This window comes from Coffea arabica, chromosome 1c (assembly GCF_036785885.1).
Source record: "Coffea arabica cultivar ET-39 chromosome 1c, Coffea Arabica ET-39 HiFi, whole genome shotgun sequence".
Taxonomy (NCBI): Eukaryota; Viridiplantae; Streptophyta; class Magnoliopsida; order Gentianales; family Rubiaceae; genus Coffea; species Coffea arabica.
Genome location: NC_092310.1, coordinates 24,964,959 through 25,037,047, shown reverse-complemented (window position 1 = coordinate 25,037,047; position 72,089 = coordinate 24,964,959). Strand labels below are relative to the sequence as shown.

The 72,089-nt window shown below is 40.9% G+C and overlaps 1 protein-coding gene across 1 annotated transcript; it reads right to left on the bottom strand.

Annotated features, from left to right (window-relative positions):
* Positions 1–28,948: 28,948 nt before the first annotated feature.
* On the bottom strand, positions 28,949–70,261 carry LOC140005058 (uncharacterized). Its single transcript, XM_072045170.1, has 8 exons — positions 70,108–70,261; positions 34,122–34,583; positions 33,261–33,655; positions 31,965–33,167; positions 30,820–31,321; positions 30,049–30,540; positions 29,799–29,937; positions 28,949–29,177 (listed from the first exon to the last, which is right to left on the bottom strand). The coding sequence occupies exons 1-8, from the start codon at positions 70,259–70,261 to the stop codon at positions 28,949–28,951; spliced, it is 3,576 nt and encodes a 1,191-aa protein (XP_071901271.1).
* Between the last annotated feature and the right edge of the window lie 1,828 nt (positions 70,262–72,089).

The following is a 72,089-nucleotide window of genomic DNA, read 5'->3' as shown; positions in this document are numbered from 1 at the left end:
TCGAGACATGTAGCACGTTTGTCCAAGGATCTAGCGAGGTTGTCCAATGCTTGGATTGCGGAAACCTAGAATCAAACGGACGACACGATTTGATTGTAGGCGATAAAACGACGACTCCACAGAGGTGATTACTCTAATGGATAGGTCGGTAGAACAATCTAGGACAGGACGCAAGATTGCTCACCACCCTTGCCGAAGCAAGTAAAAAGCTTGAATTCTCTCTCAAGAAGAAGAATCGAAAAATAACAAAGTTTTATTGATAAAACGTCTACCTCTGAACCTTACAGAGCTAGCCTTTTATAGGCTAAAGGTTACTAAAAACCCTGAAAATCCTAAGGAGGGCAGTCGGCCATCTTGGTGTCAAGATGGGTCGGCCTATGCTTATACTAAAGCAGCTAATCTAACCCTAAGCAAACTTTAAGGCCTAAAGCCCTATTCGGCCCACTCACTTGGAGGCCAACTTGACTCTTCATGGGCTTGGATCATGGTGTAGATGACTTGCTTGTCTCCTTCTAGGCCTTTAATATCTCTATGGACCTTATGTTGGTCTTGGACAATACGGACACGTGTGACTGGGCCTAATGGAACTCGGATCGGGTCATTGCGTGGGCCCTGATCCATGCACATATCAATATTTGTGCAACTCTCACCATCGATGATGAGGCTACACACCTTGTCACCTACTTTACAACGGGTGTAGAACAGGTTCTCTCTTTGTAGTTGCTCGTCCTCCTTCACTCGGGCGATTAGCACCCATCGTGCCACCAAGCAACCAACTTCTCCTTGTGTAGGCGAGCAATCTTCCTCAGCTGAATCTTCTTCCAGACAGTTGCCTTTGACCAACTCGAGTATCTCCTTACAATCGTCATCATCAGACACGATCTCGCCATTGTGAGTGATTAACATGACTCGTTGGTTTGGACATTGAGACTGAATATGTCCAAACCCTTGGCATTTGAAACACTTGATGTCCCTACTCCTAGTCTTAGGAGTCTCATGTGGTGCCTTAATGGTTGACCTGGATACATCAAGAGCTTTGTTAGGGGTGAAATTGGTATTACGGTTAGGAACATTACCTTGAATTCGGCTGGAAGAAGTTGGTGTGGCCGAATGCCCAGTTTCGTGGGTCGCTCTCCGTGGTTGGTTGCCCTTCCATGAGGTCGAGTTGGAAGATTGGGAGATACGGCTCCTTGCCTCAATTTCCTTCCCCTCTTGGCCTTGATAGCGAGTTCAAGAAGGTCATGCATGTCCACATAGTGTTGGACCTCCAAGGCTCTTGAAGGTCAGGATTGAGTCCTTGAAGAAACCTAGCCATGGTTGCTTCACTATCCTCTTGAAGGTTCGCCCTCATCATGGCCATCTCGATCTCCTTGTAGTATGTTACCTTGAGTGAGGGTTTGAAGTTTGGCGTGGGGATCTCCATTGTAGTAGCTGGGAACGATTCTCTTACACATCAATGCCTTGAGTTCTAGCCAAATTCGGACTCGCAGTTCTCTCATTATCCTCCTATGGGTCCTCACTAGCCCCTACTAGTAAGTTGCCCTTCACCACCGCACGTTGCCCAAGTTCTTTAAGTTTAGCAAGGTAAGTTCCTTTTAGGATGATAGAGAGGCCACCATGGCGAGGTTCCTTACTAGCTTGAGGCCTGAGATCGCCGAGTTGGTGGAATTGTAAAACTACGTGGATATGCTTGATTTGATTGATAAAGCATCCAAGATCGAGAGAAGGCTTAAGAGGAGGGGTAACCCTCGTAACCCTAGCTTCTCGGCCACGTCGTGTGGAGGGGCAATCTGACCTTCAAGCGGCCTTCCTACTCCAAGTAAGCTTCAGGGTCACTTTTGCCCTTGAACGCGGGCACTTGGATTCTAAGGCCCTTGAGTTCGTTATTAGACGTGTCCCTTTTAGGCTTCTCCGGTCGGTCCTCATCCTCACTAGCGGAGTAGTCCTCGCTATTCGCCTCTTTGGTACCTTAGATGCTCAGGTTGTGGGATCTTAAACGAGAGCCCCGTGTGAGACTCTTGGATAGCTCGTCAAACCGAGTATGCAACTCCTCCATTTGTTGCTCACTAATTCGTCTGAGTTCATTCTTCATGACGATGAACATCAAGGAGTAGTCTGTAGTTGGTTGATGTTGCTCCATGTCTCTCCCTTTATGCCCTGCAAAAGGTTAGTAGCAAGAAAATAATGGAAATATCTCCTTACTTCACTCCCTTAGTGTATCACTCACTCTCGTGTTTATCACTCAAGTACTTTTTAAGGACCTTACCCAATGCCTTTACCTGTCGGTTTAGGTAGGTGAGAAATGCTGCTCGAGTCCAGTAATCATCACCGACTTTTTTCACAAGAGTAATCAAGAGTGTAAGACACAAATGTGGGTGAAAATGAGGTGGAATGGATGAATTTGGGAGGGAGATAGTGGTGGACAGCAATGGTGTGAGAGCCCGTAAAACCCTAATATTTTTTTCCTAGGGTTTATTCCTCCTTAATTGCTTGTTTTTGCATTTTCTGGCTTAGAAATATTTTCTGAGAGGATTTTATGAGCAGTTATAGTTTTAAGATGATTTTTCTAGCATTGGAGAAATTTTAGAAAATTAAGAGTAAATGGTGGACGTGGGACCCACTAGTGCGATAAGTTCGGAAAAATTCGGCCAATAAGGTTAAGTTTCGGATACTGTTAAAAATTTATCGGGTGTTAAGAGATAAGTGGTGTGTGTGAAGTGATTGATGTGAGAGAGAAAAGAAAGATAGGAATGCATTTATGGAGGTGACACATGTCACTTTCTTATTGGTTACCTTTTAAGAAATACTATTCACAAATTTGACTTTCTTGACCAAAGGTTAAATATCTCAAAAAATTACAAAAAAACTCACTCTTCTCTCTTCCCTCTTGGCCGGCCCTCCCAAGCTCCACAAGGAAGAAAGCTCTTCAAATTTTAAGCTTCCACTTGGTGCAAATCAACCAAAATCAATTGTTTCCATCCATTTCACTCCATAGGAACTTTGCTTCTAGTGTTAATAAGTGTATTGGTGAGGTTTGTTTGAAGATCAAAGGTGTCCAATATCCCTCTCTCTCTTGTTTCTTGGTAAGTGAAGCTTGAAACACCCTACTACCTCTAATGATGCTTAATTAGTGCTTAATGGAGGCATGAGAGTTGAAATATATGATTTGTTTCTTGATTTGGTTTGTTTTGGTGAAGTTTTTATTTTATTGGGAATTTTTCTGGTTTAATATGATCTTGATGTTGGGGGCTTGTATGATGAATTGTAATGGTTGGAAATGGCTCTAGTGGATGTGAAATGTGGTTAAATGCAATCAATTTTGGATTTGGTGTGAAATTGGAAAAGTTAGGGTTCTTGAACCCCAAATCTGTCCGGTTTTAGATCACTGGGTTAGAGGCCGAATTAGACTTTTCTCAAAACATGAAAGTTGTTGGTATTGATGTGATGTAGATGCCTGTAAAATTTCAGGTCATTTGGATTAATGTGGAATGAGATATGACGAAATTACTGTAGCTGTTCTGATTTGGACAGAATGCGAAAACTGCGATAGTAATTGGCCATTTTGACTGGAATTGGTATGGATTTTGGATTTGGTGTCTTCTGATGAATTGTAGCTGAGGGTCTTAGCTAACATATGCCTTTGGAATTTCGGCATTTTGACTTGTATGGACTGAGATATACCGATTACAGTTTTCTGTGTTTTGCAAACCTGTTTTGGTAATTCTGGTATAGTATTTGGCATTTTCGACCTAGTTAAGCTAGGAACTGGATTGAGTGGTCTTCTACATTATTGTAGCCCTGTTCCATAGCTTCGAAACGGTGGGTCTTACACCCCTAACCGATATTTGTAGTGAGAGTTGTACCATTACCGCATAATGAGTGTAAAACAGTTTTCTATTTGGGGCCAAGACTAAGGCCATTTTCTAAATTCTGGTTTGCTATTATGCTCATTTATGTATATGAAACCCTACTGGGGTTGTGTTTAGCGTTGCTATATGACTCGTTATCGAGTCTCATTGTATGTGTTATATGTTCTAGGGCTTGAAGGTAGTGCACGACGGCTTGGTGATCGTGGTACATGAAATACCATTTACTTGCTTGGTGAGTATACCACTCACTAAATTGTTACTATGTGGCTTTGTTAAATGTTTATGTGATGCCTTGAAGGCTTACTTGCATATTGGAATTGATTAAGGTGAGGGTGTACTTGACCGCCCTCACCTCTTTTGATATTGTCACTGAATGGCTACCGTTTTATTGCATTACTGAACTTGATATATTGGTTGATGAATTCCATTTCATGGAAACTGAATTGATGTCGTTTGGATGATGTCCAACGGCCTTATTGCATTACGGAGCTCAACCCCGTTTGGTAGTCAATTGGATCGAGCCGGCAAGGGCTTGGTCGTTAAGATTGAATTGCCACGGGGACTGTACGGGGGAACCTTGTGGTAATGAGACCCTTGGTTCCGGTAAACTCGAGTATTACCAAAATATTACTGAATGGAGTGCGGGCCCGGTTGGGGTATGATAGGTGGAAGGAATGGAAGTAAAGTGTGGTCTACGGTTTGGTACTTTTAACATTGACGGAGGGTCAATGGGGTTGGATCAAGATTACAAGCGTGGAATTGGGCTCTTGAGAGCCAACCGTATCCTTTTACCGTTTTGCTTTATCGCTTATTTGCGTACTTCAAATGAAAGTTCATGCTTATGTGACTTTGATCGCTTATTGGGTGGTATACCACTGGGCTATAGCTCATTCCGTGTTATTTGTTTTCCTTACAGGGTTATAATTACTTTTGAGAAGGGATTGGATAGTCAATTGCCGATTGAGCATGTAAATGCCTTTTGTATTGCTCTTGAAGTGAAACCCTAATGTTAAACGGGTTCATTTCCTTTTGATAGGCAAATCGAATGTGTACTTGTTAGTGAATGGTTTTGGTTTGCCGTTGTGGCTTGTAAATGGCTAATGTTATGTTGTATATGTTTTTAAATGCTTGGTTGGGTTTCGGACGGGTCGGTTACCATTCATGGCCGACTCTGGAGTTCGTTTCTTTTATTTTGGGTTATTTTGCCGTTTTGCATTGTTGCGCGCGTTATAAGTTTCAAAACGTGATAGATTGCTTTATACTGCACCGTTAGTCCTGGCGAGAGCTGGGCAGGCAGTCCGCTAACCTCTTTGGTTCGCCTTAGAGGAAGGTGGGGCTGTCACAAATGGATACGCCAATGTGAACAAAAAGGACAAGAAACCCTAGTTTCCTAAAAGATAGGAGCAGATTCCTAAAATATAGGAGTGATTTCCTAAAATGTAGGAGAGAAAGTAGAGAAGTAGCCTAGAAAACAAAGAGTTATCCAAGTGTTTGACTTTAGTTTCCTAAATTGATTTGGAAAACAAGTTGGTTTAGGATCTCTTTAGAAAACCCTTCTTGCACAACCTTTAGAAATTTCCAAACCCTAAACCGAGAAGGCTACAAATCAGATTTGTTTCTTCCTATGCCAACCGAAAAAAAATTCCAGATTTTTCTCCTTCAAAAACTTCTCCTAAAGTCGGTTGGATTTTCAATAAGAGCGCCTCAAGGCAGCCGTAGCCTCACACACCAAAAAAAAATCAGATTCAGCTTCCACTTTCAAGAACAAGAAAATCGGTTTCTTTCCTCTCTCCAATCGTAAATTTCCAGAATTTTTTTCCCTTCTTAAACCGTAGATCCTCTTCTTTGCTAACCATTTTTGCAGGTCACGTAATCATGCCTAGTGGATTTGCCTCTTACTCATACAACCAAGAATTCTTGGAGAATAAGCCTCTCAAGAGGAGGGGTTCCAAGCGGCCTACTCCCAAGCACAGTTCCATGGAATCTAGTTCACAATGTGAGTTTCGTTCACTCCGGGAGGAGATGGAACGTTACCGTGCTTCGTGTATATATGAAAGGTATAAACGAGATTGTGATGAGTATGAGAAGGAGCAAAGAAGTGAGTGTTGAGCATCTAAATCGAGGACGTATCAGTTGGCTTCAGAGCTTTGGTGGATGTATCTTTCGTTATATCCGTTGTTTTGTCTTTTTTTGTCTTAGTTTTCCTTGTTTCCGCTGCCTTGTCTTACAAAAAATTTTCTGTTTGTGTCGTTTGTGTTCTTGTCGTTGAGTCTTGCTCTAATCTGTCCACCCTTGTTGTGCTTTATTGGAAAAAAAAAATCTGCCACGGTTGTTATTGTTGCGGCTTGTTGTCCAAAATATGTTCGCAAGTTGTTTGTGGTTTTGAGTCGTTGTTTTCATCAAATCTACCCATAGTCTTACTCATCGTTTTGTCCAAAATCTTTCAAAGTCGTTAGTCATAGCCAAAGCAACAAGCAAACAAGAAGGTGACGGTTAGGGTTTTCTCCTTGGCGGCTAGGGTTTCTTGTTTGCGCTAGGGTTCTTGTGCCAAATCTGTCCAAAGTGTTTGTGGGATCATCCAAGTTGTTTTCTTAGTTTTCAAATCTAATTTGTGGATCTTGTGAGAACCTACAAGAATCTAGGGTTTCTTGAAGTTCTTGATACCAATCTTGAAGTTCTTGATAATTACCTTGGAAGTTCTTGAAGGATCTTGAAGTTCTTGAAGGTGTCATGTGCGATTGAATTGGCCAAACATAAATCTGGAAAAATAATCCATTCGGTCAAAGCTTTGTGTTTTGTTACAAGTCAAAAAAAAAAAGCAAAGGGGAACAAAATAGAAACGAAAAAAAAAGGAGAATAGGTTGGGGCAACCGAATTGGGGGAAGGAAATTCTGATTTGCGCAGTACTACTTGAAGTAGAATTTGGAACCTTCTAAAAGTTGTTACAAGAAGGAAAGGGATTTTTCCAAAAAGGTTTCCTAAACCAATCAGATTTGCGCAATCCTTCTTGGAGGGAATTTGGAAGTTTCCAAAAGTTGTTACAAGAGGGAAAGGGATTTTTCCAAAAGGTTTCCTAAACCAATCAGATTTGTGCAATCCTTCTTGGAGGGAATTTGGAAGTTTCTAAAAGTTGTTTCAAGAAGAAAAGGTTTTCTAAAAGGTTTCCACAAACTAACTTGTTTCCAAATTCATTTAGGAAACTAGTGGACAGCTTGGATAACTCTCCTTTTTCCACTTTACCAAGTTCATTCGAATTAGGAAACTAGGGATTTTCTTATTTCCTTTCTCCATTCTTGCATATTCCAAATCTGTCAGCCTTAGGAAATTGCCAAAACCCTACACCATCAAGTCCAAATTGTTTTCAAATTGGTCCTTGTTCTTGATTACTCTTGTGGAAAAGTTTGGTGACAATTGTTGGATCTTTGTGCAGCATTTCTCAACTACCCAATTCGACAGGTAAAGGAATTTTGGTAAGATCATTAGAGTGCTTTGAATGAACACACGAGGATAACTGATACACGAGAGTAGAGTGTACATGCGTGAGCTTGTGTGTGGGAGGAAAATTCCTTTTCGTTGCTAACTTTTTGCAGGTTCACTAATACATCATGGCGAGTACAAGACGCATAAAAGCTAACTCACAACATTGTCTTCCTGATCCTAAGGGAGTCAAAGAAGTGGCGTTACGTGGCGTAGATGAGCAATTAGACATTGTCAAATCTCAGTTGCTTGGTTGGTTTTATACTCGCTGTGGTGTCAAAGATAAAATCTGTAGCTTGGCCATTGATGGGAGTTGTGAAGTCAACCTTGCAAGCGTTATCATGGTTGAGAAATTAAATCTTCCAACCATTGATCACCTTCAACCGTACAAGTTGATGAGTACTCATGGTGACGTTTGGGTTACTAAGCACACACTTGTACCTATTCAAATTGGCAAATATGTGGACAATGTGTTGTGTGATGTAGTCCCAATTCAAGTGACACATGTGTTGTTGGGCAAAGCATGGATGTCGAGGCGAGAAGTTAAATGTGACGAACATACTAATAAGTATTCCTTCGTATTTGATGGCCGTCGTTTAGTACTTGTAGCACTTATGACCAGCTTTGTATTGATCTAGCATACATGAAAAGGGAGCTTGAGCGTTATAGGATGAAGAAAAAGCTAGATGAGGGAATTGAGCCTGAAGAGATAGAATCCGAGGAAGTTGAAAACAATGAGATAAAAGGGTCAGCTGTTGAACTAGAAAAAGAGATGGACAAATCTCATGAGATGGGTGATAAAAAGGAAGAGAAGAGAGAAAATGGGCAGATTTTGAGCAAGAATATGAGGGCCTATTATTTTTCTAACTGTGATGGCTCCACTTTCCCCTAAGGCGAACCAAAGGGTTCGGCGGACCGCCTGCCCAGCTCTCGCCAGGACTCACTCACGCACTCACTCATAGCCCAAGCAAAATCACGTGCATCCATAGAAAATGAATAACATATCCACTTCAACTTAATATATACATTGATGCTCAAATCCAGATACAAAGTTTCTACACATCAAAAAAAAACTTCAAAGTGTTTACATTTCGTGTACATTCAACCCTAGTCGGGTACTAGCGTTAGTACAAAAGCAAAACTCAAAACAACTAGACTCCGCTAGTCTGTACATGTCTCATGCCTCACTCGTACCCCTTGTAAGGAAAACAAACGGCGTGGAATGAGCTAAAAACCCAGTGAGGTTCCAAATAACAAATTGACCATTTTAAAAGTACGAATATCAACGTATCAAGTTAATGGGCATCAAAAGTTCATAAGAGTGAACAATAACACTTCAAGTAGTAAATTTCAAAGTGAGCGACTGTAAAAGTTTTCCAGAAGAATCAATAATCCAATAAGCAATAAACATTCCAAGGTATAAGGATACGAAAGGCTCTCAGGAGCCAAATTCCCAGTGCATCACCAAATCTTGACCAAGGAATAGTTGACACTCCGTCAACCTTCAAGTAAGTAACCAATCCAGTAGAGCACCACTTACACTACTCTCTGTCCACCATTCACACCCCCTACTGGGCCCAAAATCCTCAATAAATACGGGTGGTAATACTCGAGTATACCGATTAGTCGAGGAGATATCACTCCACTCGACAAAACAAGAGACCCCCCTTGCCGGCTCGACTTGAGTAACTTGCCACAGGATTTCTGGAATTCCAGGAAGTGCGCACCTCATAAACAAGTATATCAAATCAATTGTAACGATAAACAAGTATATATCACGTAAAGGCAAGTGCGATAAAGTACACTCTCGCCCTAACAATTCACGTATATAACATGTAATCATATTGGTCACGTATCAAATACAAGTATCAAGTTCACTTCGGTATTTGAAAACACTTACCAAAAGATATAGTGCCTTTACTGGTTACTTTCAGGTTGTACTCCGGATTCGGAGTCCAAATCTGCGATAAAACTCAGTTTGAGAACTTTGAAACATGACTAAGATTCGAAACTTAGACGTTTCGTTCAATAAGAATCAAGAAATAGAAATTCACTTGGAGAATATTCGTGAAACACTCGCTCGCTTTTCAAACTATATAACTTTGTATCATTTATACTTGGAAATGCCATTTGAGTCGAAAGTACAAGGAAAACGTATTCCTAGTAGTCATGATTGTAATTCTCAAGGGTACAAGTTTGGCCAAATCCTCACTGATATACCTCGATAAAAGAAGATGCAAATATCCTAGATAGTTCAAGTAGTAATCGCTCTTAACCCTTACTCAAGTCGCAAGTATATTTTTCTAGTCCTCGAGCGTAAATTCGGGCAGCATGCCCTTTGTGTTTACCAAATTTTCCAGCCATTTTGGCTTCATTATTTTTCTCATTCAAACCCAAAATTAAACACAACACAAATCCATCTCAATAGCCATTCAATAGGCTCAAGACAATACAAGTACAAAATTCAAGTTAATAACAGGTGCGGAAATGAGCTTTAGTAAAAGATAGATTTGATAGGGTTTTACAGAAAGGACACATCCGAGGCCACGCTTATCGGATTGGTGTACAACTTATACCGTTTCGAAGCTAAGATGAAGGCCTACAACTTTCATGAAGATCACTTAGTCAAATTTCCAGTGTAACCCAGTCAAATTCCCAGTTCACCGAACCAGGTTCCAACTAATTGACTAATTAACCGTACTACATTTAAATGGTCATATCTCAGGCTACCAAAGTTCGTTTAAGGCGTTCTTTGAAGCGTTTAAAAGCTAAGACAGAGTACTAAAACTTTCATGTTTTGGCAAATAGCTAAATCGGCACGGATCATAGTGAACAGATGCAGTCAACTAGATTTTGAACTCTGTATGCCATTTGGTAATGGAGAGTTGCGGCTATGGCATCTTGGACTTGATCTACTCCAATGATCTGAACCTGTACCTTTAAAGCATCAAGAAGATGAGGATCTACCAAAGACATATTAAAATTTGGGAAAAGAGTGACAAACACAGTTTCAGCATTTAATGTTGTCTCCACAGTTGCAATACAAGCATGTTGATATTGTGTGAATCTGGTGTCTAGTAGTGCTACACGAGCAACTACAGGGAATCCTTTTTGTCCATGAAATGATAAGGAAATCCTTATTGCTCCAAAATGTATATGAGTATATCCTTGTTGTCTCCACTGCAAAGGAAAATCATTCGGAATATGTAGAGTTATGAATTGTTCCTTTTTTGTGGCAGGGATTGGATGTTGATCAATCTTGGAGGCTTGGATATATTCTTTAATTCCCTTAGGATGATACTGGATTAAAGATTTAATTACTCTTGTGGGAGAAAAAGATTTCTTACCAAAAGTAGTGTAAGGATTAATAAGAGGTAAAGAGGCAGGATTAACCACCTCTGGTTCAACAGACACTTCATACAAAGAATCTAATTTACTACTATTAATTTTATTTAAAACAAGACCACTAGAAGTAGATACAGAAGATGAACTAGATGTAGTCATTACAACAGACTAGTCTGCTAATTCTTGACGTAAAATAACAGAAAGACGATGATACAGGAAATCAATTCAAACCTGTCTACTAACTATAGTATATGACATAGGATGTAAAAACTCAGCAGCCTCTTTTTGTTCTTTTTCGTAAATATCTATAAAAATTAAGCAATTTTCTTTAGTAAAGTTATCATAAGCACACCAATGATCACCCTGGAATATACGGTTACGAATATATTCATACCAAGCATAATAATCTCTTTCTAATTCTAACCATTGCATATTAGCATGATATTCATCAACACTATTCATAAAATTATCTCGTAGAAAATACAGAAATATAACAAAGTAATGTTACTGTTTCTCCCAAGGGTATAGCTCTTATACCAAATACCAGAGTGCCTGCTTAGAATCCCATATCAGAGCTGTAACGTACTTTTTGAAAGTATTCCCGAACACACAACGGCCTCTCTCCACTGGGCCTTTAAAGGTTCAAGGGACTTTTATCACAAGAGTAAATTATAACATAGCTATGATAATCTAAGCAGCACAGCTATAAGGATCTCGGCCTTCCCTTGGAAGAAAACTAAAACTTTTTAGCCTTTCATGTATAAAACACTCTCAGATTTTTATTGAATTGAATTCTAGATGATCCTTTCAGATGAGAAGGTTCATCTATTTATAGATTACAAGGTGACTCTTCGATATCCCAAAGGACATCTTGACTCTTCAAACTTCCAAAGGACAACTTGACTCTTCAAACTTACAGAGGACAAAACAACCTTTCGAAACTTGAATAGTTATTTGGCCTTTCAAACATGTTGGCCATATAAGAAACATATGGGTCCTTATGTCTTCAAATGGTCCAATCTTCATCAGGGGTGTCGGAAGGAGTAGAATCTGGATCAGTGATATTCATTTGTTCGATCCAATCATCATGGCTCCTTTTATTTTTCCTTTTGTTTTCAATGCTTTTCCATTCTGGTCTATATTTGGGAACCGATCCTTTTTTATTAGAGGATTCTGGATGTTGTGTGAAGCTGTCAGGCATCTGAGAATCTTGGAATTCTGATGAATTCATTTTGTCAGTCCATTCTTTTTTGGCCTTGTGAATCTGGGTCCAATAAGGATGAGTATTTTGGTAATTCCATGATCCATAAGATCCTGGCCAAATTTCAGGAGGAATGCATCTGTTTTCTTGGAATATATATCTCTGAGCTTCTCCATATTCAACTTCTTGATCTAAAATAGTATGAGACAATTCCCTGTAAATAACTGCATTGGATAAGGCTTGGATTTGGTTATTAATAAGATGACAATGACGATAAAAATGGATGAGAATATGATTGGGATTTGTGCTAAACAGATCTTTCCAAAAAGACAAAGGTTTAAACCATTGAAGAAATTTGTGAAGGTTTTGAACCAATGGTCTATTGAAAAAGGGACTCTAAAATTCCATTAAAATATGATATTGATGGCACAAACACCAGAAATACCACAATAATTCTTTTGGAAATTCAGTAGGGCTCGCAATAAATATTTGACAGAAGGGATACTCAGGATTAGTACCAAAGGGACTAAGTATTGACCCACCATATGAACGAAAAAGTTCAAGTTCATATTGGTTTCTAATTCTTTCAATATTTTCTTTTTCCCATGGGTATGGTACTTCATAGATATCCGGAGGATGATCTTGAACTGGAGAAAACATGAAACAGGTTAAGGCTTTTGGTGGTAAGACTTGTTGAGGCAGAGGTTCTTTCCTTGAAAAGAAATCAGCAACAATATTAGTTTTCCCCTTAATGTGTTTAACATCATATTAGGAAAACCATGCTGCCCAACGAAGGAGTTGTGGGTGTGGGATGGTCTTTTGCTTAAAATGCAGCATTTTAGGGAATGACCCCATATCCATTTCAATCAAAAAGTGTTGAGAAATGAGGAAGAAAGAGAATTTCTTTATTCCATTTCTTACTGCTAGTATCTCCTTGAAAGTGGAATGATAATGTTGTTCAGAAGCTTTGAATTTTCCACTGGCAAATCCACAACAATGCCTTTTTTCCATCAAGATCTTCTTCAAGTAGAATGGCTCCCCAGTATCTGTCACTAGCATCTGTTTGTAAAATCTTCTTCCCTGTGGATGGAATGAACAAGGTAGGAAGACTCAAAAGAGTTTCCTTCAGCTTTTGGACTGCAGTTGTCTGAGATGATCCCCAAGGAGGAGGATCCTTTATGACAGCCCCACCTTCCCCTAAGGCGAACCAAAGGGTTCGGCGGACCGCCTGCCCAGCTCTTGCCGGGATTCAGTCATTCACTTCAATCAATCCGGAATACAACCACAAGAATTCATATAGCAAAAATCGAAAACTTAAAGTGAAACTTATATACATTGCTATCTCAAAAGGAAGTACAAACGTCGAAAATACAAAGGTTCTCAATTCACCAATCAACCAGCCCGTGCCAAGCACTTGGGCGAGAACCATTACAAAACCAAAGAACTAGACCAAGCTAGACTATATAGAGCTCTCGTCCTTACTCGCCTTCCCCTGTTAAGAAAAACAAAACTAAAGGGGTGAGCTAAAAGCTCAGTGAGATTCTATACACAAAAACAAGTAATTAAACAAGGACATTAATCATGCAATAACAAATAATCCAGAAAACATGTCCAATATAAAGCAATGATAATACATTCATTAAAAGGATACAGGCTCACAAGGAGCAATTCGTTCGTTCGTTCCCCATTCATTCCCTTATTCCTCCAATTCTTTAAAAATGCATGTTTGTAAGTAAAACCCCTCGTTTTCGACGCTTATTTGTTCATTCTCATTCACCTCCTCCTGGACGTTGGCTAGGCTTTTCACCCCCATCCGGACATTGGCCGGACTCCACCCGACAACAAGGTAATACTCGAGTATACCAAACGTTCACCTAGGTCACCAAATCGCTCGACTAAGTCCGCTTCTGGCTCGAGTCGATCAGTAACAAGGGCCTGGGTCTAGTTCAGCCAAAAGGCTTACATTCATGCGCAACGAGTATTTCAAAATTTAATCACCGAAAATTTCATATTTATTTAGGTCAAATGCGATAAAGTACACACTCACGTAGCAAAAGTTCGTTTTAGAAATCATAGAAAACAATTAACATTTAATCAAATATTCACAAATAATCACATAGTCACAACAATCCACATAGTCATAGAAACAAAACGTATATAGAACACTCACCTATTTAAGCAAAATAATGTCCAAAGTATCCTCCCGAATAACACTCTCAATCACCAAGGAACCCTAATAATAGCCAAGAGAAAATATTATAGTTAAACCCCTCCAAAGTTTAAGTGAACCAAAGAAAATCCGAATAACTACTAGTACAAAGTATAAGTATAGTTATGGAAGTGAAAAGAGTACATTTAAACCAAAGGCTATGAGTAAAATATTTGTAAAACTTATGCTTGTTCGTACAACTTTGAAATCTCCATTTAAGTCGAAGTGACAAAGAAAACGTACTCCGAGCAGTCATTATTTTATTTCTCAAGGGTATAAGTTTGGCCAAGTCCTTACTTACATATCTCGGTAAAAGAAGATTCAAATATCCTAGACGGTTCAAGTGATGTTCACTCTTAGTCCTTACTCAAGTTGCAAGTATAGTTCTCTAGTTCTCGAGCGTAAATTTGGGCAGCACGCCCTTTGTGTTTACCTAATTTTCCAGCCATTTTGGCTTCATTATTTTTCTCATTCAAACCCAAAATTACACACAACACAATCCATCTCAATAGCCGTTCAATAGCCTCAAGACAATACAAGTACAAAATTCAAGTTAATAACAAGTGCGGAAATGAGCTTTAGTAAAAGACAGATTTGATAGGGTTTTACGGAAAGGACACATCCGAGGCTACGCTTATCGGATTGGTGTACAACTTATACCGTTTCGAAGCTAAGATGAAGGCCTACAACTTTTATGAAGATCACTTAGTCAAATTTCCAGTGTAACCCAGTCAAATTCCCAGTTCACCAAACCAGGTTCCAACAAATCGACTAATTAACCGTACTACATTTAAATGGTCATATCTCAGGCTACCAAAGTCCGTTTAAGGCGTTCTTTGAAGCATTTAAAATCTAAGACAGAGTAATAAAACTTTCATGTTTTGGAAAATAGCTAAATCAGCACGGATCACAGTGAACAGATGCAGTCAACTAGATGAACTGTCTAAAACGGGTCACTGGAAATATCCTAGGGCAGTGAAGGTATTTTGGTCTTTTCACAGGATAGGTTGCTGTGATTGAGATGAAATTTTGTAGGCACCTATAAAATATCATTCTCTACAACTTTTATGTTTTATGCTAAGCCTAATTCGGCCTCTAACATGATGCAATAAAACCGGACAGAACAAGGCTGAAATTTTCCAGAAATCTGGAAATTTTGGGATTCAATGAAACTTTCTTCATTTCTTGTCTCAATCCACCACCACAACCTCCTATATAAACTTAGATACAACATATATCCTCCATATAGCAAGTATAGGCAGAAATCATCAAACCCTAACTTACATATATCACTTTAAAAATCATCACAACAACTTGTATCACAACTATTCTAACCAAAATATGAATTATATAACATCTTAATCAAAAATAAAAGAACCAAAGCCATGGGTTAGACCTTATACCTCAACAAAAGAAGCTTGCAAGAGTAATACTTCACCTCCTCTTGAAATTTTTGGTTCCCCTAGCTTCCCAAAGTCACAACTCACAATTTAATCGGTTTAGAATTTTGGTTCCTCACTTGGATGGTGCAAATCAAGATGAAATGGTGAAACTCTTGCTCTCTCTTTCCCTCTCTCTTGTCTCGGCCAACCAGCAGAAAAATGGAGTGAAAATGAAGCCAAACAAGATGATAAGAAGGTTGGACTTGGCTTGGTCAAGGAGCCATAAGGGTGTGACACTTGTCACCACCAAAGCCAACAAAAATTTCTTTTTCTTTCCTTGCATTTTTAGCCCTAAATTTCGGTCAAAGCCAGCTGGAAATAAGGAGATATTTTGCTCAAATATTAATGAGATTGTATGGTAAGAAAGTGGTGGTCAAGTGGTGCGTTCAATCGGTAGTGCACGGTACATGTCGGTTCGCATCGCTTTTCCTTAAATCACACGTACTAGGGTTTTTACTTCCTACTCACTAACTTTATATCATTGCTTCTAATCACATATTATTTCTCACCTAAAAGTCACTCTTAAGCACCAAATTTGATCCTTGTTCCCTAACTTGCTCCAACTTGAAAACGAAAAGTGAAACCCTACTTTCTAGGTTCATTTGCACTTATTGCGGAGTAATTGGGTGGTAGGGCTATTATAAAATCATAATTTCCAATTAAAAGGGCATTTTTAAGAAAATGTGAGGGTTTTACAATTCCATAAATTGAATATAGGGTTTCGATTAAAATATAAGAAATTTGAGAAAACGGTCAGTCACAAGTGAAACTAGGGTTTTGATTAGACTTTTAGGGTTTCTAATCTTGTAAAATAAAATGAGGTTTTAAATCAAACCCAAAGAAATAACTTTAGTATCTTCTTTAAAACAAAATAATGTTTTAAAATAAAATAAACTAAAGAAACCGTAATATCCTCTTTGAGACTAAACAAAGATGATCCTAAAAGTTGGGGCGTCACACTAACGAACTTACCTTTGCTTTGTTTAGTATCTCTTCTTTTGTGCAGATTACACAAAGTCAAGTAGAGCTGGTCATGGCATGTTCCATTCCGTAGACACTTGGACACTTTGCGAGTTTCCATGGAGTTTGTCTTCTAGGAACTAAATCTCTTTGGTATCAATTCATGGAATAATGTCCATTCAAACCTGTCGCCATTGGAGGATTCATTCGAGCTCATCTTAAATGGGAAATTCTAGATTCTATTGCTTGTTCTCTACCTACGGTTCATTCCTCGCCTTTCCCTTATTTTGAGCATGTTACTAGCACTAACTCTTGTTGCTCTTATGTAGGTGTTGATGAGAAGTGTAAAGGACTAGCACTGGAACCTCTAGTTGAATCAATTGGTAGAAGGAATATTGAAATGGAGTTTTCACATTTAAATCTTATTCTACACCTTCTTACCATTTAGTTAATAATGTACCATTAGTTCTTTATCCAATTTCTGAATTATTTCAAGTTGACGGTTATTCTGTTTTTGTAGGTTGTAAAGCTGTCCAAAATTTTCCAGCTATGACTAAAGAGTTGCAACCTAATTTCATGCTTGTTCCAGCTGCATGTTGCGCGAATGCATGTGATTCGTATGGGGTGAACTTCACTTCATTCCTGCCGCTTATGTTGGCTGATGTATGCAAGGGTGTCAATCAAGATCCGAGTGCTGTTCTTACCTCACTGGTTCTTGTTTCTATGGATATGCAACACGGGTGGCTCAGTGTCCCACCTCTAGAGTGGCAAGTTCTACCGATTCAGTGCCTAGGGCCGAATTACACCACCTTGCACAACCAGGTTCGAGGCTTTTCTAGTTTCAATGAACATCGTTATGAAATGCATGTGAATGTCCGCGCTCGAAGGCTAATTAGTGAGCTTTGGGTTGCAACTTGGAACGTTCACAAGCCTTATACACGTTCCTTCCTACCTTGGTGAATGTCCTCATTTGAGAACCCCTTGAAGCTATGTGAGAACCCGTAAATTTTTGTATTTTCTAGGGTTTATTTTATTTAATCGCTCGTTTTTCTATAATTTCTTTATTAGGAAAATTTTCTAAATAATTTTTATGGGTAAATAGGGTTTTTAAATTATTTTCCTAGTATAAGTTAGTTCATGAGATTTTTGAAGTGGATACCAAGCGTGGGACCCGCTAACGCTGAAAGTTCGGTAAAATTTTGGCCAGTTAGGTGAAGTTTCATATATCGGGATTAATTTATCAGGTGTTAAGAGATAACTAGAGATGACTAGATGGATTGGTATGAGAGGGACAAGAGGATAGCCATGCATTAATGGTGGTGACAAGTGTCACTTGGAGATTTATTCTTACCTTTGACCACTATTCACTACTTTACTAAATAAACCAAAAATTGACCCAAAATTCATCATCTTCCCTCCCTCTCTTGGCCGACTCTCTCTCAAGAAGAAAAGAAAAGAAAACTCTTAACCTTTTGCTTCTAATCTTGCCTAAATCTTGTGATTCAACCGATTAAACTTGGATTTCATCCATAAAAACCTTTAGTTTAGTGGTAATAGGGTTGGTTATCAAGTGGTTTGGAAGACTAAGGTGCTAAGTTGCTTTCTTTCTTGGGTTGGTAAGGTGAGTAGCTAAGGGACCTCTCTTCTCTTCTCAATAATGCTTAATGAGTGACTTATGTGAGATAAAATGATGGTTTTAGAGGTTATTTCATGACTTTTGGTGGAAGTTGGTGAAGTTTTACATTTATTCATGATTTTTTTTCTGTTTTAATATGTTTAATATTGTTGGGCCATGGATGATAGCTTGGAATGGTTTAGAATGAGGCCATAGTGCGTGAATTGTGGTTGTTTGCGGAAAATTTCTGCATTGGATGGAAAATTTCAGATTTAGGGTTTGAATTTGGGGCTTTTCCTAGGGTTTCTATATAGCACTTGAATTGGCTTTGAGTAAAAGGTTTTGTGACTATAATAAGGTGTAATGAAGGGTTTATGACTTGTAGTGGTAATGGTGATTGTATTTCGAAAGTATGGGTGAATGTTGGTAAGTTGGAGCCTTAGAATCTTAAGGGGAAATGCTGTCCAAATTAGGGTTTCTTGTGTGTTTTTGAACTTGGGTGGTTTTAGGGGTAGTTAGAGGGCTTAGGGTTGTTTAAACCCTTAGTACCGGATACTCCTCATTTTATTTGCAAGTTTCTTTGATTTTACATTAGTGACTTATAGCTTCGATTCATGACTCGTAATTGAGTCTCATTGTATTTATTTGAATGTTTTAGGGCGTGACGGTGGTCCGAGACGCTCGTTGGGTGAACAAGTGTGAAAAGTATCTTTGCTTGCTTGGTGAGTGCACTACTCACTTGTTTGTTACTATGTGGCCTTGTTTTACTTGAAATTGATGCCTTGAATGCTTAATTGTATCGTTGCTATTGATTAAAGCGAGGGTGTACTTGATCACTCTCACTCTTGATGTCTTAATTGATTGTTTACTGTGTTACTGGATTGATACATGAAAGTACTTGAATTGGTGTCGTTTGGACGAGTATCCAATGGCCATTACTGTTATTACTGAGCTCAACCCTATTTGAGGTCAATTGAATCGAGCCGGCAAGGGCTTGGTCATGAAAATTGATGAGCCATGAGGACTGTTATATGGAATCTTGGAGTATGAGACTCTTGATTCCGGTATACTCGAGTATTACCAAATCTAAACTGTTTGGAGTTCGGGCCCGGTTGGGGTATGTGTGGTGGAAGGAAAGGGAGTAAAGTGGAGTCTACGTTTGGTTACTTTTGGTACATTGACGGAGGGTCAATGAGATACGATCAAGTGTGACAAGCGAGAAAAGGGGCTCTTGAGAGCTGTCCGTATCTTTTTACCACTTGTATTGATATATGACTTTATTTGGTTTCTTATTGAGTGAATCTGAAATGAATGGATTTATGTGTAATTGAACATTCTTGCTAGGGTGAAAGTACCTCATTGGGCGAAAGCTCACCCCATTCCTTTTGTTTTCCTTACAGGGATTTGAACCTCTTTTGGAAGGCCTTGATAGGTTGATACCAAGTTGAGCTAGATGTACATATTCTTTTGAATAGCTCTAATGTGTACGAAACCCTAGTTGGATTTAGATCCGACCTTCCTTTTGAATTGTAAATTTGAAACAGTACATGTATAAATAGGTTTGGTATGTTATTTGAAGCTTGCGGTTATGTGATTTCTTGCTTTATATGCTTGGTTGATGTCTGGATAGATTTCGGACAAATTCGGGATTCAAACAACGAAAACAAAAGATTTGGCGGGAAAAGACAGGGTCGAATCAGGCCAAGAATTCGGCCAGAAACTGGCCGGACTAGCGGCCGGATTACCCTGGAAAAATTGGAAATCCGGCCAGTGCTCTCTAGCCGGCATCCGACCAGGAATCCGGCCGAAAATCCGTCCTGATTCTGACGTGTCCGGCACTGTTCACGTCGGCTCCGATTTTCATTTTTTATTATTTTGTGATTTTGACTTGTTTAAACGCGCTTGTGTGTTCCGGAACATTTTAGATCACATTGAATGGTCTCGTTAGTCCTGGCAAGAGTTGGGCAGGCAGTCCGCTAACCCATTTGGTTCGCCTTAGGGGAAGGTGGGGCTGTCACAGGTGGTATCAGAGCCTAGGTTTGGATTAGCCTGGGTGTATTTGAAATACTCGATTTGAGGTTTATACTTGGTTATTGCTTTAAGAATCCTTAAGTTAACTGCGCTTTTGGTGTAGGATAGACGGACATAGTGGGCCGAGTGGTAGCCCCGCTGGTGAGTGACCCCATGGAGTGCTCCCAGTGATCAAGTATCAGATTCGGCTTAGAGGGGCCGTCGTGTGTTGGAGCCCGGCAAACCGACTCCGACGGTGTGAGTGCCGCCACACCTACGCTTACCCCAACACCGTTGTGTTGGCCGTGGTTGAGGAACGAAAGGCGTTGGCAAAGGATAACGCTAGGCTCGAGGCTAGGTGAACCAACTTAGGGCGGCCAACGAGAAACAAGCCGAGCGAATCAAATAGTTAGAATATGACGTGATCGAAGGTGATAATAGGGTAGACGACCTCTGCGCTCAACTCGGGGAGACACGTGAGCATATGACTAAGAGAGCGCGGAAAGTTAGGGTTCGAGCCGAGTCAATCTTGAACCTTTGTGATAACTTGCTCGAGGAGGAGAGCGACGAAGCGTCGTGTACGGGGGCCGGGGCGGGAGGTGAATCCATCCCGTCGGGTGGGTCCACTTGCCCGACAACGAATTAGGCCGCCACTTTTGGAGTAATTTGGAGGCTTTTGACTATTGTATATAGGAAGGATAGAGAATGGTAGATTTGGGAGAGAACCTTGGCTAGCCGTTTTTGTATGTTTGGACTAGCGATGCATATTACTTGTGATGATGCCGCTCCCTTGGGGACTGTTTTGTTGTACTTGACTTGATTGGTTGTTAATATATGTCTTGTTTGACCTTGTATTTGTGGCTTTGTTTGGAATATATACATATGCCTTATTGTAAAAGCTTTTGGGGTTTTACTTACATGCATTGTTAATTTATTGTTCTAGTTACGTTGCCTAGATCGAATAGACTCTATGGAGGGCACACGTAGTGGCCGGGGACGTGGGCGCGGGAGTAAGCAACCCACGTCGGACAGGGGTGCTAAGAAAACCTCATATGGATCCAACCCTATGCCTAGGGTTGACTCCAATGTTCAAATAGCTGCTGCCATGTAGCAAATGACTAACCTACTGGCACAAGTGGTGCAACAAACCCTAATCCTAACCCTGGAAACCCTGGCAACCACGTCAAGAGCGACGACAGAGCACTTGAGAGATTCCAGAAGTTTGCCCCACCGAAATTCATTGGGGGGCCCGACCCGAATGTCGTCGAAAGGTGGCTCGAGAAAATGGTAGATATTTTTGCTACCTTGCACTACACCGAAGAACGGCAGGTGACTTTCACCGTTTTCCAGCTGGAAGGGACGGCCCGTTCCTGGTGGAACGCCATCCGACAGAAATGGGAACGGGAGCAGACGTCCCGGACTTGGGTGAATTTCATGCGAGAGTTCAATGCTAAATTCTTCCCTCCTCTGGTCCAGGAGCGGAAAGAAGATGAGTTTATCCGACTTCGTCAAGGGGCCCAGTCTGTAGCGGAATATGAAAGCCAGTTTACCCGCCTATCTAAATTTGCCCCTGAGCTAATTATGACCGAGCAACGGCGAATAAGGCGTTTTATTCAGGGCTTGAACGTGGAAATTCAGAAGGACCTCACGGTAGCCCAGATTAATGCTTTTAGCGAGGCCGTGGAGAAGGCCAAACGGGTAGAGAGTGCTAGGTTGCAAGTAAGGAACTTCCAGGCAAAGAAGCGACGCTTTCCTGGAAGCAGTTCAGGGCAAGGGGATAAAGGTGCCCCTTCTAAGTTTGGACGAGGAGCTGGAGGTGGACGACAGTCGGGTTTCGGCAGAGGGGCTCAGTCCAGATGTGGCTCGACCGGGAGAGGCCAAGGCGGAAATTTTCAGAGGGGTTCAGGTTCGGCGTCCCGTGGGCCTTGTGGATACTGCGGAAAGCCGAATCACTTCGAGGATAACTGCTAGAAGAAAGAGGGCAAATGTTTGCGTTGCGGAAGCACAGACCACCAGCTTGCTACCTGCCCAATCCTAAAGCAAGATGGAAAGGGGAGCCAGCAACCACCGAGGACCAATGCTGGACCAGCGAAGGGAGATGGGACGAAACCTAAGGTCGCGGCTCGTGTATACTCGTTAGAGCCCCAGCAGGTCCCAGATTCCTCTGAGGTCGTGGAAGGTACGATCCCTGTATTCCACCGTTTTGCAGAGGTTTTAGTAGATCCTGGTGCCACTCATTCCTTTGTTAACCCTAATTTCATGCGTAACATTGACATAAAACCTGTTAGTTTACCTTATGACTTGGAAGTTAGTATGCCTACGAGGGATCATCGTTTGGTTACTAGTCTGATTTATAGGAATTGTAAGGTTTGGGTAGGAGAGAGGAGAATGTTAGGGGACTTGATTAGCCTGTCCATCAAGGGATATGATGTGATTCTAGGCATGGACCGGTTAGCCAGGTATAATGCCCAATTGGACTGTAAAAAGAAGGTAGTGGAGTTCCGCATTCCTGGGGAGGCGACCCTAAGGTTAGATATAAGGGGAAGGTTAGCCTCATCTGCCCTAATCTCGGGCATTCAGGCTAGAAAACTGTTAAACAAAGGGGCGCAAGGATTTTTAGCCTTTCTAATCAACACTCCTACGGATAAGTTGAAGGTGGAGGACGTACCCATAATAAAGGAATACCCGGATGTATTTCCTGACGAATTAGTATCCTTATCCCCGGAGAGAGAGGTAGAATTCAAAATCGACTTGTTACCGGGAACCTCGCTTATCTCAAAAACCCTGTATCGAATGGCTCCTGCGGAGCTCAGGGAGCTGAAATTTCAATTACAAGATCTTTTGGAGCGAGGTTTCATTCATGAGAATGGGTCTCATTGGGGAGCTTCTGTACTGCTTGTATAGAAAAAGGACGGTAGTTTGAGAATGTGTATTGACTATCGGGGCCTGAACAACGTCAAGGTTAAGAATAAGTATCCACTGCCCCATATAGATGAGCTGTTCGACCAGTTGCAAGGAGCGGTGGTCTTTTCGAAACTGGACCTCCGCCAGGGGTATTACCAGTTATTGATTAGAAAAGAGGATATTCCGAAAACCGCCTTCAATTCGAGATACGGGCACTATGAATTCGCGGTTATGCCCTTCGGACTGACCAATGCCCCAGCCGCCTTTATGGACTTAATGCATAGGGTTTTTAAGCCTTACTTGGATCGATTCGTCGTGGTCTTCATCGACGACATCCTGGTTTATTCCAAGACGCATGAGGAGCACGAGCAGCACTTGAGAATCGTCCTGCAAACCCTAAGGGAGCATCAATTGTACGCCTAGTTCAGCAAGTGTGAATTTTGGCTGGAGAAAATTTCTTTTCTAGGGCACGAATTTCTCGATGGGGCATTTCGGTTGACTCGGCAAAAGTGGAGGCCATGACTAATTGGAAGAGACCAGAAAACCCCACCGAAGTTCGTAACTTTTTAGGTTTAGCGGGGTATTACCCGCGGTTCATCAAAGACTTTTCTAAACTAGCCGGTCCTTTAACCGACCTGACGAAGAAGCATGGCCGATTTGTGTGGAATGCCAAATGCGACGCGAGTTTTCAGAAATTAAAGAAAAGGTTGGCCATGGCGCCAGTTCTAGTCTTACCTAACGGAGTTGACGGGTTTGCCGTATATACTGACGTGTCATGAGAAGGTCTAGGGTGTGTGCTGATGCAGAACCGGAATGTAATATCCTTTGCCTCTAAGAAGTTAAAACCCCACGAGCAGAACTACCTAACCCATGATTTGGAACTAGCCGCGGTTGTTTTTGCTCTAAAGAAATGGAGGCACTATCTATATGGGGCAACGTTCGAGGTGTACTCCGACCACAAGAGCCTTAGGTATCTTTTCTCTCAAAAGGAATTGAATATGAGACAGCGATGGTGGATGAAATTTTTAGAGGATTATGACTGTACTATTAACTACCATCCGGGAAAGGTGAACGTGGTGGCCGATGCCTTGAGTCGCAAGGCTCAGGTAGTAGGGTTAATGATCAAAGAGTGGTGTGGCGACCCCACTTCCCCCTGAGGCGAACCAAAGGGTTGGCGGGCCGTCTGCCCAGCTCTCGCCAGGACTCACGCAAGCATTCTAGCCCAAATCCTTTCAAAGGATAACTTAATTTATTACAAAAACAAGTTTTCTCGAATGGAATCATCCTTAAAGCCACATTATCTTCAAAGATAGCGATGATAAAATCGCCAGTCGAGGCCCTTAAACGTCCTACGTGCTACTTACCAAAGTACAAAGTCATCGCAAACCGTATATATAAAATGCATAAATCCATAATACAGCTTACAAGCTAAGTAATCGAATTAAGGTTACACATTTTCCAGCTTCAAGTGGCAATCCAAAGGAAAAGTGCATTATCTCAAATAACACATTACAGTCCACATAATAAGTTATAATATTCAAATACAATCCAAAAGGAAAACATGAGTAAGCATCCAGCTTTCAGTTTCCAGAACCTGTTAAGGAAAACAATAAACGTGGGGTGAGCTAAAGCTCAGTGGTGCCCCAAAACATGCAATCACATAAATCAAACAGCGGTTAATAATTTAAATCAAATTGAAACAGTTAGGAAAGCGTGTAACAGCACAAGGTAGGATACAAGGGCTCTCAGGAGCCATTTTCCACGCTTGATCAGATACCATCGTAGTTGACCCTCCGTCAACTTTCCCTACTTAATTTCCATGTAGATACACTTATTTTAATCCTAACCCGTCACCGTTCATACCTCTGCTTTGGGCCCAAACTTCATCTACCGACGCAGTATACTCGAGATATACCCGTAATAAATTTGTCGAGGGATTCACCCAACGACGTTTTGGTAGTTGGATTCAGATGTCGAGGGATTCACCCAACGACGCAACTACAGATTCAGATGTTATGGTAGTTGGATTCAGATGTCGAGGGATTCACCCAACGACGCAACTACATTTAGATTCACGGATTCATTAGAAAATGTTTCACACATGTCACACTCGAACGGCTAGTGCGATAAAGTACACACTGCTCACTTCGATGGATCAAAATCATTTATTGCCTTTTGACAATTATCACATAGCGAATTGATAAAGCGCCTAACCACATAACATAGAACAAGCAGGGACACTCACCAAGAGTGAAGTTCAGATATTGGATTGAGGATCGAGTTCCGCGTCCTCGTAAAATCCTAGAATATCAGAATTTAAGCCATAAGTTTTCTATTGGAACTGTTGGCTTGCACATGTAGACTTTTCTAGCATGTTGCTAGTTTACTTTTTTCTCAAAATATTTTACTTGGAATCGAGCTTGTGAGAACCGTACAATATTTCTTATAATATTCCTAGAATACTTTTCCTCGAAGAAAATACTATTATTATTTTCTTAAAATAAGTCGGCAAGATAATTAATATCAAGGCTAAAAGTATACCTTGGAAAAAAAAAGTTCATTGGAGTGGTTGTGCCTACAAAAATCTTTGCTAAGGCTTTAGGGTAAGGTCTATTGAAAAATGTTGCTAAAATAAGGTTTTTTTCTTCTTGCCAAGCAGGTTTCTACGTTTAAAACTAAAGTGATCGAGTTTCACCTTTTAAATTTTCCTTAGTTCCGACTAGCCTTAAACGATTTATAAAGAAGGAAGGAATTTGGAACAAAACTAAGGTTTTGAGTCTGGGAGAATCATTTTCCCAAATTGATAAGGCTAGTCTAACTTAAGGGATAAAAGTCATGTTGCCCAAGTTTCTAAGGCAAAAATAGTAGACACTATGTTTAGCAATACGATGCTAAATCTGTACCGTTCGAGACTTAAAGCAAAATATTTTTCATTTACTTAGTCAAGCGTTTACTTGGAGTCACAAGGTCGGTACAACTTCTCACATTTTCGATTCCAATCCAAAATCACATTTCCTCAATATTGCACAATTAGAATTTAAACAGTAATAACACTAGGGCTCGTCAATTCTTAGCCCTGTGTTCCAACCAATTTATATCTAAGCATAAGCAGGAAAATTTACCAAGGCTTCGTCAATACTTAGCACTTGGTAATCAGTACTTATATCAACTCACAGTTTCACAAAATAGTAGCACAGATTTCTAAACAAGTTCAGCAATTCAGTTATCCATGCAGGGTGGGAATTCATAGAGCCCACCACCAACCAATTTCCAATAAATCAACCATCAATTCAAAAGTGGGAATTCGTAGAGCCCACCGTCAACAATTTCGACACATTATGCTCCAATGAAAAATAATGTCGACCATTAGCTTTGCGGACATTGGAATACGAGTAGAAATTGTTTCACTAGCCAGGCTTAAGCATACGTTTAGCAAGTACCTTCTTACCCTCTAATTCTTTGAAAATTTCAGGAACACCCTAGGGTCAAACCACAATCATTAACATCAACATTTTCCATGTGTTTCCAATCATTAAGGTTCAAGGAATAACTTCACAATCGAGCTGGAAATTCTTACTCAAACTTTGGCAACCACAAGGAAAATTTCCAGCATTTGTACACCCACATTTTTGGTTGAATCCTTCGAGATATCAAAACGTTTCATTGCTAAACAGCTTTCACAGATTAACGTGTACATTTTGTCATGCGTCTCGAGCTCATAATACCCCAAGGAAAAATTCCAGGAACCACTTTAAAAAATTCAGTTCAACCTTTCGGTCATTAAAATTTCCAGCACTTCGTTGTTTATAAATTCACAATTTTCGTGGCTAAGACATGCTATTAAGCTCTCAGCTTCATCATACACTTTCTTAGCTAAACAATGAACATTTCCAGTTCAAGAGTTGAATTTAAACAACTGTTATAATCTTCAAAATTTCCAGGTTCAAATTCACGGCAGTTTACAAAGAAATTTCTAGCAATTGTATGTTCTTAACTCCAACTTTTCTTTGGCCAAAATAGGGTATTAGGCACTCAAATTCAACATGCCACCACTTAGCTAGGTAATTAACATCTTTCGTTCAAAATCAAATTCAGTTAACAACTACAAACATCCCAAAAATCCAGGAATTCATTCGGCTCTTCTTGGATAATCTTGCATGCAGCAGATTTTCTTGTTTATTTTTGTTTCTAGATTAGCCGGACCAAAACACTTCATGCAAGGCTTAATCATTTAGTTTTAATTAGTCAAACACCTAACCAAGTGGAAATCAAACACGTTCCAGCAAATTCATGCTAAAATACCCAAGCAATTTCCCAAAACAATTTCAACGGCTAATCTAGAAAATCAGTTCAGCAGTCCAGAAATTTTCTAATAAGTTTTCCAGCCATGCAACCGAAATTCTGAGCCTTAAAGTTCACATGCATCACTAAATAAGGAGGTTATCTAACAGGTTGATCCAAGATTAAGCTCAAATCATCACACCCAGCAATTTTAAAACCAAAATTTCCAGCTCAAGTTCTCGGCAGAAACAGATTCTTACGCAAATCAGATTTTCTTTTTCCAATGACTCATCCGATGGTTTAATATTCAACATGCAAAGCTTAATCCTCTAGTCCTGAGATAAGTAATCATATTTCTGGGCTCACATTACCACAAATGGCCGAGATTAAGGCTGCATTTTCCAGTTCAGTTTCTTGGCAGAGTCATTTAATCAAAACAGATTTTTCTGAAACTTTGGTTTCCTCATCCGACTACACAACCAAAGCATGCATGCCCCTACGTGACTCTATCTACCTCTGATCAACCCAAAATAGTCCAGAAAATTACCTCAGAATAGCTCAGCTCACGAATAAGAAAGCTACGAAATTTTCTCTCGGCTCACGCTCAGGTTTGATGGTTCTGGTTTTCTGGTTGCGACCGGTGGAGGGTGAAGCTGGGTTGCAGCTGGTTGTTGATGCGGAAAGGGATGGGCTTGCTCACGGCTTCTTCCTAGTTCCACTCTGGCTTGCAGACAGAACCTTGGAAGAGTTGCAGCTCGTGCGGCTTCCTTTCTTTTCTCCTCTCTCGAATGGCAGAGTGAAGCTCGGTCTCTCCCTCTCTAACTCAGTCGAGAATAGCGAAGTTAAGGTGGAGTGTAGTCTGATATGTGGAGTGGAGATGAAATGAAGGAGTGCCGTGGTTTTGGAGCTGATTGAGTGTAAGAGTTGGTTTACTTGTGGAGTTGGTGATGGATTTGGATTGGTGGTATGGGGCGGCTTGTGTATTGCAGTGGAGAAGTGGCCGATTGGTTAGCTGGAGTGGCGGACAATCATGGTGTCCAAGGAGTCGTTTGGCCGTGAGTGGTGATGGTTGTGGTGCAGTGGGGATTTGGTGAGTTGCGAAGGGCATTTTGGTCCTTTCACATTGCCTCTAACCTCTACTTGAATTTAGATTCGAACTTAGTATCAACGATTTTCCTCAAGTATGATTTAGTGGCCTATTATACGTTAGTATACTTAAACCGTTTTATCGAATCTTTATCGCTTACTATTTGGTTCCCAACATTCTTACTTTATTAGTTTCTTATTAAAATCAAGTTTGACCTTGTAATAAAAATCTAACATTTATCGTTGGCACTAAACAGAATTTATCATTGGAATTTAATTAATTTATTTTAAGGCGAAAATTTAATCCAACCCTAAAGATATTAATTTAGTCAAATAAAACCAAGAAATTTCATAACTTTGGAAAAGTATAGTATTTTTCACATAAACCTATTTTTACACGCTTAATTGTGAACAATTAAAAGTAATGCTAGAAGTTATTGAACAATAAAAGAAATGCAAATGAAATATGCACTAATTTATATATCCATTTTTCAGGGTTCTCACATCCTCCCCTCCTTACAAGAATTTTGTCCTCAAAATTCACAATTTCTAAGAAAATAAATCAGGATACTTTTTCTGCATATCATCTTCTAATTCCCAAGTTGCTTCCTCCAGTCCATGATTTCTCCATAACATCTTTACCAGAGGGATTTTCTTGTTCCTCAGCTCCTTCACTTCTCTTTCCAAAATCTTAACTGGTTCTTCTTCATAGGTTAGTGTCTCATCCACTTCAATTCCTTCCAGTTGTAGCACATGGCTTGGGTCAGGATAATATTTCCTAAGCATGGAAACATGAAATACATCGTGAATCCTAGCCATGCTTGCAGGCAATTTCAGCTGATATGCTACATTCCCAACTTTTCTCAAAATTTCAAAAGGTCCGATATACCTTGGCTTCAGTTTCTTACCTTTCTTAGATACTACTCCGCTCTTCAAGGGTTTAACTCTTAGGAAAACCTTGTCCCCTATTTCAAACTCCAAATCTTTCCTCCTTGTGTCGGCGTAGCTCTTTTGTCTACTTTGGGCAATTTGAAGCCTTTCTCTAATTAGTTTCACCTTCTCCTGGGCTTCTTCTATCCAAGGTATGGCTGTAGGATCTATAATCTTCTTTTCTCCAACTTCATCCCAATGAATCGGAGATCGACACCTTCTCCCGTACAAAGCTTCATAAGGTGCCATTTGAATCGAAGCCTGATAGCTATTATTATATGCAAATTCTACCAAGGTCATATATTTATTCCATTTACCTCCAAAATCCAATATACACGATCTCAGCAGGTCCTCCAAAGTTTGGATTGTCCTTTCCGATTGCCCGTCGGTTTGGGGATGGTACGCAGTACTAAATTTCAACTTGGTCCCCAAAGACTCTTGAAATTTCTGCCAAAAACGCGAGACAAACCTTGGATCTCGGTCGGACACGATACTCACTGGAATACCATGTAGCCTTAGGATCTCTTCTGTGTACAACTTGACCAATTTCTCCAATGAAAAACTCATGCTCACAGGTAGGAAATGTGCAGACTTAGTGAGTCGATCGACTATTACCCAAATTGCATCAAATCCTTTTTGACTTTTAGGCAGTCCCGTTACAAAATCCATGGTGATGTGTTCCCATTTCCATTCAGGGATTTCTAACGGTTGCAACAAACCAGAGGGCTTCTGATGCTCTGCTTTTACTTGTTGGCAAGTTAAACATTTCTGTACATACTCTGCCACATCCTTTTTCAAACCTTCCCACCAATATAAACTCTTCACATCATGATACATCTTGGTCACTCCTGGATGTATAGTATACTTTGATCGATGTGATTCTTCCAAAATTTCTTTTCTGATCTCTTCATCTGCCGGAATCACAATACGATCTCGGAACCTCAATACACCTTCAGACCCCAATTTAAAATCTAGGATTTCCCCTTTTTGCACTTTCTCCAAATTCTTCTGAATCACAGGGTCCGATTCCTGAGCCTCCTTAATACGCTCTAGTAATGGTGATTTCAGAGATAGATTCCCAAATAATATCTTCAATTTCTCCAAGCGAGGGTTCCAATTACTTATTTCTTCTAGCATGTCCCATTCTTTAACCATCAACCCCGCTATTTGGGCCTTTCTACTTAAAGCGTCAGCTACCACATTTGCTTTTCCTGGATGGTAGTTGATCGAACAATCATAATCTTCCAAAAATTCTACCCATCGCCTTTGTCTCAAATTCAGTTCCTTTTGGGAGAACAAATACTTGAGGCTCTTATGATCTGTAAAAACCTCAAAAGTCACGCCATACAAGTAGTGTCTCCATTTCTTTAAGGCGAAAATCACTGCTGCTAACTCTAGGTCATGAGTTGGGTAGTTCTGTTCATGAGGCTTCAATCTCCTGGAAGCATAAGCAATTACTTTACCCTTTTGCATTAAAACACATCCGAGACCTTCTCCAGAGGCATCGGAGTACACGGCATAACCTTCGTCTCCGTCAGGTAACACCAAAACAGGAGCGGATGTTAAACGCCTCTTTAACTCCTGAAAACTTGACTCGCATTTTGGAGTCCAGATAAACTTATTTCCTTTCTTGGTTAGCTCGGTCATAGGTCCTGCAATCTTCGAAAAATCCTTGATAAATCGCCTATAATAACCTGCTAAACCCAAGAAACTTCTGATTTCAGTTGGAGTTTCTGGCCGCTTCCAATTCATAACGGCTTCAACTTTTGCCGGATCCACGGCAATTCCATCTTTGGAAACCTTATGCCCTAAAAAGGAAATCTCCTCTAACCAAAACTCGCACTTGCTGAATTTTGCATACAACTTATGCTCTCTTAGTATCTGCAATACTATCTCCAAGTGCTTAACGTGTTCCTCCTGAGTCTTGGAGTATATCAAAATATCATCTATGAAAACTACTACAAATTGGTCCAGGTATTTCTTAAAAATTCTCTGCATTAAATCCATAAATGCAGCTGGTGCATTAGTTAAACCAAAAGGCATGACTGCGAACTCAAAATGTCCATATCTTGTACTAAAAGCAGTCTTGGGTATGTCTTCCTTCTTAATCTTCAGCTGGTAATACCCTTGCCTTAAATCCAACTTAGAGAAGACCACTGATCCTTGCAGTTGGTCGAACAAACTATCAATCAACGGTAGAGGGTATTTATTCTTAATAGTAACCTCATTTAACCCTCGGTAATCGATACATAGCCTCAAACTCCCGTCCTTTTTCTTAACAAATAGAACGGGCGCTCCCCATGGTGAGTCACTTTCCTTCACGATGGTGAGTCACTTTCCTTCACGAAACCTTTCTCCAACGTTAATTCTTCAGGGAAAATCTTGTAATTGGATTTTCAACTCTTTAAGCTCGGCAGGAGCCATTCGGTACGGAGTCTTAGAAATTGGAGCCGTGACCCAGGCACCAAATTCTTAGTCGATTTTAAACTCCACTTCTCTCTCCGGCGGTAAGGCTTCTTGAGTCTCTAGGTTAATTCTTCAGGGAAAACATTCGTTAACCACGTGATTAAATTCCCTTCAAACTTGGTACCACTAATCTTTTACGGGTTTCGTCACATCGACGTTCTAATCTTACTTGATCACTGGGAGTATTGATCAAGAAGGCTATGAAACCTTGAGCTCCTTTAGATAACATTTTCCTTGCCCGTATTCCCGAGACCATAGCAGAAGATGCTAACCTACCCTTAACATCTAATCTCAGAGTTGCTTCTCCAGGTATACAAAACTCCACCACTTTCGCTCGGCAATCAAGCTTAGCATGATGGTGACCTAGGAAATCCATTCCTATGATAACATCATAACCTTTTATATCCAAACTGATCAGATCCACTAACATTTTTCGCTCTCCAACCCAGAATTCGCAATTCCTATAAGTCAAGCTAGTGGTTACCTTCTTATTACCCATTGGTGTCCTAACTTCAAGATCATAGGGTAATCTAACGGGTTGCACATCTATTCCAGACATAAAAGATGGATTTACAAATGAATGCGTTGCACCAGGGTCAATTAACACTTTAGCTAATCTATGAAAAATTGGAAGTGTACCTTCCACAACTTCCGAGGAATCAGGTACGGGTTGATCATCTATAGCATACACTCTGGCAGGAACTGTTGGCCGGCTCCCTCCAGAAGTGTTTGGTCTAGCTTTCTGAGGAGTCCCTTCCTGTACCTTTGGACATCCTGAGATTTGGTGCTCACTACTTCCACATCTCAAGCACCTTCCTTGCTTCTTCCAGCAACTATCCATAGAATGACCAGGTTTCTTGCAATAAGCACATGTCACTTGAGGAACTATTGCTCGACCCCCTTGCGGCCGATTCCTAGGTTGTCCTCTTCCAATTGGTCCCCCTCTAGCTCCAATATTTCGTCCTCCTGCATTCCTGGCCCCGTTTCCTCTTGCTTGGGCGCCTCGTGGTGCTCCAGAACTATTCACTCCACTAGTTCCTCGGCCCACTTTGGCCGGTGGAGCATTTCCAAAAGTCGGCTCCCGACTACTGCTAGGAGCAAATCTTTTCTTGGACTGAAAAGACTTCACTTGAGCTCTGGCTACTTCAACTCGCTGCGCTCTTTCAACAGCCTCAGCGAAGGTATCTATCCTTACAGCAGCTAAACTTTCCTGTAGTTCCACATTCAAACCCTGCACAAACCTCCGAACACGCCTTTGCTCGGTGGCTATCAACTCAGGTGCAAAGCGTGACAGCTTTGTGAACTGGACTTCATACTCGGCGACACTCATCGCCCCTTGTTTGCATCTAATAAAATCATCCTCTCTCTTCTCCTGAATGAGAGGTGGAAGGAATTTGGCATTGAACTCCCTTGTGAAGTTCGCCCAAGTCCTTGGCGTATGGTTAGTCTCCCATGTAACCCTTACCAGGTTCCACCAGGAGCGGGCAGCTCCCTCAAACTGGAAGGTAGTAAAAGTCACTTTTCGCTCCTCGGTATAGTTCAAGGTGGCGAAAATCTCAGTGATTCTCTCCCACCAGCCTTCGGCCACTTCCGACTCGGGTCCTCCATAAAAATTGGGAGGTCCAAATTTCAGAAACCTTTCCAGTGCCCGATCATCGGAGTCAGCTGGGCCTCCTGGTTGATGCACTGGTTCAGTGGTTTGGCGTTCAGTCAATCGCTCGAGAACTTCAGTAATACGGTCAATTGCGGTGGCCACCCGGTCTCCGGCCACACCTTCCTGCCCTTGGTCTTGATCGACCTCGGGTTCCCTATCACCACCCGCTTCCGGGTGTTGTCTAGTGGGTCTTCCCCGGCTCCTTCCTATCACTTGGCGATCCATAGTCTAAATATGCCTATTTCGGAAGGATAGGTCAATTAGGCCAAAGTATTATTTACTTATGATTATTAAAATTTTTTTTTTTTATAAAATCAATATGGAAATAGAGAAAAGATAACTAAAACGCTTAACATATAATTCCACAGAAAAGTCATACAAATAACAAGTTGGGACATTTCCAAAAGTAAGGCACATAGACTAACACAAATACATACAGGTAATCCCTTATACAAAATTAGGGATATGGTGCCTCAAAGGTAAGTCATCCACCTAGACAAAACTTGATGACTTAACTAATGTCCCTTGCCTAACTTTCTATGTCTAGTGTAACCAGGTGAGTCCTAATCTAACCCTGAGCAGGGCTATCAGGAGCAATGTCCTCCTCCGGATCCTCCTCCGGGTCCTCCTCCGGGTCCTCTTCCGGATCCTCCTCTACACCTGCCTGCTCACCTCCCTGGATAAAGCTAGTGGCCTCATCCATCATCATCGCAGCATCAGCCCTGATGCCCGCGCTCCTATCACGCATCCTCTCTGCTAATCGAGTCGCCCTAGACTTTTGCCGCTCTATCTCCAAGCGGGCAGCCTCCAGTAGATGGTGCTCAGCAGTGAGCCTAACCTCCAGATCAGCTATGCGGTCAAACTGAGTATCCACCATTATACCCAGCTCCTCTACGTCCTGGGTCAGGGTGAAGTTAGCGTCCCTCAACTGGCGGCGCTCGTTGTCTAAGGATAACACTAGCTCATTGGAATACGCGTACATGGCTCGGCACTGGCACCTAGGGTGCCTGTCAGCAGGTGAGTAACGTATATGAGCTCCTCCACCTCGAGCCCGGTAGGAGATAGACCTAAGGGGCTCTACGTGACCATTAGCCGCGCTACCACCGTTAGCATGTCCGTTTCCATTCTCCATATCTGCAAAATAATTAAACTTAGAGGTTAGAACTTAATTAGCTAATTGGATCGGATATCACTTAACGTATAACTAAGGTCTCCATTCTTAATCCTAAAGAGGATTAGGATTTCTAACACATCTATTAAGTCTCTTGAATAACTTGTCTAACCTAGGCTCTGATACCACCTGTGGCGACCCCACTTCCCCCTGAGGCGAACCAAAGGGTTGGCGGGCCGTCTGCCCAACTCTCGCCAGGACTCACGCAAGCATTCTAGCCCAAATCCTTTCAAAGGATAACTTAATTTATTACAAAAACAAGTTTTCTCGAATGGAATCATCCTTAAAGCCACATTATCTTCAAAGATAGCGATGATAAAATCGCCAGTCGAGGCCCTTAAACGTCCTACGTGCTACTTACCAAAGTACAAAGTCATCGCAAACCGTATAGATAAAATGCATAAATCCATAATACAGCTTACAAGCTAAGTAATCGAATTAAGGTTACACATTTTCCAGCTTCAAGTGGCAATCCAAAGGAAAAGTGCATTATCTCAAATAACACATTACAGTCCATATAATAAGTTATAATATTCAAATACAATCCAAAAGGAAAACATGAGTAAGCATCCAGCTTTCAGTTTCCAGAACCTGTTAAGGAAAACAATAAATGTGGGGTGAGCTAAAGCTCAGTGGTGCCCCAAAACATGCAATCACATAAATCAACAGCGGTTAATAATTTAAATCAAATTGAAACAGTTAGGAAAGCGTGTAACAGCACAAGGTAGGATACAAGGGTCTCAGGAGCCATTTTCCATGCTTGATCAGATACCATCGTAGTTGACCCTCCGTCAACTTTCCCTACTTAATTTCCATGTAGATACACTTATTTTAATCCTAACCCGTCACCGTTCATACCTCTGCTTTGGGCCCAAACTTCATCTACCGACGCAGTATACTCGAGATACACCCGTAATAAATTTGTCGAGGGATTCACCCAACGACGTTTTGGTAGTTGGATTCAGATGTCGAGGGATTCACCCAACGACGCAACTACAGATTCAGATGTTATGGTAGTTGGATTCAGATGTCGAGGGATTCACCCAACGACGCAACTACATTTAGATTCACAGATTCATTAGAAAATGTTTCACACATGTCACACTCGAATGGCTAGTGCGATAAAGTACACACTGCTCACTTCGATGGATCAAAATCATTTATTGCCTTTTGACAATTATCACATAGCGAATTGATAAAGCGCCTAACCACATAACATAGAACAAGCAGGGACACTCACCAAGAGTGAAGTTCAGATATTGGATTGAGGATCGAGTTCCGCGTCCTCGTAAAATCCTAGAATATCAGAATTTAAGCCATAAGTTTTCTATTGGAACTGTTGGCTTGCACATGTAGAGTTTTCTAGCATGTTGCTAGTTTACTTTTTTCTCAAAATATTTTACTTGGAATCGAGCTTGTGAGAACCGTACAATATTTCTTATAATATTCCTGGAATACTTTTCCTCGAAGAAAATACTATTATTATTTTCTTAAAATAAATCGGCAAGATAATTAATATCAAGGCTAAAAGTATACCTTGGAAAAAAAAAAGTTCATTGGAGTGGTTGTGCCTACAAAAATCTTTGCTAAGGCTTTAGGGTAAGGTCTATTGAAAAATGTTGCTAAAATAAGGTTTTTTTCTTCTTGCCAAGCAGGTTTCTACGTTTAAAACTAAAGTGATCGAGTTTCACCTTTTAAATTTTCCTTAGTTCCGACTAGCCTTAAACGATTTATAAAGAAAGAAGGAATTTGGAACAAAACTAAGGTTTTGAGTCTGGGAGAATCATTTTCCCAAATTGATAAGGCTAGTCTAACTTAAGGGATAAAAGTCATGTTGCCCAAGTTTCTAAGGCAAAAATAGTAGACACTATGTTTAGCAATACGATGCTAAATCTGTACCGTTTGAGACTTAAAGCAAAATATTTTTCATTTACTTAGTCAAGCGTTTACTTGGAGTCACAAGGTCGGTACAACTTCTCACATTTTCGATTCCAATCCAAAATCACATTTCCTCAATATTGCACAATTAGAATTTAAACAGTAATAACACTAGGGCTCGTCAATTCTTAGCCCTGTGTTCCAACCAATTTATATCTAAGCATAAGCAGGAAAATTTACCAAGGCTTCGTCAATACTTAGCACTTGGTAATCAGTACTTATATCAACTCACAGTTTCACAAAACAGTAGCACAGATTTCTAAACAAGTTCAGCAATTCAGTTATCCATGCAGGGTGGGAATTCATAGAACCCACCACCAACCAATTTCCAATAAATCAACCATCAATTCAAAAGTGGGAATTCGTAGAGCCCACCGTCAACAATTTCGACACATTATGCTCCAATGAAAAATAATGTCGACCATTAGCTTTGCGGACATTGGAATACGAGTAGAAATTGTTTCACTAGCCAGGCTTAAGCATACGTTTAGCAAGTACCTTCTTACCCTCTAATTCTTTGAAAATTTCAGGAACACCCTAGGGTCAAACCACAATCATTAACATCAACATTTTCCATGTGTTTCCAATCATTAAGGTTCAAGGAATAACTTCACAATCGAGCTGGAAATTCTTACTCAAACTTTGGCAACCACAAGGAAAATTTCCAGCATTTGTACACCCACATTTTTGGTTGAATCCTTCGAGATATCAAAACGTTTCATTGCTAAACAGCTTTCACAGATTAACGTGTACATTTTGTCATGCGTCTCGAGCTCATAATACCCCAAGGAAAAATTCCAGGAACCACTTTAAAAAATTCAGTTCAACCTTTCGGTCATTAAAATTTCCAGCACTTCGTTGTTTATAAATTCACAATTTTCGTGGCTAAGACGTGCTATTAAGCTCTCAGCTTCATCATACACTTTCTTAGCTAAACAGTGAACATTTCTAGTTCAAGAGTTGAATTTAAACAACTGTTATAATCTTCAAAATTTCCAGGTTCAAATTCACGGCAGTTTACAAAGAAATTTCCAGCAATTGTATGTTCTTAACTCCAACTTTTCTTTGGCCAAAACAGGGTATTAGGCACTCAAATTCAACATGCCACCACTTAGCTAGGTAATTAACATCTTTCGTTCAAAATCAAATTCAGTTAACAACTACAAACATCCCAAAAATCCAGGAATTCATTCGGCTCTTCTTGGATAATCTTGCATGCAGCAGATTTTCTTGTTTATTTTTGTTTCTAGATTAGCCGGACCAAAACACTTCATGCAAGGCTTAATCATTTAGTTTTAATTAGTCAAACACCTAACCAAGTGGAAATCAAACACGTTCCAGCAAATTCATGCTAAAATACCCAAGCAATTTCCCAAAACAATTTCAACGGCTAATCTGGAAAATCAGTTCAGCAGTCCAGAAATTTTCTAATAAGTTTTCCAGCCATGCAACCGAAATTCTGAGCCTTAAAGTTCACATGCATCACTAAATAAGGAGGTTATCTAACAAGTTGATCCAAGATTAAGCTCAAATCATCACACCCAGCAATTTTAAAACCAAAATTTCCAGCTCAAGTTCTCGGCAGAAACAGATTCTTACGCAAATCAAATTTTCTTTTTCCAATGACTCATCCGATGGTTTAATATTCAACATGCAAAGCTTAATCCTCTAGTCCTGAGATAAGTAATCATATTTCTGGGCTCACATTACCACAAATGGCCGAGATTAAGGCTGCATTTTCCAGTTCAGTTTCTTGGCAGAGTCATTTTATCAAAACAGATTTTTCTGAAACTTTGATTTCCTCATCCGACTACACAACCAAAGCATGCATGCCCCTACGTGACTCTATCTACCTCTGATCAACCCAAAATAGTCCAGAAAATTACCTCAGAATAGCTCAGCTCACGAATAAGAAAGCTACGAAATTTTCTCTCGGCTCACGCACAGGTTTGATGGTTCTGGTTTTCTGGTTGCGACTGGTGGAGGGTGAAGCTGGGTTGCAGCTGGTTGTTGATGCGGAAAGGGATGGGCTTGCTCACGGCTTCTTCCTAGTTCCACTCTGGCTTGCAGACAGAACCTTGGAAGAGTTGCAGCTCGTGCGGCTTCCTTTCTTTTCTCCTCTCTCGAATGGCAGAGTGAAGCTCGGTCTCTCCCTCTCTAACTCAGTCGTGAATAGCGAAGTGAAGGTGGAGTGTAGTCTGATATGTGGAGTGGAGATGAAATGAAGGAGTGCCGTGGTTTTGGAGCTGATTGAGTGTAAGAGTTGGTTTACTTGTGGAGTTGGTGATGGATTTGGATTGGTGGTATGGGGCGGCTTGTGTATTGCAGTGGAGAAGTGGCCGATTGGTTAGCTGGAGTGGCGGACAATCATGGTGTCCAAGGAGTCGTTTGGCCGTGAGTGGTGATGGTTGTGGTGCAGTGGGGATTTGGTGAGTTGCGAAGGGCATTTTGGTCCTTTCACATTGCCTCTAACCTCTACTTGAATTTAGATTCGAACTTAGTATCAACGATTTTCCTCAAGTATGATTTAGTGGCCTATTATACGTTAGTATACTTAAACCGTTTTATCGAATCTTTATCGTTTACTATTTGGTTCCCAACATTCTTACTTTATTAGTTTCTTATTAAAATCAAGTTTGACCTTGTAATAAAAATCTAACATTTATCGTTGGCACTAAACAGAATTTATCATTGGAATTTAATTAATTTATTTTAAGGCAAAAATTTAATCCAACCCTAAAGATATTAATTTAGTCAAATAAAACCAAGAAATTTCATAACTTTGGAAAAGTATAGTATTTTTCACATAAACCTATTTTTACACGCTTAATTGTGAACAATTAAAAGTAATGCTAGAAGTTATTGAACAATAAAAGAAATGCAAATGAAATATGCACTAATTTATATATCCATTTTTCAGGGTTCTCACAAGTGGGATATGTTAGAATCCGTCTGTGAGTGGAAACCCTGCCTTGGGAGTCATAAGGTGGTTTTTGGAAATATTAAGGTAACATCCACCTACTGGAGCGAATTAAAGAAGCTCAAAAGGAGGATTCAATGGTGCGAAAATGGGGAGAGAATGTGGAAAAAGGAGAATCAACTGACTTCAATTTTAGTCTTGAGGGAATTTCAAAATACCGGAACCGAGTAGTGGTGCCTAGAGATGAAGTGTTAAAGACGGAAATCTTAGAGGAAGCTCATCGATCCAAGTATACAATCCATCCGGGTAGCAGCAAGATGTATCAGGACCTAAAAGGAGCTTATTGGTGGGACAATATGAAGAAGGAAATCGCTCAGTATGTGCAGAAATGTCTCATTTGCCAACAGGTTAAGGCGGAGCACCAAAAACCATCAGGCTTACTACAATCCCTTGAGATACCCGAATGGAAGTGGGAGAACATCATCATGGACTTCGTGTCAGGGTTGCCGCGAACACAATGAGGATCTGATGCCGTGTGGGTGATCGTTGATCGATTAACCAAATCGGCTCATTTCCTATCGGTAAACACGAAGTATTCCATGGACAAATTGGCTCAGGTGTACATGAACGAGATCATAAGGTTACATGGCGTTCCTGTGAGCATCGTCTCTGACCGAGATCCCCGCTTCGTATCTAGGTTTTGACAGAAATTCCAAGAGACTCTGGGGACTAAACTCAACTTAAGCACCACCTACCACCCTCAGACAGATGGACAATCAGAGCAAACCATTCAAACCCTCGAGAATATGTTAAGAACCTGCATTCTGGATTTTGGAGGTAACTGGGGTCAACACATGACCTTAGTGGAGTTTGCATACAATAATAGCTACCATTCGTCGATACAAATGGCTCCGTATGAGGCACTGTATTGGAGGAAGTGCCGGTCACCGATTTACTAGGATGAAGTCGGTGAGAGAAAGGTCCTAGACCCAATGGCTATTCTGTGGATGGAAAAGGCACATGAAAAAGTCAAATTGATACGGCAAAGACTCCAAACGGCTCAAAGCCGACAAAAGAGTTACGCGGACAATCGAAGAAAAGACTTGGAATTTGAAGTTGGGGACCGTGTTTTCCTCAAGGTTACACCATTACAGAGCATCACGGCAGGTAGAGGAAAGAAATTGCAACCGAGGTTCGTCGGACCTTACAAGATTCTCCAGAGAGTAGGTACGGTAGCGTATCGGTTCGAACTGCCGCCGAGTCTTTCTCGAATTCATGATGTCTTCCATGTCTCGATACTTAAGAAGTACTATCCCGACCCGTCTCATATCTTACAACCAGAGGAAATTGAGATAGATGAATTGCTCGTTTGTGAAGAGAAACCTGTGCAGTTACTTGACCGAAAAGTTAAAGAGCTGAGGAACAAACAGATTCCTTTGGTAAAAATATTATAGAGGAATCATGGGGTAGAAGAGGCTACTTGGGAGGTAGAAGAAGAAGTGCAAAAGAAACACCCGGAACTGTTCGTGAATCAAGGTGAGAAAATTTCGAGGGCGAAATTCTTTTAAGGGGGAGAAGGTGTGAGAACCCGTAAATTTTTGTATTTTCTAGGGTTTATTTTATTTAATCGCCCATTTTTCTATAATTTCTTTATTAGGAAAATTTCTAAATAATTTTTATGGGTAAATAGGGTTTTTAAATTATTTTCCTAGTATAAGTTAGTTCATGAGATTTTGAAGTGGATACCGGGCGTGGGACCCGCTAGCGCTGAAAGTTCGGTAAAATTTTGGCCAGTTAAGTGAAGTTTCATAAACCGGGATTAATTTCGCAGGTGTTAAGAGATAACTGGAGATGACTAGATGGATTGGTGTGAGAGGGACAAGAGGATAGCATGCATTAATGGTAGTGACAAGTGTCACTTGGAGATTTATTCTTACCTTTGACCAATATTCACTACTTTACTAAATAAACCAAAAATTGACCCAAAATTCATCGTCTTTCCTCCCTTTCTCGGCCGACTCTCTCTCAAGAAGAAAAGAAAAGAAAACTCTCAACCTTTTGTTTCTAATCTTGCCTAAATCTTGTGATTCAACCGATTAAACTTGGATTTCATCTATAAAAACCTTCAGTTTAGTGGTAATAGGGTTGGTTATCAAGTGGTTTGGAAGACTAAGGTGCTAAGTTGCTTTCTTTCTTGGGTTGGTAGGGTGAGTAGCTAAGGGACCTCTCTTCTCTTCTCAATAATGCTTAATTAGTGACTTATGTGAGATAAAGTGATGGTTTTAGAGGTTATTTCATGACTTTTGGTGGAAGTTGGTGAAGTTTTACATTTATTCATGATTTTTTTCTGTTTTAATATGTTTAATATTGTTGGACCATGGATGATAGCTTGGAATGGTTTAGAATGAAGCCATAGTGCGTGAATTGTGGTTGTTTGCGGAAAATTTCCGCATTTGACGGAAAATTTCAGATTTAGGGTTTGAATTTGGGGCTTTTCCTAGGGTTTCTATATAGCACTTGAATTGGCTTTGAGTAAAAGGTTTTGTGACTATAATAAGGTGTAATGAAGGGTTTATGACTTGTAGTGGTAATGGTGATTGTATTTCGAAAGTATGGGTGAATGTTGGTAAGTTGGAGCCTTAGAATCTTAAGGGGAAATGCTGTCCAAATTAGGGTTTCTTGTGTGTTTTTGAACTTGGGTGGTTTTAGGGGTAGTTAGAAGGCTTAGGGTTGTTTAGACCCTTAGTATACTCCTCATTTTATTTGCAAGTTTCTTTGATTTTACATTAGTGACTTATAGGTGAGGAATAAGGATTGGTGCTAGTAACATGCTCAACATAAGGCAAAGGTGAGGAATGAACCATAGTTAGAGAACAAGAAGTAGAATCTGGAATTTCCCTTTTAAGATGAGCTCGAATGAATCCTTCAATGGTGCAGACAGGTGTGAATGGACATTGTTCCATGAATTGATACCAAAGAGATTTAGTTCCTAGAAGACAAACTCCATGGAAACTCACAAAGTGTCCAAGTGACTTCGGGATGGAACATGCCATGACCAACCCTACTTGACTTTGTTTAATCTGGATAAAAAAAGAGATACTAAACAAAACACATGTTAGCCGGTTAGCAAACAAAATGTTCACACTTTCAACCTTTGTAAACACGGTCAACTCCTCCTCTTTACTCTTTACTACGGCCAAATTGGTCTTGCCTTTTCCCACTCCATTCTTCTCAGACCATGGCTCGCTCATTGTACATGAGGTTTGATTTTCATTGCCTAGCTCATGTTCATGGCTCGGTTGCAACTCATTCATATTTGGCTTTAGCTCCGGTTGACACATGATTAAGTTGCTCCAAGTGTGAATCCAGCACTTGGCTAAGTCTTTCCATCATGGAATCAATCAATGCCTTAGTCCGACTTCGGAATTCAGCTTTTGATTCACGAAGCTTTGACTCAATTCGAGAATTCTCGAACTCTTTGTCTTGATTGTCAAGGTATTTCTTTGATGAATCTCGTTTGTTGGCGGTTGACCTCGATTTAGATGCTCTGCGCAAACTTCTTTGCTCCTTCTCATACTCATCACAATCTTGTTTATACCTTTCATATACACACGAAGCACGGTAACGTTCCATCTCTTCCCGGAGTGAACGAAACTCATGTTGTGAACTAGAGTCCATGGTACTAGAGTGCTTGGGAGTAGGCCGCTTGGAACCCCTCCTCTTGAGAGACTCATTCACCAGGAATTTTTGGTTGTATGAGTAAGGGGCAACTCCCCTAGGCATGATTACGTGACCTGTTGGACCGAGTAATTGAAAAATGCGCAAAAATCCAGTAATTGTCACCACACTTTCCACAAGAGTAATCAAGAGGTAAAGACACAAATGCGGATGCAAAAAGAGTGGAGTAATGCACGGTTTTGGAAGGTTTTTAACCGTGGGCAGCAATGGAAGAGGCGCTAGTGTGAACAAAGGAAGAATGAAACCCTAGCTTCCTAAAATGAAGGAATGTGTCCAAGTGGAAATAAAAGAGTTACCCAAGCTGTCCACTTATTTTCCAAATTGATTTTGGAAACAAGTTAGTTTTGGAAACCCTTTAGAAAACCTTTCCTTCTTGAAACAACCTTTAGAAACTTCCAAATTCTAACCCAAGAAAGCTACAAATCAGATTTGGTTCCCTTCTTAAAACAACTTTTAGAAACTTCCAAATTCTAACCCAAGAAAGCTACAAATCAGATTTGGTTTCCTTCTTGAAACAACTTTTAGAAACTTCCAAATTCTAACCCAAGAAAGCTACAAATCAAATTTGGTTTCCTTCTTGAAACAACTTTTAGAAACTACCAAATTTTACTCCAAGAAGGATTGTGCAAATCAGAAATTTCCTTCCCACAATTCGGTTGCCTTCCCTTTTTTTTCTCTCTTGTTGTGTTTTGCCAACCGATCCTTCCTTCTTTTTTTTTTTTGTTTCTATTTTGTTCTTTTTTTTTTTACTTGTAACAAACCAACACAACACAAAGATTTGACCGAATGGACTATTGTTTTTCCAGATTTGTGTTCGGCCAATTCATTCACACAAGAAACCTTCAAGATCCTTCAAGAACTCCCAAGTAAGTTATCAAGAACTTCAAGATTGTGGTCAAGAAATCCAAGAAACTCAAGATTCTTGTAGGTTCTCTTCAAGATTCACACATACCAACAAGTTTTACCAAAATTCAGATTTGAAAAATAAGTAAACAACTTGGATGACTCAAGAACCCACTTGGATAGATTTGGAACAAAGAACTCTTGCGCACAAACGAAACCCTAGCTGCCAAAAGCAAACCCTAGCTGCCAAAGCAATACCTTAGCCGCACAAGAGTGGGTTTTCTTTCTGCCCAAGCGACGACCAACTAACCAAAACAGGTTTGGGGCTCCAACCAGAATTTTGTACGTTCCAAGTGCGCACAAACCACAGCCAACTTGACACAAAACAACGCACAAGATTATGGACAGATTTGACGACAACTAATGACTCAAACGCAAGAAACAAGTTGTGGACAAAAATTATAACACACCAATAGATTTTGTGTTCGGATGAACAGTAATGTGAACAGTGTCGGTGAATAGTAATGATGAATAGTATCGATGAACAGTGTCGGTTAACAGTATCGGTGAATAGTAACAATGAACAGTGCATTTTTTTTAACAAGGCAGCGGACAAAACGCAAAAACCCTACGACACAACTACGAAAAACAAGGATATAATGAAAGATACCTCCACCTAAACTCTGATGCCAACTGATACGGTTCTCGATCAACTCGTTTCGAGACACGTAGCACGTTTGCCCAAGGATCTAACAAGGTTGTCCAACGCTTGGATTGCGAGACCTAAAACCAATATGGACGACATGAATTGGTAGAAGGTGGTAGAAAGATGACTCCAACAGAGGTGACTACTCTAATGGATAGGTCGGTAGAACAATCAGGACTTTTGCGAGATTGCTCAAATACCCTTGCCAAAGCAAGTAAAGGAACGAAATTCTCACAATAAGAAAATCGAAAAGAACAATTTGATTAATCCATCGAGTCTCCCTTAATGTTTACAAAGCAAGCCTTTATATAGGTAAAACTAATGAAACCCTAATATCCGAAACCCTAATATCGAAAACTAGATGGTCGGCTACTCCTTGGACAAGGTGGGCCGATCCATGGACTCAATAAAAAAAGGCCTAGTGGTTCGGCCATCCTTAAACAAAGGTGGGCTGAATCCATGGCTAACAAAAAGGACTAATCTAAACTTAGGACTCCTAACACTAAGGCCTAATCGGCCATGGCCCACTTGGCTCTTCATAGGCTCTCTTCACGGGGTTGGATCATCATGTAGACAACTGGGTTATCATCTTCCAAGCCTTCAATGTCTCGATGAACTCCTTGTTGGTCTTGAACATTCCGCACAAGGGCTTGGAGTGATTTCTTGAATTGCTTAGCCCGTGCAGTGTGATTGGGCCCAATGATAGTCGAACTAGGTCATTGCGTGGGCCAAGGTCTGTGCACACATCACCATGTACTCATGTTCACTGCGACTATATATTAGAATATCATCAAAGTAAACAATGACAAATTTCCCAATGAAAGGCCTCAAGACATGGTTCATTAACCGCATGAATGTGCTAGGGGCGTTAGTCAACCCAAAAGGCATGACTAGCCACTCATAGAGACCATGTTTGGTTTTGATTGTCGTTTTCCATTCATCACTTTCTTTCATCCTAATTTGATGATAGCCACTCCTTAAATCAATTTTAGTGAATATAATAGCACCATCGAGTTCATCAAGCATACCATCTAGTCTAGAAATGGGGTGATGATATTTAATAGTAATGTTAACGGCCCTACAGTCAGTGCACATGCGCCAGGTACCATCCTTTTTGGGGACAAGTATCATAGGCACAACACAAGGACTTAGACTTTTACCCAACCTTTACCTAATAGGCCATCAACTTGTCGTTGAAGCTCCTTTGTCTCCTCGGAACCCATGCGGTAAGCCGATTTGTTGGGTAGTGGTGCTCCAGGAATCAGGTCTATTTGGTGCTCAATCCCTCGAATGGGTGGTAAACCATCAAGGACCTCATCAGGGAACACATCCTCGAATTCCTATAAAAGAGCAACTATACTCGAAGGCAATGCCTTATCGAGCTCAGCAACATCTAAAAGCACATGTTTACAAATCATGAGAAGTACGGGCTGATCAGAATTCACAACTTTTCTAACGTCCTTAGCCTTAATGATCATGTTTTGCTTCCTAGTGGTAGGTGTAATGGGTGAATTGTCATGCGTAACACTAGGTGTGATCACTTGTAGAAGTGGAGCTTTTGCCAGGGTTGACCACCTTTTATTTCCTCCTTTGACGGTCCTGTTCACACTCTTTTTGCAACTTAAGTTGGTCCTCATACACTTGTGCAGGTGTGAGTGGTGTGAGGACCTTACGTTTGCCATCGTGCAAAAGTGTGTACTTATTTGCCCTTCCATCGAATGTGACGTGTTTGTCAAATTGCCTGGGTCTCCCCAAGATGACATGTGTAGCGTGCATAGGCACTACGTCACACACGACTTCATCAATGTAAGTACCAATTGAGAAGGGAACGCGTACCTGTTTGAAGACACGTACTTCTCCGTCCTCACTTAGCCATTGGAGGCGGTAAGGGTATGGATGTCTAGTAGTTGTAATCCCTAAACTCTCAACCATGAGCAACCTTGCCACATTCGTGCAACTCCTACCATCGATGATGAGGCTACACACTTTGTCACCTACTTTGCAACTAGTGTAAAATAAGTTCTCTCTTTGTAGTTGCTCGTTCTCCTTAACTCGGGTGGTTTGCACTCGTCGTGCCACCAAGCAACATACTTCTCCATGTGTAGGAGAGCAATCCTCCTTAGCCGAGTTTTCCTCCAGGCAGTCACCTTTGATTAATCCCGACATCTCTTCACAATCGTCGTCATCGGACACGATCTCGCCATTGTGAGTAATTAGCATGACCTTTTGGTTGGGACATTGAGACTGAATATGTCCAAACCCTTGGCATTTAAAACACTTGATATCCCTACTCCTCTTAGGAGTCTCATGTGATGCCTTAGAAGTGGACCTGGGTGCTTCAACAGCTTTGTTAGGGGTGGAATAGGAGTTTCGGTTAGGAGCATTGCCTTGAATTCAGCCAGAAGAAGTTGGTGCGGCCGAATTTCCAGCTTCGTGGGTCGCTCTCCGTGGTTGGTTGCCCCTCCATGAAGTCGAGTTGGAAGATTGGAAGGCACAGGCTCCTCGTCTTAGTTTCTTACCCCTCTCCGCCTTGATAGCGAATTCAAGAACGTCATGCATGTCCAAATAATGTTGGAGCTCCAAGGCTTCTTGAAGGTCAGGGTTGAGACCTCTAAGAAGCCTAGTCATGGTTGCTTCACTATCTTCTTGAAGGTTCGCCCTCATCATGGCCATTTAGATCTCCTTGTAGTAATCCTCCACACTCATGTTACCTTGAGTGAGGGTCTGAAGTTTGGCATGGAGATCTCGATTGTAGTAGCTTGGAACGAATCTCTTACGCATCAATGCCTTGAGCTCTCGCCAAGTTTGGACTCGTGGTTCTCCCATTCTCCTCCTATGGGTCCTCACTTGGTCCTGCCAGACTAAGGCATAGTCGGTGAACTCAACGGTAGCAACTTTCACTTTTTGTTCCTCGCTATAATCGTAGCAGTCGAAGACCATCTCGATGCGGCCTTCCCATTCCAAGTAAGCTTCAGGGCCACTTTTGCCTTTGAAAGCGGGCACTTGAATTTTAAGTCCCTTGAGTTCGTTCTTAGACGTGTCCCCTCTAGGCTTCTTGGGTCGTTCCTCATTCTTACTAGCGGAGTAGCCCTCGCTAGTCCCTCTTTATGCTTTGCAAAAGGTTAGTAACAAGAAAAATAATGCAAGTATATCCTCACTTCACTCCCTTAGTGTATCACTCTCTCTCGTGTTTTTCATTCAAAACACTCTTTAAAGATCTTACCCAATACCTTTACCTGTCGGTTTAGGTAGGTGAGAAATGCCGTTCAAGTCCAATAATCGTCACCAACTTTTTCCACAAGAGTAATCAAGTAGGCAAAACACAAATGGTCGTAGAGAATGAAGTAGAAAGGGCAAATTTGTAAAAGATAGGGCGGCGGACAGCAAGGGAAAAGACGCCAATGTGAACACAAGGACAAAGAAACCCTAGCTTCCTAAAAGGTAGGAGTAGATTCCTAAAATGTAGGAGAGAAAGTAGGAGAGTCTTCCTAAAACAAAGGAGCTATCCAAGTGTTCTTACTTAGTTTCCTAGAGTGATTTTGGAAAACAAGTTAGTTTTGGAAATTCTTTAGAAAATCTTTCTTGAACAACCTTTAGAAACTCCCAAATTCCTCACCAAGCAGACTTGCAAATCAGATTTGGTATTTTCCTTGTCCACCGAAATTTTCCAGATTTTTTCTCCTTCCAAATTCCCTTACCAAGGTCGGTTACTCCCTCATAAAAACCCCTCTCACAGCCGCACTCCCCCTCACAATCAATTCGGCCTTTTTTTACTCTCAAGAAGCAAGCACTTCGGTCCTTCCTCCCTTGCGCAACACCCAATCAATTTCGGCCTTTGGTTCAAGACAATGGCATTCTCAAGAGGGTGTGAGCAATGTCACTCAAGCCTCCCCCCAACGGGCTGCTCAAGAATCTTTCAAGAAATTTATTCCCAAACCAAGAAAGCCTTTCACCACCGCTAGGGAGTATAGCAAATTGTTTATTCGAAGGGAGGTACAAGTGTTCAAGGCTCAAGGTGATCAAGAACCTCAAGAACTGCGAACGGTGGTACAAGTGATCAAGGCTCAAAGTGATCAAGAATTTCAAGAAGAGGTAGGTCAAAACTTTTGAATTCCTTTCCTTGTGCAAATTTCTGGTTTGGTTTAGAAACAAGACATAATGGTATTTGTCTTGGCAATAAAAGAACTGAGTTCTTCCTCTTTCTTGTTCGGCCCTCTTGTCCTACCCGAATGGCCTTCTTTCTTTTCTTTTCGTTTCTATTTTTTTTTACGTAAAGAACAACTCAAACACTTGGCCGAATGAGTAAGATTCCAAAAATTTTGTCAGCTCTCCAATGTACTCTTTCAATCCTTCAAGAACTAGCAAGATACGTTTCAAGGTTTCAAGAACTTCAAGGTAGTAACCAAGAACTTCAAGAACCTTAAAAATCTTGTAGATTCTCTTCAAGATTCACAACTCCAACAAGTTTTTACCAAAAACCAGATTAGGAAAATTAAATAAAACAACTTGGATAACCGAAATAAACTTGGACAGAATTGGAAACAAGAACCCTAGCGCACAACACAAACCCTAGCCACACAAAGAAACCCTAGCCGCTGCCCCTTGAACTTGCTTTTGTTCACGGACAGGTTGAGGCTTCCACTGCACGCACTACTTGGACAGAATTTTGGTGCAACAAGCGATGCAAGCTATGGTCAGATTTGCCAAGGCAACAACTTCACACGCATGGACAGATTTGACACAAAATCCTAGCTAGGATTGAGGGTAACTATCGACTTATTACCAAGAAGCAAATGCGGGCAGATTGTATGCAACTAGCGACTCAACAACAAGGGCCAAGTTGCGGACAGAATTACAGCTCAATAAACGACCTAAAACACAGACAGAATTGTGACTCAACAAATGATGAAACACAGACAGAATTGGAACCAATTAACGACTCGACAACACAGGCAAGTTCCGGGCAGATTGGTGACAATCTATGGCCAGAATTTTGACGCAACACGAAACACAAAACGGCGGACAGATTTGTTTTTTTCTCTCTTTTTTTTGATGAATGCGGACTCAAATGGATAGTTTATGCTTGACAACGATGAAACACTAACCCAAACAGAATTTTGATGGAACACAAGAACAAGGCCGCGGATAGAATTGTTTCCAACGAAAACGATGCAACAAGAACAACAACGAGAATAAACAATTTTTTTTTTGTTTTTGGAATAATGCAGCGGAAATAACACAAACCCTAATGACAAAACTACGAAAAGCAAGGATATAACGAAAGATACCTCAACCAAAGCTCTGAAACCAACTGATACAGTCCTCGATCAACTCATTTCGAGACACATAGCACTTTGTCCAAGGATCTAGCGAGGTCAACCGTCCAATTTTCTCTTGGATGATGACGTGGCTCCCCTATCCGCAGTCCACGTGTCCACCCCGAGCATCTTTGATATTTCAAAGATGCTCGGGGCAGACACGTGGACGGTGGATAGGGGGGCCACGTCAGACCCATCAAAGATGCTCGGGGCGGACATGTGGACGGTGGATAGGGGGCCACGTCAGACCCATCATGAGGATGGCCCAATACAATCTCGGACATTGAATTACGGATCTGGCCCAAGGACGTTCTAGGTCCAATCAATATCCCAAGTGGGCTACAACATTTCAGCGGAGCAGTTGGGCCACCACGTGCTCCTTGGCATGTACTTTGCACTTCGCATGGGAAGCCTTCGATTCATCCGCACCATCCTCTGAATCTGACAGGGTTCCCTTGAGCTCCCCAACCTTGGATTGCGGGACCTAAAACCAATACGGATGACATGAATTGGTAGAAAGCGGTAGAACGACAACTCCAACAGAGGTGGTTACTTTAATGGATAGGTCGGTAGAACAATCAAGGACAAGACGCAAGATTGATTAAACACGCTTGGCAAGAGCAAGTAAGGCTCGAAATTCTCACAAGGAAGAAAGTTGAAAGACTAAGCAATTTTATTCATAAAACGTCTACCCTAAAACCTTACAAAGCAAGCATTTTTATAGGCTAAGGGTTACTAAAACTCTAAGGGAAACATGAAAGGGAAATTTAGCCATCTTGGGGTCAAGATGGCCTGGCCCATGCTCTACTAAATAAACTAATCCAACTCTATTAGACACTAAGGCCTACTGTTGGAAAATACATTCAAAGAGCTACAACTTTCCAGAAGACACCATTACAGGATTCAGAATACAAGTCAGTCAAATTCGAGCCTCAAGTTGCTGCTTCAACCATCACAAGACAGAACAGGTATGCAGTTTTCAGTTAACTTTGAAAAATCACCATAAATCATACAGACAGAAACAGGGTCTGAAATTTTTACGGTTTGTAATTCTATGAATCTAGTTTCAATGCAAGAAACAGAACTCAATTCCGACTTTCTACATCAAGATATAGCAAATTTCCCGAGACTGCGCAGAAGCTCCCGCGAAAATTTTGACAGCACTTCCCCTTGTCTGTCTTTACTTTTCCAACCAAACCTCAACACCCACTCACTTCTCAACTCCACTACAATTACACCCACAAATCACAAGCTATCAAACACCTTTAATTAGAGCCACAATACCCTTCAAAAACAACCAAATGGTAGCTCAACAAAGAAACCCTAAAGCTGGAATTTTCCGTACAAAGCGGGAATTTTTCACAAATAGCTACAATTTACGCATCAAAGCTTCATTCTAGACCATTCTAAGCCATCATCCATGGCCAACCAATATTAAACATATAAAATAGAAAAATCATGAATAAAAATAAAAATTCACCAATCTCTACCAAAAGTCATGAAATATCACCTAAAACCATCCCTTTAACTCACACAAGCCACTAATTGCACATTATCAAGATGAAAGGAAAGGTTCCTTGGTCACTTACCTTGAAAACCCAAGAAAAGGCCCAACTTAGCACCACTTTCTTCCAAACCACTTCACCAACAACCTTACTACTACTAAACTAAGGGTTTTTATGGAGGAAATTCAAGTTTAATTGGTTGGATTTAGAGGTTGAGCAAGATTGAGAGTTGAGAGTTTTCTTTTCTTTTCTTCCAAGAGAGGGCCGCCGGCCAAGAAGCTTGAAAATGAAGATGATTTTGGGTCAATTTTGATTAATTGGTAAAGTTAATGAATAGTAGTCAAAGTCCAAGATTTAACCACAAAGTGACACTTGTCACTTCTTTTAATGCAAAGCTATCCTTTTGTCTCTCCAACTCTCATCCATTTGGTAACCTCTAATTATCTCTTAACACCTAGTAAATTAATCCCTAAATACTAAACTTAACCTAATTGGGCGAATTTTATCGAACTTACCGCACTAGTGGGTCTCACATCTGGTATACATTCCTAAAACCTCATGAACTAACTTATACTAGGAAAATACTTTTAAAAACCCTATTTACTCATAAAATTATTTAGAAAAATTTTCTAATAAAGAAAATGCATAAAAGGCGTGTAATTAAATAAAATAAAGACTAGAAAATAAGAAAATTCACGAGTTCTCACATTTTGTCAATAAAGTTTGTTATTTTTTATTCTTCTTCTTGAGAGAGAATTCGAGCCTTTTACTTGCTTCGGCAAGGGTTGTGAGCAATCTTGCGTCTTGTCCTAGATTGTTCTACCGACCTATCCATTAGAGTAATCACCTCTGTGGAGTCGTCGTTCTACCACCTATAATCAAATCGTGTCATCTGTTTGATTCTAGGTTCCGCAATCCAAGCGTTGGACAACCTCGCTAGATCCTTGGGCAAACGTACCACGTGCCTCGAAACAAGTTGATCGAGGACCGTATCACATTTTGTTTGCTAACCGGCTAACATGTGTTTTGTTTAGTATCTCTTTGTTTGTCTAGATTAAACAAAGTCAAGTAGGGTTGGTCATGGCATGTTCCTTCCCGAAGTCACTTGGACACTTTGTGAGTTTCCATGGAGTTTGTCTTCTAGGAACTAAATCTCTTTGGCATCCATTCATGGAACAATGTCTTTTCACACCTGTCTGCGCTATTGGAGGATTCATTCGAGCTCATCTTAAAAGGGAAATTCCAGGTGTTGATGAGAAGTGTAAAGGACTAGGACCGGAATCCCAAGTAATCAATTGGGGGAAGGAATATCAAAGTGTCAAAGGAAGTTTTCTCATTTAAATCTTGTTCTACACCTTCTTACCATCTAGCTAATAATGTCCCATTAGTCCTTTACCCGATTTTTGAATTGTTTCAAGTTGAAGGTTATTTTGTTTTGGTAGGTTGTAACGCTGTCCAAAATTTTTCAACTATGGTTAAAGACTTGCAACCCGATTTCGTGCTTATTCCTGTTGAAAGTGGTGCACGCTCGTGCTTCTTCACATGTCCAAAAGCTGGTCACAACGAGCTTACTTCACCAACTCCAACTTGCGCAAATTCATGCCAAACGTATGGAGTGCGTTTCACTTCATTGCTGCCACTTATGTCGGGTGATGCCCACAAATGTGTCAATCAAGATCCGAATGTTGGTCTTACATCACTGGTTCGTGCTTCTAGGGAAGTGCAACCCGATTGGTTCAATGTTCCACCTCCAAATAGGCAAGTTATGCCAAATCAACGACAACTAGGGACGAATCATACCACCTTGAACAACCCGATTCGGAATTTCTCTTGCTCCCATAAGCATCATTATGAAGATCCTTATCTTGTACATGAGAATGGTAAGTTGTTGCACAATTGTATGCCTATGACCACTAACTATGAGATTTATTGTGTAGGTGACAATATGACAATCCATGGCCAACGGCTGATTAGAGAGCTTTGGATTGCTACCTGGAAGTTTCGCGAGCCTTACACAAGCTCTTTCCTATCTTGGCGCATGTCTTTGTTTGAGAGCCACATGAAGCTGACCAAACGGCATTTAACTTGGCTCTGATACCAACTGATACTGTCCTCGATCAACTCGTTTCGAGACACGTAGCACGTTTGCCCAAGGATCTAACGAGGTTATCCAACGATTGGATTGCGGAACCTAGAATCAAATGAGCGATACGATTTGATTGAAGGTGGTAGAACGACGACTCCAATTGAAGGTGGTTACTCCAACGAATAGGTCGGTAGAACAATCAAGGACAAGACGCGAGATTACTCAATAACCTTGCCAATAGCAAGTAGGGGCTCGAATTCTCTCTCAAGAGGAAATCGAAAATTACTCAAAATTTATTGATAAAACATCTACCTTCATGCTTACAAAGCAAGCCTTTATATGGGCAAAACTAATGGAACCCTAATATCCGAAACCCTAATATCGAAAAGCTAGATGGTCGGGCACTCCTTGGACAAGGTGGGCCGATCCATGGACTCAATAAAAAAAAGGGCCTAGTGGTTCGGCCATCCTTAGACAAAGGTGGGCTGAATCCATGGCTAACAAAAAGGACTAATCTTACTTAAGACTCCTAACACTAAGGCCTAATCGGCCATGACCCACTTGGCTTGTCACGGCCTCTCTTCACGGGCTTGGATCATCGTGTAGACAACTGGGTTATCACCTTCCAAGTCTTCAATGTCTTGATAAACTCCTTATTGGTCTTGAACATTCCGCACAAGGGCTTGGAGTGATTCCTTGAATTGCTTAGCCCATGCACGTGTAACTGGGCCCAATGGTACTCGAACTGGGTCATTACCTGGGCCAAGGTCCGTGCACATATCAGTCCCTTCCTCTTGAGAAGGATTTGTCCTCAAATCTAGATGGGGGATGAAAGATACTAACAAGAGTTAGTAGTATGACAACTCAAATCGACAGTGCGTTTGGAGGTCAGCCAAGTTGGGAAAAATGAAAGGTCACGATCCAAGTTAAATGCCGTTTGGTCCGCTTCAGAGTCTCCAAACAGGATTTTCAAAGTGGTATGGATTGTCATATTGTCAAATTTCGAATTGGGTTGTTCAAGGTGGTATGATTCGTCCCTGGTTGTCGCTGATTTGGCACAACTTGCCTATCTGGAGGTTGACATTGAACCAAGTGATGTAAGACCAACATTCGAATCTTGATTGACACATTTGTGGGCATCACCCGACATAAGTGGCAGCAATGAAGTGAAACGCACTCCATACATTTGGCATGAATTTGCGCAAGTTTGAATTGGTGAAGTAAGCTCGTGGTGACCAGCTTTTGGACATGTGAAGAAGCAGGAACGTGCACCACTTTCAGCAGGAATAAGCATGAAATCGGGTTGCAAGTCTTTAACCGTAGTTGGAAAATTTTGGACAGCGTTACAACCTATAAAAACAAAATAACCTTCAACTTGAAACAATTCAGAAATCGGGTAAAGGACTAATGGGACATTATTAGCTAGATGGTAAGAAGGTGTAGAACAAGATTTAAATGAGAAAACTTCCTTTGACACTTGGAGCAACCTTGAGATTCTTTTCGGGAGGAGTGGCCAAGGTCACGTATATCAAAAAAGGCGTGTCCCTTCGTGGCCATCTCTCCAACCGTAAGTTGCTCCAAGTGTGAATCCAACACTTGGCTAAGTCTTTCCATCATGGAATCAATCAATGCCTTAGCCCCACTTCGGAATTCGGCCTTTGATTCACGAAGCTTTGACTCAATTCGAAAATTCTCAAACTCCTTGTCTTGATTGTCAAGACACTTCTTAGATGAATCTCATTTGCTTGAGGTTGACCTCGATTTAGATGCTCGACACACACTTCTTTGCTCCTTCTCATACTCATCACAATCTCGTTTATACCTTTCATATATACACGAAGCATGGTAACGTTCCATCTCCTCCCGGAGTGAACGAAACTCACGTTGTGAACTAGATTCCATGGAACTGTGCTTGGGAGTAGGCCGCTTGGAACCCCTCCTCTTGAGAGGCTCATTCTCCAACAATTCTTGGTTGTATGAGTAAGAGGCAACTCCGCTAGGCATGATTAAGTGACCTGAAAAAATGGTTAGCAAAGAAGAGGAATTTTCCTCCCACACACAAGCTCGCGCATGTACACTCTACTCTTGTGTATCACTCATCCTCGTATGTTCACTCAAAGCACTCTAATGATCTTACCAAAATTCCTTTACCTGTCGAATTGGGTAGTTGAGAAATGCCACACAAAGATCCAACAATTGTCACCTAACTTTTCCACAAGAGTAATCAAGAACAAGGACCAATTTGGGAACAATTTGGACACGATGGTGTAGGGTTTTGGCAATTTCCTAAGGCTGACAGATTTGGAATACGCGAGAATGGAAAAAGAAATAAGAAAATCCCTAGTTTCCTAATTTGAATGGACTTGGTAAAGTGGAAAAATGAGAGTTATCCAAGCTGTCCACTAGTTTCCTAATTGAATTTGGAAACAAGTTAGTTTTTGGAAACCTTTTAGAAAACCTTTTCTTCTTGAAACAACTTTTAGAAACTTTCAAATTCCCTCCAAGAAGAATTACGCAAATCTGATTGGTTTAGGAAACCTTTTGGAAAAATCCCTTACTTCCAAATTCCCTCCAAGAAGGATTGCGCAAATCTGATTGGTTTAGGAAACCTTTTTGGAAAAATCCCTTTCCTTCTTGTAACAACTTTTAGAAGGTTCCAAATTCTACTTCAAGTAGTATTGCGCAAATCAGAATTTCCTTCCCCCAATTCGGTTGCCTTCCTCTTTTTTTTTTCTTGTTTTGTTTTGCCAACCGATTCTTCCTTCTCCTTTTTTTTCCTTTTTTTTCGTTTCTATTTTGTTCCCCTTTCCTTTTTTGTTTGACTTGTAACAAACAAACACAACACAAAGCTTTGACCGAATGGATTATTTTTCTAGATTTTTGTTCGGCCAATTCAATTGCACAGGACACCTTCAAGAACTTCAAGATCCTTCAAGAACTTCCAAAGTAATTACCAAGAACTTCAAGATTGGTATCAAGAACTTCAAGAAACCCTAGATTCTTGTAGGTTCTCACAAGATCCACAAATACCAACAAGTTTAAACCAAAGTCAGATTTGAAAACAAGTAGAAACAACTTGGATGACTCATGAACCAACTTGGACAGATTAGGAAATAAGAACCTTAGCGCAAAAACAAAGCCCTAGCTGCAAGGAAAACCCTAGCCGCCCAAGGTCCGACCTTCTTGCTGCCCAAGCGTCGCTCAACCACTCAAGACAGTTTGGCATGAAACAAGACACAAGATTATGGATAGAATTTGAAGACAACTAACGACTCAATGCCACAAACAAGTCGCGGCCAGATTTGACGCGCACAAGTGATGCTAACGGCCTGGAATTTTGATTATCAACAAGCACGCACAAGGGATACACAAACGACCAGCACTTGATACAACAAACTACTATGGACAAATTTGAACCAAATGACTCACACAACAAAACAAACGACTCGGACAGAAATATTTGACATCGAAGGAACACGAACCAAACAGAAATTTAGCAATGCAAGAACGAATGAAGGTGCGGACAGCAATCGTTTTCTTTTTTTTTTTGAACGGTGAAAGGACAACACTACGGACAGAATGTAGTGGACAACAAAACACAAAACGCTGAACAGATTTGACGGCAACGAAACAACAACGAATGCCGGACAGAAACTTTATCAGCGGAACAAGGAAAACTAAGACAAAAACTACGGATATAACGGAAGATACCTCCACCAAAGCTCTGAAGCCAACTGATATGGTCCTTGATTAACTAGTTTCGAGACACGTAGCACGTTTGTCCAAGGATCTAGCGAGGTTGTCCAACGCTTGGATTGCGGAACCTAGAATCAAACGGGCAACATGATTTGATTGAAGGTGGTAGAACGATGACTCCAATTGAAGGTGGTTACTCCAACGGATAGGTCGGTAGAACAATCAAGGACAAGATGCGAAATTGCTCAATAACCCTTGCCAATAGCAAGTAGGGGCTCGAATTCTCTTCAAAAATTACTCAAACTTTATTGATAAAACGTCTACCTTCATGCTTACAAAGCAAGCCTTTATATAGGCAAAACTAATGGAACCCTAATATCCGAAACCCTAATATCGAAAAACTAGATGGTCGGCCACTCCTTGGACAAGGTGGTCCAATCCATGGACTCAATAAAAAAAGTGCCTAGTGGTTCGGCCATCCTTAGACAAAGGTGGGCAGAATCTATGGCTAACAAAAAGGACTAATCTAACTTAAGACTCCTGACAATTGGCCATGACCCACTTGGCTTGTCACGAACTCTCTTCACGGGCTTGGATCATCATGTAGACAACTAGGTTATCACCTTCCAAGCCTTCAATGTCTCGATGAACTGCTTGTTGGTCTTGAACATTCCGCACAAGGGCTTGGAGTGATTCCTTGAATTGCTTAGCCCATGCACGTGTAACTGGGCCCAATGGTACTCGAACTAGGTCATTGCGTGGGCCAAGGTCCACGCACACATAACCATGATGGAACAATCATTAAGGTCTTGAACAAATTAGTAATTTTGGAGTCAAGATTGGTATCAAGAACTTCAAGAAACCCTAGATTCTTGTTGGTTCTCACAAGATCCACAAATACCAACAAGTTTAAACCAAAGTCAGATTTGAAAACAAGTAGAAACAACTTGGATGACTCATGAACCAACTTGGACAGATTAGGAAATAAGAACCTTAGCGCAAAAACAAAGCCCTAGCTGCAAGGAAAACCCTAGCCGCCCAAGGTCCGACCTTCTTGCTGCCCAAGTGTCGCTCAACTACTCAAGACAGTTTGGCATGAAACAAGACACAAGATTATGGACAGAATTTGAAGACAACTAACGACTCAATGCCACAAACAAGCCGCGGCCATATTTGACGCACACAAGTGATGCTAACGGCCTAGAATTTTGATTATCAACAAGCATGCACAAGGGATACACAAACGACCAGCACTTGATGCAACAAACTACTACGGACAGATTTGAACCAAACGACTCACACAACAAAACAAACGACTCGGACAGAAATATTTGACATCGAAGGAACATGAACCAAACAGAAATTTAACAACGCAAGAACGAATGAAGGTGCGGACAGCAATCATTTTCTTTTTTTTTTGAACGGTGAAAAGACAAAACTACGGACAGAATGTAGTGGACAACAAAACACAAAACGCCGAACAGATTTGACAACAACGAAGCAACAATAAACGCCGGACAGAATTAAAGGCAACGATGATACACAATAAGCAGACAGAAGCTTTATGTTCTTTTTTTAAAAAAAAAAAAGAAGTGCTAGCGGAACAAGGAAAACTAAGACAAAAACTACGGATATAACGGAAGATACCTCCACCAAAGCTCTGAAGCCAACTGATACGTCCTCGATCAACTCGTTTCGAGAAACGTAGCACGTTTGCCCAAGGATCTAGCGAGGTTGTCCAATGCTTGGATTGCGGCACCTAGAATCAAACGGGCGACACAATTTGATTGAAGGTGGTAGAACGACGACTCCAATTGAAGGTGGTTACTCCAACGGATAGGTCGGTAGAACAATCAAGGACAGACGCGAGATTGCTCAATAACCCTTGCCAATAGCAAGTAGGGGCTCGAATTCTCTCTCAAGAGGAAATCGAAAATTACACAAACTTTATTGATAAAACGTTTGCCCCCAAACCTTACAAAGAAAGCCTTTTTTATAGGCTAAGGGTTAATAAAACCTAGGGAAGATAGGAAAGGGAATTCGGCCATCTTGGGTTAAGATGGGCCGGCCCATGCTCTACTAAAACAAACTAATCCAACTCTAATTAACCGTAATCTAACACTAAGACCTAAGGCCCTATTCGGCCAACTCACTTGGAGGCCCACTTGACTCTTCATGGGTTTGAATCATGGTGTAGATAACTTGACTCTACATGATCTTGGATCATGGTGTAGATAACTTGATTGTCTCCTTCCAAGCCTTTAATATCTCTATGAAAGCCTTGGGTCGAGGCTGCCATCCATCTTGCCATCCGTGCACACATTAGAATGTGATGCTTCTGGTGTAGGTATTGGCACTATCCTCATGCAAGACAAGAGGCCTTGTGCATTCTTCAGTGAGAAGTTAGGAGGAGCTGCACTGAACTACCCCACGTATGACAAAGAGCTTTATGCACTTGTAAGAGCATTGGAGACCTGGCAACACTACCTCCGCCCAAGGGAGTTTGTGATACATACTGATCACGAATCCTTGAAATTTCTCAAGGGCCAACCAAAGTTAAGCAAGCGCCATGCCAAATGGGTAAGTTTCATCAACATCTTCTCCTATGTCATTAAGTAAAAAACTGGCAAAACGAATATGGTAGTTGATGCCTTATCTCGTAAACATTCCTTGTTTGTTGTTCTTGATGCCAAGTTGTTAAGGTTTGAGATGCTCAAGGAGATATATGCCCATGACCATGACTTTGGGGAAGTCTATGCATCTTGTATGAAGAGTCCACATGAAAAGTATTTCTTGCACAATGGATTTTTGTTTTATGTGGATAAGTTGTGTGTCCCTAACTCTTTCATTCGTGATTTTTTGATTCGAGAGGCACATAGTGGTGGTCTCATGGGACACTTTGGCATTGCTAAGACTCTAGCCATATTACAAGAGCACTTTTACTGGCCTCACATGCGTAGAGATGTCGAACGCATGGTTGGTCGATGTGTCACTTGTCATAAGGCGAAGTTTAAAACAAATCCATACGGCCTGTATACCCCATTGCCTATTCCTCACTATCCTTAGGTAGACTTGTCTATGGACTTTGTCTTAGGACTACCTAGGTCACCAAGGGGTAATGATTCCATCTTTGTCGTGGTTGATAGATTCTCTAAGATGGCACATTTTATCGCCTGTCACAAAACTGACGATGCATCTCATATTGCTAATTTGTTCTTCAAAGAAATTGTCCGTCTGCATGGCATGCCTAAGACCATTGTTAGTGATAGAGATGTACAATTCTTGAGTTACTTTTGGAAAACTTTGTGGTCTAAACTTGGCACTAGATTGTTATTCTCCACCACCAGTCATCCACAAAGTGATGGACAAATGGAAGTTGTCAATCTACTTTAGGCTTTGATTAAAAAGAATCTTAAATCTTGGGAAGAGTGTTTGCCTCACGTTGAATTTGCTTACAATCGAACTGTTCATAGTGCCACACACTACTCACCGTTTGAGATCATTTATGGTTTTAACCCCCTGACCCCCCTGGATTTGGTATCCTTACCTTCCTCTGAGCACACAAGCTTAGATGGGAAAAAGAAAGCTAATTTTGTGCGCAGGTTACATGAAGCCGTTCGAGCAAACATTGAGAAGCGTACTCAGCAATACATCTAGGAAGCCAACAAGCACCGTCGTAAGATGGTTTTTGAGCCTGGAGACTGGGTTTGGCTACACTTGAGAAAAGAGAGATTCCCCAAGCAGTGTCAAAACAAGTTATCCCCAAGAGGTGATAGACTGATACAGTTCTCGATCAACTTATTTCGAGACATGTAGCACGCTTGCCCAAGGATCTAGCGAGGTTGTCTAGTTTAGACAACGCTTACAAATTTGAGCTACTTGGGGAGTACAATGTTGGCGCTACCTTCAATGTCACGAATTTGAGCCCGTTTCTTGACGAGGAGGATTCAGATTTGAGGGCAAATCCTTCTCAAGAGGAGGGGATTGATGTGTGCACGGATCAGAGCCCACGCAATGACCTAGTCCGAGTTCCATTGGGCCCAGTCACACGTGCACGAGCCATGCTCTTCAAAGAATCCCTCCAAGGCCTTGTCCGAATTGTCCAAGGCTAACATGGAGTCCATAGAGATATTGAAGGCTTAGAAGGAGACAATCAAGTTATCTACAGCATGATCCAATCCCATGAAGAGACAAGTGGACCTCCAAGAGAGTTGGCCGAGTAGGGCCTTAGGCCTTAGTGTCTAATAGAATTGGATTAGTTTATTTAGTAGAGCATGGGCCTGCCCATCTTGACCCCAAGATGGCCGAATTTCCCTTTCCTATTTTCCTTAGGGTTTTAGTAACCCTTAGCCTATAAAAAGGCTTGCTTTGTAAGGTTTTAGGGTAGACGTTTATGAATAAAATTGCTTAGTCTTTCGACTTTCTTGCTTGTGAGAATTTCGAGCCTTACTTGCTCTTGGCAAGGGTGTTTGAGCAATCTTGCGTCTTGTCCTTGATTGTTCTACCGACCTATCCATTAGAGTAACCACCTCTATTGGAGTCATCGTTCTACCGCCTTCTACCAATTCATGTCATCCGTATTGGTTTTAGGTCCTGCAATCCAAGCGTTGGACAACCTCACTAGATCCTTGGGCAAACGTGCTACGTGTCTCGAAATGATTTGATCGAGGACCGTATCAAAGTAAATGCATAGAACACATTGAAAATAACATACTTTCTTTATATACATATCATAGCAATTCACATATCTTATGGGACATTAACCCTAGGTGTATATATTCAATAATAAGGGTCCCAAATATCACTAATATCCTCAATATATCCCAAGTCCAGACTATTCGTATCTCCCTGTGCCTTGGCTTTCGCCATCCAAACTTATCCTACTATTACTCAGGATATCGACTTAAAATAAAGGTATCACTCTTTGGTACTCGGGTACAGGAATCTGCAAATATGATAATTCACCACTCGAGTTAGCTAGACTCAAGAGGAAATCAACCACTTTTAAGATTCCTACCTAACATACATATCTAAGGTCCCCACCAATATACATTTGTTCCACACTTAACAAGCCAATCCCCACAGTCCGAGAATCCTCTCCCGGTAGGAGCTCAATAAGAGCTCTGATACCATCTATGACGATCCCACCTCTCCCTGGGACGTACCCTAGGGTTTAGCGGACCGCCTGCTCAGCTCTCGACAGGACTCGCTCACTCACATCAAATAAAATAGGGTGCAACCTCAATAATAAACGAAATAACAGTTCCCAAGTTTGGAACATACAAATACATTCATTTCTATCTCAACTATCCATACAATCTCAAATATATCAAACGATTTAAGTTCTCACATTCAACCCTAATCGAGCGACTAGTGTGAGTACAATTACAAAATTTCAAAAAAACTAGACTATGCTAGCCTGTACCAGTCTCACGCCTTACTCGTATCCCCTGTAAGGAAAACAAATGGCGTGGAATGAGCTAAAAGCTCATTGAGGTTCCAAATGGCAAGTTGACCATTATTTAAAAGGACAAGTAAGCGAGCATAACAAGTTCATAAAATTGAGCAACGACTCTTCAAGTAGCAAATTTCAAAATGAGCGAGTGTAAAGTTTTTCAAAAGAAACAATAACCCGATAAGTAATAATCATGTCAAAGGATAAGGATACGGATGGCTCTCAAGAGCTAAGTTCCCATTGCTTCATCAGAGCTTGATCAAGTAGTAGTTGACACTCCGTCAACTTTCACGTAAAGTAACCAATCCAGTAGAGCACCACTTAGTTACAATCTCCGTCCACTAACCAAACCCCCTACTGGGCTCAAAATCCTCAATAAACACTGGTGATAATACTCGAGTATACCGATTAATCGAGAGGATAACACTCCACTCGACAACACTAACTACCCAGGGTTCATTATCTAATCGGCCAGACCTTTGCCGACTCGACTCAATTAACTAACCACAGGGTTTCTAGAATTCCAGACAAAATACAACTCATATACATGTATATCAATTCAATTGAAATCATTGAACATGAATATATCACATTAAGGCAAGTGCGATAAAGTACACTCTTGCCCTATCAATCTACTCATATATCATGTAATCACATTGGTCAAGTATTAAACACAAGTGTCAAGTTCAATCAGGTATTTGGAAGCACTCTGTGATAGCCCCACTTCCCCCTAAGGTGAACCAAAGGGTTCGGCGGACTGCCTGCCCAACTCTCGCCAGTACTCATTCAAACTCTTCAAAAGAAATAAGAAATAACCTCAAGGATAAAAAAAAAACAATTCCCAAACTTGAAACGCATACTTACATTCATTTCTATCTCAAAATAATATACAATCCCAAAAATAACAAAACTTTAAGTTCCAATACTTCCAACCCTAATCAAGCACTAGAGCGTGTACAAGTTCCAAAATTCAAAAGGACCAGTCTGTGCTATGTTATACAGGTCTCTCGCCCTTGCTCGCATCTCCTGTAAGGAAAACAAAACTAACAAAATGAGCTAAAAGCCCAGTGAGGTCTTGTATGCATAATCCAAGCAATTAAACAAGACATTAATAAGATAATAACAAGTCATTTAGAAAACATTCATAATATAAAGCAGTGATAACACATTCATTAAAAAGATACATGCTCGCAAGGAGCCTTTCGTTCATTCATTCCACCAATCATTTCCTTAATCCTCCAGCATTAAAATAATTTCATTTGTAAGTAAAAACCCCTCATTTACATTACCACTCGTTCACTCATTTCATTTCACCCCCTTCCGGACGTTGGCCGGACTTCACCCGATAACATGGTATACTCGAGTATACCAAACATTCACCCAGGGTCACCAAATTACCCGATCGAGTCCGCTTCTGACTCGAGTCGATCGGTAACGATGGGTAGGGGTCCAGTTCAGCCAAAAGACTTACATTCATGTGCAAATAGCATTCAATCATTTGATCATTGAAATTTTCACATTCATTTAGGTCGAATGCGATAAAGTACACACTCGCCTAGCAAAATTCATTTTGGCAATCATTTACAACATTTAACATTTAATCAAACATTCACAAATAGTCATATAGTCACAACATTCCACATATACATAGGAAACATAATGTACAAAGAACACTCACCTATTTATGCAAAATAACGTCCAAAGTATCCTTCCGGACACACCTTCAATCACCAAGGAACCCTAATAGTAATCAAAAGAACACATTATGTTTCAACCATCAAAAACCTAAGTGATTCAAAGAGAATCCAAATACGTACTAGTGCAATACATAAATATGAGTTTTAAAGTGAAAAGTGTATATTTAGATTAAAGGATATGAGTAACTAAGGGTTTTCCAAACCAAACATAAAACTATACTCAAAAAGGTTTTTAAAAAAAATCATCGGAAAACAAATGAACAGTGCCACGTCAGAATCCGGCCGGATTCAAGGTAGTGAACATTCCAAATTTTTTTCTTCTTCCCCTGTCAATTCGGCCAGCAATCCGACCAAGAGTTGGCCGGATATACGGCATGATATGAAAAGTCAATTTTTTTCAAATTTTCGTAAAGCTTTTTGTTTGGCTCGAAACTAACACATATGCAAAGAAATAACATATAACAAGTGTCTTGGGTAAAATCATATGAAAAGGAAGCTGAACAAACCCTAAATGCACACCTAAAACCTCGCTTGATAAAATTAGGTTTTGCAGCCGAGAAACCTTGGCAATTCTTCTTTGTTTCGGGGAAGAAATAAGTAAACATTTGAAGTTCAAAACTTGACATTTGTAACTAAGTATCATGCTTAAAACGGTTGTCACATTCACCATGCGAAAAGGTACAAGTTCAAATGGAATCTAGTTCAAGTAACACCATTAAAGTGGACCTAAGTGAGTCTAAGAAAAGTAAGTACAACATATCCCCAAATCACATTTCAAATCTCACTTTTACTTATTCAAACTTCAAGAAAATAAATGGACAGCATTTCCCCTTAATTTCTTCACTTTCCATCCTACAATCAAAGACCAAATCTCATCCCAAATCAAATACAATTTCACATACAAATCATAGGCGATAAAACACCTTTCGGCATAACAACCACAACCGAAGCTATACTTATCGGATGGAAACGAATCTTATGGCGTTTCGAAGCCAAGACATATACCTACATTCCTTATGAAGGCCTCCAAAGCCAAATTGTGACGACCCCACTTCTCCCAAGGGCGAACCCAAGGGTATCGGCGGGTCGCCTGCCTAACTCGCGCCATGACTCAAAAACTTAAAGCAATAAAAGCTAGATAAACCAAAAGAGTACTATATACAGTATATATAATCCCAAAAGAGTTCTAATTACATCTTCAAGAGAAGTTATCCAACTATTACATCACCTTATGATCATGACCAAAATCAGAAAATAAACTCGAAGAAGGGTCCTTATACGGATCACTAAAATAAGGAAAAACATCTTAACTATCCCACTATTACAAGCAAACCGAACTATACTAGTGAATGTGTCAAGACGTTCCCCACGTCGGCCCCTGCTAAAGAAAACAAAGGGAAAGGGGTTAGCTATATGCTTAGTAAGTAAACAGGGGTAAAATCATAAATTACACATTCGAATAAACATATAAATCCAAATATTTCACATCAATACAGAAATGTAACATCACAATGGTAGGATACGGGTTGGCTCCAAAGCCAAGTCGTTTGCCATGCGTGACCTCCTGCCGACACTCCGTCAACCACAAATAATGGTCCGTAGAACTCCACTTGTACTCCCACCGTACACCTTATCACCCTTACTGGCCAGTCACCTCACAAAATGGCTCGAGCAAACGAAATTGAGCTTGGTTCACAAGCTCGGTTCACAAACTTGGTTCACATGCTCGGTGAACCGGATTCACAAACTTGGTGACCTCAAACTAGGTTGGACTGACTTCGACCAAGCCCTGACCGGCTCGAATAGTCCATCTAGGTCTTGAGATCGACCTCAAACTCACAAACCTCACAAAATCACCCAAAAGTCACCCCGAGCTACAAGCTCGAGGGTTTCAGTTCCAAAATAGTTCATATACATATGCCATGTACAAATATGTGTGCAAATTAGGGTTTAGGTCGAGTGCGATAAAGTACACCCTCGCCTAGGTACCCTTTTCAAACATATCAAAACACATAAGCAACTAAAGCATAAGAATGGCCTGAATACTTACTTCAAAACAAAGATATCAAAAGGTGTTCAATTTATGTCACGTAGAGTAGCTAGTGGGCCTCACCGGCTCCGTTTAGCTCACCACCGTCTGAAATAGAAGATTGCATCACAATATATCACAAACGGCTATTAGAATGCATAAATCAAGCAAAACAGCAAAATTGGCACACGCAAGTGCGGAAACGGCATAAGGAAACGGAAATGGCAGCATAACCGTTTTGGTGTCAAAAACTGTTTTGAACACAATTGAAGCTACGGGTGTCGGATCAAAGTGCATGAGGTACCGTTACGAAGTTAAGAGGAAGGGCTACAATTTTCATGAAGACGCCTTAATCTAGATCTGAATGGAAGTAGGTCGAAATTATGGAAAGCAGTACCAGAAGTTTGCATTTTAAGGTGACGGACAGGGTCTCTTTGCTAGGCCATAACTCACAGATCACAAATCCAAATCAAGAAATTCCAAAGGTGTTGGAAAGCTATGTCATAATGCTAAAACTTTTATGTTCTGGACAAAACCTGAATCAATACAGAGCATGGGCAAAAATGGGTCCAAAGTTCCTATCAGAACTGTCCAAATTCAAAGGCAGTTCTGACAACCGATTTTAGTTTGATCATAACTGAAGCTACGAAACTCAGAGTTGTATGTACTTTATACCGTTTCGTAGCTAAGACTAAGATCTACATTTCTTATGAAGGAATCAACACCCAGTTCACACGTTATCGAAGTGAACTAAACACGGTCAGAGGGAAAATCAAGAAACGTAGCAAAATCCTGGGTTTAGAACAGAAGTGAAGGTTTTGTCCATAACTCAGGATCTACTGATCGGATTTGGCTGAAATTTTGAAGGCACATCAAGGTCTTAATGGGTTACAACGTTTATGTTTTGGGAAAACCCTGAATCCATACCTAACATCAAGAAAAATGGAGCCAAAGTTCAGATGCTGAACTGCCCTTGTTTCCAGTTTTACCGGTTTTGCAGACCGCAACCACACAGTCCGTTTCTATGGTTCTTATGCAAGTTTTTCAACCAAATTCGTACCAAATAAACACACATATACCAGCTTCTACATGGCCTACTAATGGTCCGAAATTTCCCCTCCCAAGTCAATACAAAATTACCAAACACTAACCATAATCCCTAACCTAACTTCATTTGCACCAATGAACTTAATCTAACATCCAACTAACCAAACCCTAACCAACTAAACTCTAGCCAAGCTAAACCAACCTAATGGAGACTAGGGTTTCATGGTCCAAACCAGATTTTTGCTAGGAAGCAACCAAACAAATGAGGCACATCAACAAACACATCAATTGCAAGCTAAATAACACAAGAGTAGAACTAATTCACATGTGTATCACTAAACCTTAAATAGGGCAGCCATAACCAAAAGTTTTGGAGCAATAAACCACCAATATAAACCATGGAAACATCTTTATTTCCATCATATATTCTCCATAACAACTTCCAACCACAACAAAAGCATCACTTCTCATGGTTTCAAGCCTTAAGCACCAAGAGTTTGCTTTCAAAGAAGATGATTTACCTTCTAGTTGCAAGTTTCCTAGGTTGTTCTTCCAAAACTCAAGCTCCAAGTGGTTTTTTCAAGATCCAAGCTCAAGATTAAAGGAAACAAATGCAAGAAACAAAAACTTTTCTCTCTTTTTTTTCCTACTCTCTCTCACGGTTTTCCCTCTCTCTCTCTCTCCCTTAGTTTATTTTGTTTTGTTTCTTATGATTATCTTGCATAAGAAGATGATACATTTAAGTCAAAGCCATGGAGGATATTTTCCATCCTAACCAATCACATAAAAGTTCCTCAATTGCCCTTTTAGCCCCTTGCACTCCAACTTTACATTAAATCAACTCTAGCCCTTAAACATTTATTTTCTCTTTCTTACTCCTTTTCTCTCAAACATTTTATAATCTTTCAATTAACTCCATAGGTTACTAACTTAATCTAATCTAAAACACTTGACCACACTTAATTATTTCACTAATCACCCTCCTACATTAATCACCTATACTTAAACATACTTTATCCCACATAAAAGCAATTAAACAATAACCTTTTTGTCAAGGGGAAAATTAGGGTTTAAACCCAACTTAAAACTTCTAATAAATCATAACACTGGAGGTTTTACTCATTTAGGGTTTCTAACCTTCTTAAACTTATTTAACCTATATAAAATGGATCAAATCCTATACTTACCTATACTAAAACACACACTAGCATAACTAACTTTAATTACAACTTGAACTTGTGATTAATACAAAACTAGGGTTTCAATCCTAGCCGAGATTAGGGTTTTCTCCTTAGCCTTAAAACTCAATTTTACTGCACAAATAATGAATATCACCTAATAACAAACTTAAGAATTGACTGGGGTCTCACAACCTCCCCCACCTAGAACAATTTCGTCCTCGAAATTAATTCCTTTGCTCGCGAATCATGAAATGTAGGGTTTACAAAAGTGCGCAGCATCGGTGTCTATTAAGCACTTGCGGTACGCCGAAAAGAGAAAGCATACCTTCGATGACTGCCAACGGGTCAGTCACTTCTTGCTGACCCATTGCATATACTCTAGCTGGTCCTTTGGGTCGATTTTCCCCTGCATTTGACGGCTTAGTTGTGGTCCCTTCAGTCGGTGGCTTAGGTCTCTCTTTTTGCATCTTAGGGCATTGGGCAATCAGATGTTCCGTGCTACCACATTTAAAGCATTTTCGTACCGAACTATTTTTCCAACAATTTTCATCGGTGTGATTGTCCCCACAGAAACCACAAGTCAGCTTAATGCCCGCACTTGACCCTCCACTCTGGGCACTCCTCTGGGGCTCTTGCCCTACCTGACCTCTCCCAAAGTTATTCAGAATCCTTGCAAGTCGTGGACCATCTGTTCCTTTACTCGTCTTAAAAGGTGACTTGTTTCTCAAGTTTTGTCCGGTCGCAACGTTGGAGCTAGGTTGTTTTCTTTTTCGGTCATGGAAAGCTTTTACTTGTCCCCTAGCTGTCTCAATTCTTTGTGCTTTTTCTAGTGCCTGACTGAATGTGTCCAGCTGTGCGGCCGCTAGGGCTTCCTGGATTTCCACATTTAAACCTTGAACGAAGCGGCGGATTCGTTTTTGCTCCGTTAGCACCAGCTCTGGGGCAAAGCAAGAGAGTTTTGTAAACTGGGTTTCATCTCCGCCACACTAGATGCCCCTTGACGCAGGTGAATAAAATTATCTTCTCGTTTTTCTTGTACAATGGGCGGCAGATATTTTTCGTTAAATTCCCGTGTAAAATTAACCCATGTCCACGGGATCTGTTCGCGCTCCCACTTGGCTTTAATCACATTCCACCAAGCTCGACCCCCTCAAACTGAAAAACAGCAAAAGATATCTGTCGTTCCTCCGAATACCCAAGTGCAGCAAATATATCCATCATACGGTCCATCCAACTCTCTGCTAGGTCAAGGTCAGGTCCACCTATAAATTTTGGGGGTACAAATTTTTGGAACCGTTCTAAAGCACGGTCCTCTCCCTCATGATTACCCGGATTATGTACAAGGTTCCCGGTACTGCTTCCCTGGCCCTGTTGATTTACCATTCGCTGGATGGCTATAGCTACTTGATCCGGCTCATTGTTATTTTCTCCTTCAGAGCCTCGTCCTTGCCCTCTATCTCTACCTCGCCTACTGGAGTCCATTTAGGGGTAAAAGTCTATAAGTCGAAACATAACGTGTACTTATTATCCAAACTATGAACAAAATAAGGGACACATAGCATATGCACAAAAGACGCGCAAAAGATAAGTTCAAAAGATTATACTCAAATATATACATATATTTACGAAGTCACACCAAAAGATATACAGGTTATCCGACGTCCGGTCGGTACAAAACCCATTATTTACATGAGCACTCCGGCTCCAAAAATGTAGTCAACCACCAGGTAACAAAAGAAACCAGGTATACTGGTTATAACAAAATAAACATGTCAGATAATCAAAAGGCAATCCCATCAACGGCCCTACGCGTCTTGCCTAGGGCCCCGATTCCTAACGGAACCTAAAGTGTCCACCTCGTCCATCATCTCTGGACCGGTAGCTCGTAGTGGTGCCTCCGCGGCCACATCTAATAGGACCTCATAGTCCACCATAATACTCCGGGCCCTCTCCCTCAGCTGCCCCTTCAAGGCGAAGAGGTGCTGGTGCGTGTCATGGAGCTGACGACGAAGAGTATCCGTCCTCTCCTCCTTAACTCGGAGCCCCTACTCCAAATCCCCAATGCGCAGCTCCAAATCCCCAATGCGCCTAACCTGCCTGTGGTCAAACTCTCTAGCCTCCTCTAACTGTCGAGCCAAGCGATCGCAAGCCTTCCTCAGGCAGCGTCGCTCGTCGTCCACTGCCAGGACGACCACATCAGGGTAACCATACGTATAGTAACACTTGCAGGATCAGTGCAATATCCGACCAAAGGGTGAATATAAGGTGTAGGGCTCCCCACGCCTCTCCTGATATCGGATCACCCGCCTACGCATCACACGGTCCATCGGGTTTCCCGCACTCGGAGGTCTCAGTCCCGGTCCTACGCTGCTGGGTCCCGCACCACTAGAACTGCCCGAATCCATATCTAGAAAACATTAATTCGTCAGTTCACCGGCATTTCAGCTTAAAATATATCATTCATCTTAAAAGAATCAGATATGCCTAGTGCCTATCGCGTATGTCCCACTTGCCCAAGTCCTCTAACCTAGGCCCTCTGATACCACCTGTGACGACCCCACTTCTCCCAAGGGCGAACCCAAGGGTATCGGCGGGTCGCCTGCCTAGCTCACACCAGGACTTAAAAACTTAAAGCAATAAAAGCTAGATAAACCAAAAGAGTACTATATATAGTATATATAATCCCAAAAGAGTTCTAATTACATCTTCAAAAGAAGTTATCCAACTATTACATCACCTTATGATCATGACCAAAATCAGAAAATAAACCCGAAGATGGGTCCTTATACGAATCACTAAAATAAGGAAAAACATCTTAACTATCCCACTATTACAAGCAAACCTAACTATACTAGTGAATGTGTCAAGATGTTCCCCGCGTCGGCCCCTGCTAAGGAAAACAAAGGGAAAGGGGTAAGCTATATGCTTAGTAAGTAAACAGGGGTAAAATCATAAATTGTACATTCGAATAAACATATAAATCCAAATATTTCATATCAATACAGAAATGTAACATCACAATGGTAGGATACGGGTTGGCTCCAAAGCCAAGTCGTTTTCCATGCGTGACCTCCTGCCGACACTCCGTCGACCACAAATAATGGTCCATAGAACTCCACTTGTACTCCCACCGTACACCTTATCACCCTTACTGGCCAGTCACCTCACAAAATGGCTCGAGCAAACGAAATTGAGCTTGGTTCACAAGCTCGGTTCACAAACTTGGTTCACATGCTCGGTGAACCGGATTCACAAACTTGGTGACCTCAGACTAGGTTGGACTGACTTCGACCAAGCCCTGACCGGCTCG

What these genes read in the sequence shown, in the direction of transcription:
- LOC140005058 (XM_072045170.1), bottom strand. Translation starts at nt 70,261, where the DNA reads ATGGACTCCAGTAGGCGAGGTAGAGATAGAGGGCAAGGACGAGGCTCT. An exon ending in CCCGCTCCTGGTGGAACCTG is followed by an intron (nt 33,168 to 33,260) that starts GTAAGGGTTACA and finishes CCTCTCATTCAG; the next exon opens with GAGAAGAGAGAGGATGATTT. An exon ending in GTGTCCGACCGAGATCCAAG is followed by an intron (nt 29,178 to 29,798) that starts GTTTGTCTCGCG and finishes TTCCATGCTTAG; the next exon opens with GAAATATTATCCTGACCCAA.